At 36.5% G+C, this 72,089-nt stretch overlaps 1 pseudogene and 6 gene segments (V, D, J or C); all 7 read right to left on the reverse strand.

Moving 5' to 3' along the window:
* Positions 1-15,246: 15,246 nt before the first annotated feature.
* On the reverse strand, positions 15,247-17,814 carry LOC107506190 (annotated as a pseudogene).
* Positions 17,815-19,628: 1,814 nt separating this feature from the next.
* Positions 19,629-20,632, reverse strand: LOC107506186. The segment is given in 2 exon segments: positions 19,629-20,283; positions 20,446-20,632. Coding segments are annotated over 2 exon segments (489 nt in total).
* Positions 20,633-26,281: 5,649 nt separating this feature from the next.
* LOC107506184 lies at positions 26,282-27,479 on the reverse strand. The segment is given in 2 exon segments: positions 26,282-26,867; positions 27,055-27,479. Coding segments are annotated over 2 exon segments (567 nt in total).
* Positions 27,480-30,483: 3,004 nt separating this feature from the next.
* Positions 30,484-31,619, reverse strand: LOC107506185. The segment is given in 2 exon segments: positions 30,484-31,389; positions 31,513-31,619. Coding segments are annotated over 2 exon segments (414 nt in total).
* A 2,695-nt stretch (positions 31,620-34,314) lies between these two features.
* On the reverse strand, positions 34,315-36,246 carry LOC107506183. The segment is given in 2 exon segments: positions 34,315-35,918; positions 36,090-36,246. Coding segments are annotated over 2 exon segments (405 nt in total).
* A 21,870-nt stretch (positions 36,247-58,116) lies between these two features.
* Positions 58,117-58,914, reverse strand: LOC107506182. The segment is given in 2 exon segments: positions 58,117-58,550; positions 58,729-58,914. Coding segments are annotated over 2 exon segments (411 nt in total).
* A 6,777-nt stretch (positions 58,915-65,691) lies between these two features.
* LOC107506181 lies at positions 65,692-66,405 on the reverse strand. The segment is given in 2 exon segments: positions 65,692-66,088; positions 66,247-66,405. Coding segments are annotated over 2 exon segments (423 nt in total).
* Between the last annotated feature and the right edge of the window lie 5,684 nt (positions 66,406-72,089).

The raw sequence follows: 72,089 nt of genomic DNA on the forward strand, positions 1-72,089 counted from the left end.
TTGAAGAATGTAATATCTAGCCTCATATGAGATTTAACTATCATTTCTAATCAAATGCTTGAGCAATTTTCTGAGTTACTTTAATGAAATAAAGACTCTGGGAAATTAGTGTTACACACTCAAATGACTATTAATTGTGTGAGGAACCTAATAGCCGGTGGACAGACAGTCAAAAGTAGAATAATTACGAACCAGTCTTTTGACCATAATAATAGTGTTTAATCTAAATTTAAAAAAAAATCTAATTTCCTATAAAATATCTCTACCAGGGATAGCTATTTGAATATGTTTCCTAAGAGCCTTTTCTTTTGCAGTAATTTGAAATAAAACTTTGTGTGCTCATAATTGTTTGACTTGATGTACATTTGGAAATATATTTTTTATTATTATTTTAGATATTTCACCATGGCGTTACTAGCCTTCAAGATGACCCAGGTCATTCAAATTACTTCTGGTAAAGGTGAGGTCAGTTGAGTGAGGACAGGCTGAAATCCCCAGTTGATCTAATTATTTGACAGAGGCCACTGAGCAAACAAGGCTGGTATCTGAGCCTGGAGGAAATGGCTAGAGAGAACTGAATTGTACCACATAACCAAGCAAGAAGAACGTACAGAAAGTTGAGGTTGCTAGGGTGGGAATGAGGGGAAGGGAAAAAGGAGAGAAAGAGAAAAGGACCAAACAACACTCATTTAGTAGATACTTCTCTGCTAACTGATATGGGCCAGTCACTATTCTAGACATTAAGGATAAAACTATAAAACAGTAACTCCGACCTCATTGAGCTTATATTCTAATTGCAGGTGGAAGCAATGAACACATTGACACATTTGTCAATATATTATATTTAATATACTTAATATTTAATATATTTAATAATAAATTATGTTAGACAATATAACTGCATGTTGTAATTACCACCATAAGGGAAATAACCAAAATGTTGTGATAGAGAGTTAAGAGGAAGTCTGTGGATGACTACATTCATCAAGAAGCTCAGCAGAGGTCAGAAAGCTTTCTCTACAGTAGTGATATTTGAGTTGATACCTGAAGGATGAAAATGAGCCAGGCTCACTAAGATTTGTAGGACAAATTTTCATATAAATGAAAGAGTAAGACCAAATGTGGGAAGGGACATGGCAAGTTCAGAAAATAGAAAGGAGATCAGTTCTGTTGTTGAAGAGAGAGCCAGGAGAATTACGAGCTGAGATCAGAGTCAGGAGAGATTCAAATAATGCAAAATCTTGGATATCACAGCCTGGAGTAGGTATTTTATTCTACGAGCAATGGAAAACCTTAGAAGCATTTTAAGCAAGTAGAGGCAGCTTTTGATTTACACTTTTAAAAACTGCTTTGGCTATTAGTTAGATTGGTGCTTCTCAAACTTTTTTTAAATGATAGAATCTCCTGGGGATCTTGTTAAAATCTAGGTTTAAATTCAATTAGTCTGGAGTAGAGCCTGAGATTATGCACAAGTTCCAATATTGCTAGTCTACACATCTTGAGAATCAAAGATGTAAGGACTGACTACACTGACTTGGGAAGAAAGAGATCTGTTAGTAGGTAATTTGGACCAGAACTATATTTTTCAAACTTGACTTAATATACTTTATGAAATTTTAGTCTTATTTTGTGTCGTGTACTCATGTTTTCTAATTTTATTTTAATTATTTGAATGACAAAATATATAAGCTCACAGGTTAAAAGAAAAGACACTGATAATTTCATTAGTAAAATGGAAACAACTTTAAAATAATAATAGCCACAATCGGTAGAGGGTTGGAAAATCAGCAGCCTCGTATACTCCTAGTGAAGTTATAGCTCGATGGAAAATTTCCTCATGGAAATTAGACATTCGATGTCATGGCTCTTCCCTTGTTAAACAATTCCATTTCCATTAAAGCTACAGCATTAATGATGTCCATAGAAATATCATTTAAAATATTAAATAATTGAAAATACTACCAAAAAGTGATTAATTCTTTAAAAAAATACATGTATATAATAGAAATTAGGCAGCCATTTAAAATCATGCCCTCAATATGTTTCCTGGCATCGAAATACCTATAATAAAATGTTGAGAAAAAACAGTATGCTCATAAATACTGAGTACATTGTAAGACCTTTCATAGAAAAATGTAGCTACACCAAAAAATTTGAAGACTGGTAATAGTCATTATTTGAAAGTCATGAAATTATGAAATTATGGGAGTATTCTATTTTTTTTCTAGGTGTTTATATACTTTCGACTTTATATAAAATTAACATGTATAATTAAGCAATAAATTTTTCAATTTAATTTAAATTTACAATACACCATTCCTTTCTTCAAACTCTGGATCCTACTTTGCATCTTTAATGGGAGAAACAATTGTCAAGGAGTCAGAATGTTTAGGTTCTACTACTAGCTTCCATTTTGATGTGTCATGTTTTGAATAAGTCATGCAATGCCTGTGGATCCTAATTTTTCATCAATTAAACGATGGGCATGGGCTGAATCAGTATTTCCTAATGTGAGATTTATACAAGATATTACTTTTGTCAACCCATAGATGAATTTTGTAATCATTACATGTATAATTTTATTTTAATTTGTAGTAGAAAAAATATAGCCAGCACATCCAATATATGGTTTCACAGATAGTATCCATTAAAACAAGTATGCTAATAAATATTGGGTATGAAGATAACTTTTTACAGTTATTTTAAGTCTAGTTAATATAAAATGTAATTTGATATTAAAGTAGTAAATAACGGTATAAGTGGTACACAGATATAGAAAATATTATAAATATTATGAACAAATGAGTAAAAGGCTGCTGATGAAGGTAAAACTTGCCTCATGGACTGGGAGCCTGAGTCGCGAAGGGATCTGCCCTCTTACAGTGAAGGGTACAGCAGTGGAAAGGAATCTGTGGGCAAATAGGCCCAGGATCAGTACAGTCTGCATTGAGAGAAAAAAACTCAATAGTAACAAAAGGAAATTTAATTCAATATAAATTCAGATTCATCACGTAAGGGAACAGTGTATAATCCTTAACTTCCGTTTGGAGGCAGAGATTATAAAGAAAATTCCCTCCATAAAGAAAACAGCTTCACTCCTACCCACAAGGCTAGACCAGCTTCAGGGTCGTGGTACCGACTGCGTGTGCTTGGAGAGCACTGTACCGCAAAGCACAACAGTAGGTGGCTGAATGTCCAATATGAGAGGCTGGGATACGCAAAACACCATACAACTTCTATTCTCCAAGCTGCTCTTTAAAAGCTTTGTCTGCCTGCTCTTTCTGGCTTGATTGAGTTAAAGTCAAAGATACAAGTCCTTTCCCAGGACCCTGTCTGAACCAATGAAAGTTGTAAAGTGTTTTCTTTTGATAAGTACAATTAATAATGGCATGTTCTCTCCCCTGGATACTCAGGAACAAAAGATTCTGCTCCAACACATATCTGCTACTCACCCCTGTTTAAACAGAGAACCACAGACAAAGATTTATTAGTGACTGATCATTTTTTGAAAGAATACATTCTTCACAATCCTCCCTCGGTGAGCAAGGTAGCTCTAACCATCCCGCTATCCCTTTCAGACTTCTGGAGACAATCTGCTTTTTTTTTTATTCATATCTCTAAAGCCCACCAACTCACAGCATAGTTGTCAAAAGAAAATCACAAACAAAATTCCCAAGGACTTCTCCATTTTTCTATTCATCGATCTCATAAGGACCCTAGAGTCCGAGAGCCTTCAGACACTACCAAGCCAAATCAATTTTTTATCTGAGTGCATCTTCAAATATCTGTTGTCACAGGAAGCTGAGAGGCTCCTCGGCCAACCAGAAATTAGGGACATTTTTCTGTGCACTCACATAGCTACTGCTGATCTCAGAAGAGGTGACATGGAAAAATGACCATGTCAAGACCATGTGCAGCCCATGTGCATATTAGCTGGAGAGCTACACCTAATGTTTATCCCTTAGACTGTACCCTTTTTAATTCCCTCTATAATATTCTGGAGCATCTACCACGTACATGTTATAAATTGAATAACTAAAAGCATCTCTTCCCCCAAGGAAAACAAAGCAAGTTTCTTTTCTCTCCTTTCAGTGCAGATACCTGCTAAATGAGCTCATACATGTGAATTAATTATTGACACTGTCGCACATTATGATGATCTTACATCTGTGCCCTGCTCCAGAAAGCTTGCATGGAATTGTCTTTACAATTGACATTAAATGATACCAGAATCGAGAAACTGTCATTTTTCTGTGCATGATATTTATGAGATAAACCAAAAAAAAAAAGACATTAGAGTCCATTCAAATAATTGGATGGGATAGGGCCACTGTGGAATAAAAAGACACTCCCAGACATAACTACAACAAAATAACATAATCACTAGGTGAGTGGAGAGTTAAGCCTTAATCTATACTTGAAATCTTCTTGTTATTTTTTTCATTAATTATTTTTACTGCCTTATCCCCCACCTATGTCCAAGAATAACCACCATTAATTGAAAAAATTATTTTCTATCTAGGCCATTTGATCATTTAATTCAATTAATTTAATTGAATTCTTACAACTATGTGATGATGTATATGTTATCATAGATGATAAAGTGTAGGTGTTTTAAATTTAAGTAATTTTATCCGAAGTTACATTGTTTAGTAAGTTACTTGTGTTAAATTTCCAGTCTGATAATTCCAACATCCCCGTCATGTCTGGTTGATGTTTGTTCTCTTCAAATGTTGATACGCCTTATAATTTTTTTCTTATAGCCAGAGGTGATGTGATGGGTAAAAGGAACTGCTATAAATAGACCTTTGGTATCATGATGGTGAGGTGTGGGGGGAGGGGAAGGGTTCTATGGTCCTATAATTAGGTGCCAGTCTTTTATCAAACTTAGCTCTCTAGACTGTGAATTTCATGAGTGTTTCTTTGAATTTTTTTCTTCTCCTCCCTTAGGAGGAACAGGATAGCGGATGGCCTGAAGTTGGGTATTTCCCTTCCTAAGGTCCATTAGGCTCTAATAATATCCCAGCAAGATCTGCCCTTTTCCCTAAGGGCAGATCTTGTTAAAAACAAAGTGCTCTGGTGCATTTCAAAAAATAGTGTGGTTCCCTCACCTCCACCCCTAGAAGCATTAGGGGATTTGTCTCTAATATTGGGTTCCTGATTGAACTCCTGGAGATAAATCTCACAATATTGTGGGACGGTCCCCTATGACTATGTCCTCTGGAATTTTTAACACTCACTCTTGTTCATATTGAGCCTCCCGCAATTCATCTACTATAGGTCAGGTTTTCCTACTCGTGCACTGGTGCCCAAGGCAGTTTCTGCTAATGTGTCTGTGCTTCCGTAAACTGCAACTCCCTGTTTTCAGTCGGTCTCTCTAATCTTGGAAGCAGCAGTTTGTCTCGTGTCTTCTCCCTCTGCAGACCCAAGAACATTTGTCGATTTTACAGCCTGTTCAGCTTTTTCCTTGTTTGGACAGAGCGGTGAGTTCAAAAGCTCCTTAAGTTCAGAATGAGAAACCAGAAATTCCCTACTTTTTGTTTTTTAATAACCAAGCAGAGCCTGTGAACTTAGAAAATTAGAAATGCAAACGAGGAAGAATAAAAAAGAAAAATATCGTATTCTTATTACTCAGAGATGACCAGTTCAAATATCTTAGCATATACCTTTCCTATTTTTGTCAGTTGATCTCTGCCTATTAAATAAATGTTTATTTCCTCTAATTCTCAAACCATAGTTAAATTTCTCTAATTGTCCCAAAAAGGTACATCACAGCTAATTTATGCAATCTAGAACTACACGTAGCATGCAGGCATTCTGTCTCTTAAAAATACTAATAGTTAGTTGGAGAACCTGGGAGAGTTATCGTGCTGTCTCAGAAGGGCTGTGCTAGCCAGTGTCATGCTGGCATTAAAGTGATGTTCTCCAAAGGAGCTGTGGAATGGTTCGAGCGGCACCCGGAGGTAAAACGTGAATAGATTGTTAAAGTAGACCTCCCTCCTTCCTGTTTGAGAACTTGACTAACCATTAAATGAGGACTAAAAATCTGTCAGGGAGAAAGAAATCTTTCAGATTTTGTCATCAGCGCCATCAGCTTGGTGTTTTTCTATGTAGTTGGCATTCTGCTGATGACTGGACCCAAGACAGAGCTGATCTCTCCCTTCCAACCAAAATTGTCAGCTACCTCAGAAGCAGAAATGCAACATGACAGCTTTACCCTTGGGAATAGCCAGATGTAACAATTAACTTTGTGTGTTGAGTGAGGATATACATCTTTATGCTATGTAGTCATCTAGGCTCAAGTTCGACCTCCATCATGTCTGAGAGAAAAGTACTAACTCACTTGTGAAAACACATACAGCATGAAAAAAATAATGCTTCTGCTTCACCTGTTAAGCCTCCTTGACCCCTCCAGGTGTAGGTTTGGCTACTGGCCAAAAGTGCCTGGGGAGCACAGTGCACCCACCACACAGATATACAAGACTGAATCTCTGAGCTGGGTGGCTATGATGTACAGGGAGCTGTGCTTGGTGATTGTTTCCAGAGTTACTGAGTACCTTCCATTAGACTTTTTGGTCTCACTGTAAGTCATAATTATCAGAGAAATAGGACCTCTTCCAGTGTCCTGTTCATACCACCTTAAGCTTATAAAGGGATTCACCGTATAATTACATTGAAACATGCAGTTTTCTTTTTCCACAACAATCAGGGATAAAGGATTCTGTTTCACTTGGTTTTTGCCACTCACCCCTATTCAGAAAGCAAAGTGAGATTTGTGAGATAGATCATCCATTCTTAATGATTTCCAATTTGCGTCCCTTCCTTCTCTCCACAATGAATTCTAGGAGAACTATAAAATGACCTCATTTTCTTCCCTCCTCCAACCCAATGCAATATGCTCTTGCTGAAAATTCAAGGAAAATGTTCCCTGGAGTTCTAGTGTCAACCTGGCTAAAACTCTTCATTAACTTACAACAAAAATGAAGCCATAAAAACATCAAGGAGGTCCTTGGATGCTTCTCCATTCTTCTGCACACAGCAAGCCCCAAAAGCTAGCTTTTCTGTTCAACATTTATTTTTTTTTAACATTAAACAAAAGAATTCTCAGAGTATATTTTCAGCCAAAGACCAGATTTCCTAATCCTATACACAATCATACCTATAGACAGGGCCAACACAAACACTGTCATCTTGGGATCAGATCTAGAGTTACACAGAACCTCTGATAAGTTTCTTGCTAAGTTTTCCCCTCACTATTTGCAATATGATATAGAATGTAAGCCCCTATATGTTTGTATGAGCACAGTAGATAAGTACTTAAAACATTTATTTGAAGACTTCAGCATGAATTCTGGCTGCATGTAATATTGAATAAAAGAGTTAAGCCTCAGCTTTCTCATCTGAAAATAGGTGTAATAACAGTTACCTTACAATTTCTGACAGACTTGAAAGACATGATGCAGATCATCAGCAAGAGGGAGCTTATCTCTCTCTCATCTTGCACTGAGTGCCAAACAACAGGCAGAGACAAATCTTTTGAGACAGTAAGGAATACAGGAAAAGGGAGGGTGTCCCTGACAGTCAGTGCTGCTCTGTGAGATTGGAAGAGCCAAACTGAGGATTTTACTCCACAGAGAAGGAAGGAGGCAAAGAGGACCTTAGTCTCAGCATTTTAAAGTTAGTTTATGTAGAGTTGGTTTATATGTCCCCTCATACTGAGTGCTGAATGACCAGCAGAGCCTGGTCCTTTGAGATAGCTAGGAAAACAACAACAACAACAACAACAACAACAACAACAACAACAACAAAGAGTGTCATTCTACAATTACACTGCTCTGCAAGATAGAGATAGATGCATAACTGAGGTTGTACCTCCACAAAAGAAGGAAGGAAGGAGGCAAAGGAGGACTTATGCCCAATAATGTAAAGCATCTCCTTAAAACCAATTTCTATATCACCTCAGAGCAAGCATTGAACAACTGGCGGAGTTTGGTACTCTGGGACAACTAGCAACAAAGAAAATGGGCAAGTGTGGTCTTATACCTGGCATTTCCTCCAAAAGAGAGGAAAGTAAGTGAAGGAGGCCTTGTACAGTCTTACAGTTCACTCCCCAAGGGATTTGTCCCTATCTTGCCTCTTGTCGAACACTGCTGACTGATGAGGGTCTCTCCTACTCAAAACCAGACTGGGAGAGATAGCTGTTTCTTCAATTGCACAGACAACAAAGCAAACCTATAAGGAACATATAATTAAGAAAACATAATATAATGACAGGAAGAAAATAAGTGTCCAGTAACCAAATAAAAGAAATAAAGATCTGAGAATTGAATCAAAAAGAATTCAAAATAATCATCTTAAAGAAGCTTGATGAGTTACAAGAGGACATGGACAGATAACTAAATGAAATCAAGAAATCAATATATGAACAAAATGAGAAGTTCAACAAAGACATTGAGCCATAAAAAAAGAACCAAACATAAATACTAAAACTGAAGAATATGATGCTGAACTGAAATATTCACTAGAGGTATACAAAAACAGATTTGATCAAGCAGAAGAAATAGTCAATGAACTTAAAGACAAGTCATTTATAATTATCCAGTTAGAGGAGCAAAAGAAAAAACATGAATGAAGAAAACTTAAGAGACTTTTGGGACTTCACAAAATAAACCAATATGTGCATCTTGGGAGTCTTATATGAAAAAGAGAGAATGGGGAAGAAAGTCTATTTAAAGAAATAATAACTGAAATTATCCCAAATCTGGGGAGAAAAATCAACAATGAAGCCTAACAAGTAGGTTGTATTTAAAGTTATATACAGTGAGAGATATTACAATCAAATCATCAAAAGCCAAAGATTGGGAGAAAATTTTGAAAGCACTAAGAGAAAAGTACCTCATCACATATAAGGGACCTCAACAGAACTGTCTGTGGTTACTTGGAAGAAATCTTCCAGGTCAGGAGAGAGTGGGATAATGCATTCAAAATATTGAAAAAGAAAAATGTCAACCAAGAGTATAATACTCAGCAAAGCTCTCCTTTGAAAATGAAGAAGAGATAAAGACTTCCCTAGGCAAACAGAAACTGACAGTTTATTATCACTAGGCCTGACTTACAAGAAATGATTAGAAAAGTTTCTCAGTCTGATACAAAATGATGTTAATTAACAAGGTGAAAACATAAAATGTATAATCCTCACTAGTAAAAGAAAGTATACAGACACATTTAGAATACTCTAAAACTATAATAATGATACATGAATCACTTTTAACTCTAGTTTAAACATTAAAAGACAAAAGTATTACAAATTATTACAGCTATAATAATTCATTAAAATAGATACACAATATAAAAAAATGTAAATTGTGAAATCAGCAACAAAACATGTAAAGGGGAGAAGTATAACTTATATGCAATCGAAGTTGTTATTATCAGCTTGTAATAGACTGTTATAACTAAAAAATGTTTTATGTAAACCTCATGGTAAAAAAAAATATTTACCATAAGGTAGTAATTGATAGAAAAATATAAAAATAAAGGAATCAAAGCATATTATACAGACAGCTATCTAATCACAAAGGAAGACAATAAGAAAGGAAGAAAGGCTAAAACAATGAGAAAACAATTAACAAAAAAGGCAATGATAATTACTCACCTACCAATGATTACATTAATTATAATGAATTGAATTTCCCCATCCAAAAATATAGAGTGGCTGAATGGATTTTGATAAATAGGGTACACCTATATGCTGACAACCAGAGATTCACTTTAGCTTTCAGGACATACATAGGCTAAAATCAAAGGGTTGGAAAAAATATATTTCATGCAAATAGTAACCAAAAGAGAACAAGAGAGCTATTCTTATATCAGATAAAATATACTTTAAGCCAAAAACTATAAAAAGACACAAAAAGGTCATTATATAATGATAAAGGAGTCAATTCATCCAGAAGATGTAATAATTAGAAATATATATGCAGCCAATATACAAAAATGTTTTTCCTCCACCCTGCCTGCTTGCTCTGAAGAATTTGGATTTGCCAGTCCCCACAATCACATGAGCTAATCCCTTAAAATCTCTATCTCTGTCTCTGTGCCTATCTACACACACACACACACACACACACACACACACACACACACATCTTATTGATTCTATTAGTCCTGTTTTTCTAGAGAAAAACCATAGAGAGATTTTGCACACAAAAAAAATCAGTTTTAAATTTGTATATATCTAAATAATATAGATTCATTGTTTGTATGTTTATATACTTGTGAACATTTGTTATATTTCACAATAAAATGAGTTTTAAGTGTTAACAGTGATGACATTATAGCCTAAAGAGATGGTTGATCCTTCAGAGATGTTTACTTCGGGAAAGGATAAAAACACAGAATCGGTCAAGCAAACTCAGGAGAGGAAGAACTAAGAAGAGAGAGGGGAGGAGAGAGGGAAAGGAAGAAGGAGAAAGAGAGAATGCCAGTACAACAGAACTGTGCATATCCACTCTTAAATTAAGAACAATACGTTTAAAATTTAATCAACTTTCAATAACACCTTCAGTGAGGTAAAAATAGTTACTGCAATGATGGATATTTACAAACTTCATCAAGAAGCATATTTGGTAACAGAAAAATTAAAACATTTTCCTCCAAAGCAATGACGAGATCCAAACACTGAGATAGCAGCAGATTTTAAGGCATTTCAAATAATTGAGACTCTTCCAAAGTCCAAACCCATCCTTGGCTATTTAATTCTATTCGGAAAGAATTCAGAAGATACGAAGTTGTCCTTGTTCTCCAAAATTGTTTATCTACGCCTCATTCTTGTGTGGAGTATTTGTGAGTATGTTGTCAGCTGTTTTTTCTGGATCTTCTCAATCCAAAACAACTGATGATGTTGAGAAAGCAGGCAAATAGTTTACATTGCCCAAAATGACACTTACTACTCATCTGGTGAAGTAATGGAATGGTTGATCTCTCCCTACTTCTCTAATGGCATCTCTTCCATTCGCACCATTTTTTCTGTATTTATTTTGAGCATGGACTTGGGAGTAGACTAGATATATATTATTTATAGACCCAGTAAGCTATTGGCATTAAGCATCATTAATATTAAAATACAAATTTTGTATGGAAAAAAACAATGCCCAGGTTGAAAACCTTAATAAGGAACAATAAAGAAAGAAAGAAAGAAAGAAAGAAAGAAAGAAAGAAAGAAAGAAAGAAAGAAAGAAAGAAAGAAAGAAAGAAAGAAAGAAAGATGGGGGAAAGAGAAAACCTTTAAAAACAATTAAGAAAAATTGATCATTTAAAAATGGAGGTTGAGTCTGGGTATATGCCTCAAAATAAACAAACAATGAATAATATTTGATTTTTCCTAAAGTGAATAATTAATTATATTTTCCTATTTTAATTAGTTTGGCTTTCTTACTCTTTTAATGTGTTATTTTTCAATTCATAATTAATTTCCAGTTATCTGACAGGTTTGGAAAGTGATCATTGCTTGTCATACAGGCACTGGTAGAGAAGACGGGTACTTTGTTATTTACATATTTTCTCATTTAGTCCTCCTATTGTCATCACCCACTTCCCAAATGCCCTCAAAACACACAGTGAAATGGTAAATCTAAGGCTGCATTTCACACAGGAAAGGTGTTTGAGTGAGGAAGCTGCACCGCCTGGTGGACGGGGACTGCAATGGGAGGCATGATTCTTAGGCTCCTCCCACAGTAGCGCGATGTTCTCATCTTAGGTTTCAGTTAGCAGGCGCATATTAACCTTCACGTGGTGTTTAGAAATCTGAACAATGGTTATCGTAAGCTCTCAGGTCTGTTTTTTTTCTTAGGACAATACCTGACATAGAAGTTCTTTAATATCCCAGGGTATTTCTGTAGCTAGAAGACATCGATTTTCTTAAGCATTTTATTACAGTGCTTTATATTTTCATGTATCCATTGTGGGCCTGCCTATAATCCACTGAATGCTAGATAAGGTTTTGAGGTTGAAATAAAAGGAAATAATAAAAGATCACGTCATTATCTAGTGATTCTTGGCTTCTCAGCAGTGTACCACAATATAGAAAAATAACTGACATTTATTATGTGACTACTAAATATTTGTTGAAGTAAACAAAAATAAAAAATTTCATGGAAGAGTCATTACTACATGAAATACAATATTTCCTCTATCCCAAAATCATATCAATTGTAAGGAATGCTATCTTTTTAATAAAAGCTTTCCAGGAGAAAATGTCGTATTATCTTATCTATAGTCGAATACTTCTGAATCATTAAAAAATAAAAAATATATGAATCTCTGTCAGAAGAAACATCATAACTAAAGTTACCAAATCCCTATAAAATGATTCAAGATCAATATCTTATTGTCTCACTATTTTGTTCGCTCCATATAATGTAACTAACCTAAGTGAATCAGACTCTTAAAGTTGCTCTATCCTCAAAAATGCTTTCTGTTACCACCCATCTGCCACCCATGTTGCCAAACTATAATCAAATAATTTTTGCCTACAGGGTGGAGCACTCAGAAGATGTGGATTTTTATTAAAACTCTAGTGCATAAAAGTTAAGACTCTCTTCTTTCCCATCTTTTCAAATTGTTAAACATACTGGCTGATATTCACACAACAGCTGATAGTAGAATCAATGTGAGAGTGATTTAAAATTATAGGTTCTGGGATCTCACTACTAATTGCAGGAATCATACTTTCCAAGATTGAGACCCACAAACTTATCATTTTTAAAAGCTCCCCAGGTGGTTTTATTACAGCCAGCCTGACACCAGTTTACAAGATCTCATTGTGATAACTGTCCTAGACCAAACTTGTCCTCAAAAATCAATGAGAAAACTGAGGTCTGCATGGGAAAATGTCCCTATGACTACACTAATTTTTTTTTAAACTAGTCTTTTTCTTTGAAGTGCCAGCAGCAAAATCATGCATTTTGTTAGCTCCTTTTTTTTTTTTTTTTGGCTGTGCATTTTATAAAACAAAATAAAACGAAAACTCTGAGGGTTATTAGGATAAAGTTCTAGAGAAAGAAACATCTTTCTGTGTAACCAAGCACAGACTTCATTTCTTTAAGAAAGCTTTTGCTCAGATTCAAACAGGCTTTGCCCAGTAAAATGGCATTGCGACTCACCTGCTTTTTTCCATTCTTTTTCTTCCACCTTTGTGTGCCTGTTCCTTTAACCATTGAGGCTTGGATCATAAGGTTAATAAAGCCTCAGGTCTATAATTGTGAGGACAATAAGTTTCTGTTATAGTAAGGATAATATCTTGGCTTTGGATGTGTTTCAGTCCCAGGTCCATGTAGGCAGAACAGCCCCACCAACCACTAGATCAGGTTGTCACCAGTGGAGTGAAGTGAAATCCTGTGTCACCCTAGCAGAATAAGAGCGGAGGTGGAGGACAGTGGAAGGTGGCATTGTGTGTTGTCCCTTGGTTCTTCCCCACTGATGCAGCAAAGAATTACAGGAAAGCAAGATCTGGAAAAAGTAAAATTTATTGAAAGTACATTTTAGAAGGAGACAGGCCATGCTAAGGAAGGCTGCAGTTCTGTGGAATTTGGGAGATGAAGAGATAAGATAGTATGCCCCAAAGGGAGGAGTGGGTTTCCAGCCAGGAGAGCTATAACAATGTAGAAATGGGAAGGTCTGTTTATATTTGGGTCGTGATGGGATTTCCTAGATGATCCATATGTGAGGTCGCTTTGACTGACAGTTGCTAGCTGTGTAAGACTGCCTACTGCACTTGTGCTTACCCAGAATTCAGTCTGTTATAATTAGATTCATGAACTTCTAGGCATTGTCATGATATTGTAATGATGGTATAATAAGCATCGGCTTGTGGATGAATTAGGGTAGTATCTTCTGTGCATGTGTCTGTACCTGGTTTAGCCAGCAGCTTTTATGGCCTTTGTGCTCAAGGGTTTGGGGGTAATTTATAACCCTAAAAGGGAGATGTTTCTGGAAGCTACTTAAGGAAGGTCTTCAAGGAAGGTTTCTATGGTTACGGATCTGAGCCTTCACTCCTGTCACTCATGCCTGAGTAACTACCTAATAAGGCCAATGGAACCAGACAGGATGGTACCCTGGCTGATTCCAGAACCAGACATAATGATCAATTACCCCAGCCTTGTGCAATCAGTAGCACCCACAACCCCAACTCTCTTAGTGTCCATGACTAAGGATTATTACCCTGTATAATCTGTCCCCTGGAGACACCTGGGAAGCTAGGTTTTTGAGAGCAATAGCTCACCTGTGTCTCTGAGACCTGCAACTCTCTTATAAACCCTTATCTTTTTAAATACAAAACCTATACGTATCTCTTGACTTAGACACACAAGGCAGACAGACCCGTTTGCCTTGGTAACTTCTGTAAGGCCCTCTAAATATTTATCCACAGACTCATAGCTGGAAACTTAATTCAGTCTGTTTCCTGGAGCTCTTGCTTCGTAGATTTAGATCAAGAGGCTTCATGAGACCTCTGAGTCGATGTGTGAAGCGTCTTCCAGATGTGACTTAAGAAATTCAGGCCAAGATATTTAATTTTACCTCCAATTTCCAAATTACATTGTCAGAACCTGCCACAAAACTATGCTACAAAAGAATTCTGGAAAAAGAACTACAAACTTCTATTATGATGTAGAAGGAGAACACGCAATAAGTTGAGATGATGTTGCATTATAAATAAGCAGTTTAGCACATGGGCACAGAAGGTTGTTATGCATACGCTTTTAAAAACATATTTTAAGGCCAAAGAGACCTTATAGGAGACATATTTTGTCTTTGGGTCATACACACAAAACAATTTATACCACATTAAGGAAAGGTATTTCTTAAATTTGGATTTTTAATGGCTGTATAACTGTATAGTTCCCACAAAAGTAAAGTAAACAGATTATTGGAAATATATATATGCTTGTGAAGCTTACACTACAATCAAGATATTGAACATGTGCATTACATGAAAAATTACTTTATGTCTCTTTGCATGCTTCTCTCAACCTTCTCCCCACCTCCCACTCCCATTTTCAGGCAACTCCTCTGTAATTAATAGTATGTATATTTTATAATTTTATGTAAATGGTTTATAAACTTAGATTAAATGGTAAAAATTTATGTTAAAAAGATAAAAATTTTAAATTTAAAACTTTTTAAAGGCACTCTTATGAAGAGTTCTATAGTGCACATCGGCTTTCCAAATGCAAATATAAGAGGGAATTACAAGATCACTTCCCAACTATCCATTACCATTCAGATTTTAAGGCAATGAGACAATGGAGTTACTGGGGGAAGGTAGGACATAGGAGAGAATAAGGATTTAGAATTGTGGAACATTGACTGAAAAAGAGGGCCTGGAGATGTGCAAATAAGCCTCAAGATGGCAAAAAAAAAAAAAAATGCTTTTGGAGGAGTGGTGAAGGGCAAGAGCAGAGAAAGAAGGTAATTCACACTCTGTTTCTTTACAAGGTCCCCCAGAACCACTAATTATTAATCATTTTATGGATAAAATTGGACGAGGCAGATGAATCAATATTATAGAATGGAGCTCTTCTATGATAGAGTCTTAATAAGACAAAAAGAGCATTAGTAGAAAGTTTGTCATATAGCAGGCACCTTAGAAAGTAAATAAGAGTATCCTTAACTTAGCTAGCAAATCTAAATTAAAATAATTCACTAAACAGTAAAAAACAGCATAATATACAAGAGGAAAACCATAGACAGGTTTCATGGCCTTCCTTATTCAAAACAATGTCTGTAACCAAAAACGTACTCAATACTTATAAACCAAATTGAGCTGAAATCTAACAGTTCACACATATTTTTACTGATTACTCCTTTGGATATTTCTGAATTCCTTAATTAATTCTTCTAGCTCAATCTATCACCCAATGGCAAACTGTTTATTATGGCTAATTTTTGTCTTCAATAAACAATCCCAAACCAAATTTTCAAGAATAGGAGTTTTGGAATGGTGATTATAAATATGGTTTATGAACTTGAGAGGTATTTTTCTACACCTATACTGCCACGGCCCTAGCCACTTCCTGTTTGTGATGGCAATTCCTGGCCTTGGTCCCTACAGCAGGTGGATGCCTCAAGCAGAGCCCCGGGGTTGTGGCACACCTCCTTCATACACACCTCTCACTGTGGGCTCACTCAGAGCACAGAAATACAATGCAGTCTTCCAGCTGTGCAGCTGAGATGACAAGGTTGATGGAGTTCTTTGCTTTCTGAAAATTCATTGCGTAGCGACCTTCTGTGGCATTTTGCTGGTTGTAAGAGTCCTGACGAATAAGTAAAATCATCGCCCCACTGCTGAGCTGCTTGTGCCAGAATAAACTATAACTGGTGTCATATCCGCAGTCCATGGCCACAGCCTCTTTCTCCTCTGCTAACGTGCCCGATGGCCTTGAGTTACCTTCTGGGCAATACTGGATCCTGATAGGAAAAATATATAATTAGAAAGTTTGGGGATAAGTGGTGTGGGACAAAAAAAAATTCTTTTTCACATTTAGTCCTTAGAAGAGGACCATTTCCCCTCAGGCCACTCCTACCTAGCCACACTGAAGCCATGACCACCTCCAGAAGTCTGAAGAGCAACATGTTCCTGTTCTTTCACTAGACAGAAAATATCTTGTTCTTCTTCAGTTTCAGAGCTCTTAAGGCAAGCTGACTCTGACAAGAAAGAGAAGAAATGCTCGGCTCTGTGTTGCTGATGCCCCAAAACAGGAAACAGGAATTTCCTGGCGTAGCAAGTTGATAGGGGTCACATCAAACTTCTCTATATACTGGCTGAGAGTTTCGCCCAATGTTAAATTCCTTTTGCATTAACAACTCTTACTTTATAAACAATTACATCTAAAAATATACATGCGTAAAATTGTATATCGAAAAAAAGGACTTATGATTCGACCAACTGCTATGTTCAGTCTGTGCATCTGTGATAGAACTGGGTGGTGGCACTTATTTAAAAATACTACGTGTAATGGATTATAGAAACAACATAAGATGTAATAATCATGTATCCTTATACCTATATATGCTGTTGGTTCACCTAAGGTAGAAACAAATCACTTTCTGATAAGAAGACTAACCCATTTGGACTAATCACTATAGGTCCTCTGAACTACCAATTATTTCACCAATATTCTTTCTCACTACCAATGTCTATTAAGGTACTTATCTTGTGCAAATAGCAGGAAAAAACTAATCTTCTCTGTTGAAGACTAAAATGAAGCCCTCAGGCATACAGTCCTGTGGCAGAGGTCTTCTTGTCTCTATTCAGGGTGATAGCTCAGCTCTGCTCAGAAAGGTCAGATAAGAAACCAGATTCTGGTTTGTAGGTTATTGAGATTTTAAACTTACATTTTTCCCATTACCTCAGTTAGGACCCTAAATGGGCCCCAACAAGGCTCTATATTCTGTATGTTCAGCTCTAATGGGAATATATCATAGATGACTCCATACGAGAGCTGATCATAAGATCACCGATTTCAATAGACCATTGTGTATAACTATAAAAGGAAAACCATGCCTAGGGATGTTACTAAACAACATGCCAAACAGCAAAGACCAATTGCTTATCATTGCCGGTCTCTTGACACTATAGCCAAAACTTATCCTCCCTGTCTCATAGTAATTGTAGCCTCAGCTAAATTGCTTGAAACATCTTCAGATCTTGCACTGGCGTTACCAAAAATTTGATGGAACTGCATTCCATAATAATTGTTTAAAAACACCAAATATTTATCAATCGATTGATTGAATAATTACAAAATATTATTTATTTTTCCTCATATGATTCAATTCTATAAAACTTTTCTATTAAAAGAATCTCATGATTAAAATGCAAATTAAAACCACTATCACACCTGTGAGAGTGGCTATCATCAATAAATTAATGAACCCTCATACTCTGTTCATGGGATTGCAAATTGGTACAGCCACTATGAAAAACAATCTGGAGGTTCCTCAAAAAATTAAAAATGGATATGCCTTTTTCCTAGCAATTGCACTTCTGGTATTTGTCCAAAGAAAACCAAAACAATAATTCATAAAGATCTATGCACCCCTATGCTCATGGCAGTACTATTTGCAATAGCCAAGATATGGACATCCTAAATGCCCATCAACAGATGATTTGATAAAGAAGTTATGGTTTGTATATACAGTGGAATATTACTCAGCCCGAAAAATTGAAACCCTACCATTTACAATGACATTAATAGATCTAGAGGTTATTATGCTGAGTGAAATAAGTCAAACAGAGAAAGATAAATACTATATGATTTCACATATATGCAGAATCTAAGGAACGAAAAAAAAACTGATTGAAAACAGACTAACAAATATAGAAAACGATCTGATAACAGAGCAGAAGGAGTTTGAGGGGCTGGGAGAAAAGGGTGAAGGGTTAAAGAAGTACAAATTAGTAGTTGATAGTTAGTCATGGGGTTGGAGATCACAGCATAGGGAAAGCAGTCAGCATTAATGTAATGGCAAGGTGAAGAGCCAGAGGAGAGAAAGAGCAATTGCGAGGATCATTTTACAAACTATATAAATGTCTAGTTTCAATGTATTGTATACTTGAAACTAATAATAAAATACAATTTAAAAAAAAAAAGATCTCATGATTTTACTTCTGTCATTCAAGAAGTGTTCATGTCCATAACAGATCATTTGGACACTCTTACCAACTTCTACATTAATAGTTTTTTTCATATCTTACATGAAAAATTAAAAGAGTTCAATCATAATAGTAACAAAAAAATTACAAGTCTAGGAATAAATTTAATTATCTTAAAATAATGAAGCTTTATCTAGAAAGAAAACAAAAATGAAAAGAAATACTACATTTTAAAACAATAATCGTATACACATTAAGAAGTTTTGTTGTTCACAAATCAATTTATAAATTTAACTGTATTGCAAAACTTCAATTAAAATTACAAATAAGTCACAGAACTTCCCTTTCCTTTGTTCTTTAACGAACACTTGATAACCAACTATGTAAAAGTTTCTGCTAGGTACAACAGCTATACCAGTGAATATTACAAACTCTGTGTTATAAATTCAATGAGAGTAAATGTGAACAGATACATATAGAATTTGGTAAAAGAGGATAGATGTGTGAGTTTGATCAAAGCTCGCATTCTCAAATCACTTTCAATCCTATTTTTATCAAACACACAAATAATATGTACCATCACTGGGTTCTGAAGAAAAACCCAAGTCACATTTTCTTAACAAGAAAGTGGTAAAGCACACAGAAAAAAACTAACATTTTGCCACAAAAATAGAGGGAAAAAATTAAAATAAAACTATAATTTATTAGTCTCTCTCAGAGCTATTAAAAACCAGATATTTGAAAAGACTTGATGTAATAGAAAATGCTCAATTTAAGATATAAGAGTAAGTGAAAAAATCGAGATCTAAGTTACAATAAAAATTGATGGAAAGAGTAATGCAAATATTAGCAATATTGTCTGATTACAGAATAATCAATTTCATATTTTTTCAATTGTATGTATTTTCTATATTTGACATATAATGTTTTATAATAAAAATAATAATAGTTTCAAAACTGTTTAAAAGCTCACTTCTAATATGAATTGTGATACTGATGCCAAAGGGTTTTTTACAAGAGAGGAGTCAGACTAAAAATGTTATCATCTTTAAAGCCTAAATTTTAAAATAAAATATTACTGATTCCCTTTAAAAATTCACTAAACAATAACCATTCAACAAAATGTTCCCTTTTCTCATCCAACCAATGACCCTATCTGGGTCATCTTGAACCTAACCTACTTACTATATGTTTTTAATAGACAACACATTCATTTCTATTTACAGACAAACACAGTCTGACGAATGCTGTGTTTGAAGTTCTATCCCTTCGAAGAAGGGGGCGCTGCTCCACTCGCAGGTTTGCGCACAGCTTGCTGGTGCCTGGGAAGCACTGTGGACTCGCTGCACAGAAGTAGACAGCTGAGTCTCCAGGCTGGGTGGCTTCGATGCTCAGAAAGAGCTGTTTCTCTGCCTTCTTCAGTGTAACAGTGACTCTTCCATCTTTTTTTTCCTTCTCATTTGAACGAATGTGTATAATGAACTGGGGACCTTTTCCAGCTTCTTGCTTATACCAAGGGAAGTATTCTGAGACACTATCTGAATAAGTACAGGTGATAACAGAGCTGTTTCCCTCCTGGACGCTCAGGACAGAAGGATGCTGATCTACTTTCTCTCCTCGGATGACCCCTATGCAGAAAGAAAAGTCCAAAAAAGTAGAAGAGTTACTAGATCATTATGCTTCAGACTTTTCTTGCTCCGCAGTAAATAGAGGAAATTCGAATAAAGCCAGTCTTGGCTTCTAAAGAACATACACGAAAATATTCTGTTTCCCATAAACCCTTAACTCACAGTTCAGCTGCAGCCACAAGAAAATGAATAAAACTCCAATAAATGTCTTCAGCATTCTTCTCACTTAGGATCCACTGTGAACGTGCAATGTAGAGACAGAGGAGATTCTCCTATAATGGAAATATCCTTTCTTTTCTCTAACAAACATAGGAGTTTCTCACATGCACTACTCAGCCAATAGGAGAAGGGCTATGCTCCTCTATAGGCTATTCATTTAGAATCCACCTTCCACATATTCAGCATCAGCAGAGGAGCACTACCACCTTGTGGTCACATCTAAAACTACTGAACTTGCTGGTTCAAAGTTCTCTGACCCTGTGCCTATAGGGACCCAGACATATAAAGGCAGCAATAGGTCAAACAAAGTAAGCTTTAGATCAGAGATCAAGTAAGAATGTAGAGGACAAGAGTTCGATCTCTGACCTCTACTGGCTCATTGTCTATATGTTGGAATGAAACAGATGCTGTGGGTATTTTACAATGATAACCTGGGTTCACATGTTTGAGTCAGAAAAGTGCCATCATTCACTCTTTTAAACAAAGAAAATATAAAACCTCCTTTCACAGCTAAATTTGCCACCATCTTTTGTTTGTTATGGAGAACACTGAGGGTAATGGTGTCAATGTGACTAATGTAAAAAGGAACATGTAAGTCAAAGTTCAGAATAAAAGATCATTAGATGTTTCCAGTGCTTGTTGTCTCAGGCTGCTCCTCTAAGCTAATATTGCCCTTAACCTTGCTATTCCCAGAGAATTCACAGTGCCAACAGTCAAAATGAAACTCTTCCCTCACTTAAGATGACTGGGATAAAAAGCAAAGGATCAGATCTCAATGATAAAAAAATAGAGGGATATCTTCTACCAGTTATTACAATTCCAACCATAAAAAAAATGATTTGTATCATAGATTGAGTTGATTTCCAATAAGAAATCTGAAATACTTTCAGAAATCTGTTTCAAAGCTACGTGTCTTATGTTCTGCAAAGTGTGGAAAGAGTATAGCTTCTGAGAAAACAGCAGCTTGCAGATTCAGAAAACACAACCACATGTGAGTTGATTCTTAAGGTGGTTCCATTTTCTTATATCAAAATGAATGTCATTTCCTAAAATGTAATTAGTGACTCATATCCTTATTGGAACTTTTTCTAAAGTATAAGTCGACTCTCTTGCCATGCATTTCTAGTTCCCTGACCATTGTTGGCTCAGATCTTATACTCCATCATTTTCCTCCCAAAATCTACTCTAGTATTCTTTCTCCAAGATATTGATAAAGTCCTTCAGGCCTATGAGTTTCCAGAATTATTTTTCTCTGCCAAAAACCCTTTCTCAATCACTCTAATTCCTTGGAATTTGCTACTTATCTCTGTGAAAATAAATCCAGGGGAGCCTATATATGCCTGTGTCTGCTAAGGGAATAGTACATGACCACGAGAAATGGTCCCTGGGAAATCAGGACTAACTCATTTCCAGAAGTGGGAGCTCCTTTCCTGTGATATGACCTAAGTGGTCCAATGGAATTGCAAAGAATAAATCTAGTCTCTCTTCCATATTTCATACCATTAAAGATTTAAAGACAGCAATGCTGAGGAATATCAACTCACTTTGTAAATATATGTGTATATAAAATGTGTTTTTATGTATGTAAAACTCTCTGGTTTTGAGGATTCTCCATTCTCTTACCCATTTTTTAAAGATAAAATTTCTCAAACCTTTCTCTGCGCAAATTTCCTTCTTTTGAGAGACAGATGTGTAAGTCGCTATTTGACATTTTGAGGTATGGCATTCAGAATTGAAAGGAATGGTTTGAATGTGATCATTTATATGAAAACCAGTGTTCCATATATTAACTACAGCCATTTTTTTGAATAATATTCCTACTCCATGATCATTTCATAGAATATCACTTTAGTTATTGTCAAAGCGTTGGCCTGGAAAATCTTTATCTATCATCTTCATGGACTGCCAGCCACATGAGTCTTCCAATTCCAATTATCATTTTTGCTGACAATGTGTGAGTTATACTCATTATACTCATATCCTCCCTCAAGGAGTGGCCACCTGAGATAATAACTATATTGCTGTCTCCAGGAAAATCTTTAGAAATACATCTCAGTGTTGAGGATGGCGCCATCGTCTTCAGCTTACTTCTGCAAGAGCCAGTGAGTGATGGACTGTTTTGCTGGTAGAATAAAGTGGCTCAGCCTGAGTCTCCTTTCCTTCCCAGGGAAATTAATATTAGTACACATTAGAATTCTCCATTCAGGTGTTCAAAATGATTGACCATGGCTTTTTCAGATCCAAACTGCAGACATTTATGTAGCTGGGCTTGCATTAGACAGATTCTCTTTGCTTATCAATATAACCCTGCAAGAAGGAAGCAGGGGGAAGAATATTAAAGAGGAAGTGAGAAAGTCCAGTTTCTTTCTACAGCCAGCTCATTTACTATCTAATTGAGTCGTACTGGCATTTTGGATTTAGTTCATATCTTTGTAAAATATGGCTGGACTAGAGGATTTTCAAGGATCCTCGAAGCACTAAAATTCTTTTTGTACTAATTAACAGAAAAATATTTATTGAGGACTGGTTTTGTGCAGAGTAGAATGATTGTAAGAAGGAGAATTTGTCCTCCACCATGGAACTCAAGACCATTTTCACATTAATGTGCAGTTAAGTGGGTCTGAGGTAGCCCCTAACCAACCTTGAGGCCTCTTCAGTGATGGAGGCAGGGTCCTCAGGATGAGTTCCTATCTGGGTTTTTATTTTTCCTATAAGATCAGTGATGAATCAAGAAGAACCTAAGTCAATAGTAAATTGGGGGGGAAAGATTTTACCACTGAGTGTAAAGATTGTCACAGTCAGGAGGTCGAGGTGGCTCCATGGCTGAATCTTAGGTAAGCATGATGTTCCTCTGGAGACTTATTTCTTATATGTGTATCTATAACCTATCATATATGTCCTACAGGAAAGAAAAAAAAAAAGGAAGAAAGGAAGGAAGGAAAGAAGGAAGGAAGGAAGGAAGGAAGGAAGGAAGGAAGGAAGGAAGGAAGGAAGGAAGGAAAGAAGGAAGGAAAGAAGGAAGGAAGAAAAAGAAAATCTCCACAACTGGGAGAACAGACAGGAGTTGAATGAGCTTACTAAAATGCAAATCAAGAAGCACTTTCTAAAACAGCCCAGTTGCATTCTGCCTTCTGGCCATTCTCCTTGCAAAGTTAGTTTGGGGCTTCGAAATGCCTAGCCAAGGTTGGCTATATTATTTTTGAGAACCAACGCAAATTGAAAATGAGACCTCTTATACCAAAAAGCCATGGAAAGTGTCATTAGATTATGTTTTTAATGCAACCGCTTTTCTAAAATGCTTTAACTTTTTTTACAAATCAGTTTCTCTTAAGTCTGAGTTTAATTTTTCAATCATTATAGAGTCACAGAAAAATGAAGGAGAAAGTACAGAGAGTTCCAATATACCTCCTGCCTTCACTCATAAATTTCCTCACAGGAGTAGTATATTCCTTACAATTTATAAATGTACATTGACACTTTATAATCACTCAAAGTCCAGAGTTTACATTAGGGTTTACTCTTGGCCATGTACATCCTATGGGTTTATGCAAATGTATAATGGCATGTATCCATTATAATAGTATCGTCGAGACTAGTTTCACATCCCTAACGTCCTCTCATTTCTATTAACACCTAAGTACCACTGGACTTTTTATTGTCTTCATAATTTTGCTTTTTTAAGAATGTCTTATAGTTGGAATCATAGAGTATGTTGTCTTTTCTGATTGGCTGCTTGATTAAGTAACGTGCACTTAACGGTTCGCTATTTTGTTTTCTTTTTTAATTAAATATATTAGGGCAACATTGGTTAATAATATTATGTAGCATTCAAGTGTACAGTTCGATAATACGTAATCAGTATATTGCATTGTGTGTTCACCATCCAAAGTCTAATCTCCTTCCATCACTATATATTTGACCACCTTTACCCTTATCTACCTCCCCACTCCCCAGTTTCCTTCTCATACCCACTGAACCCACTAAAGTTGTCTGTGTCTATGAGTTTTTGTTTGTTCGTTTTGTTCATTTGTTGTCATATCTTTTCATGGCTTGATAACTCATTTTCTTTTAGTACCGAATTATATTCTGTTGTTTACTTAGCCACTCACCTGGTTACTTCCAAATTTTGACAATTACAAATAAAATTGCTATGAATACCTGTGGAAAGGTTTTTTTGCACTTAACTATTCAACTCCTTTGGATAAATACCTAGGAACAGCATTACTGAATCATATGGTAAGAGTATGTTTACTTTTGTAAGAAACTGTCAAAATGCTTCATAAAAATTTCCATGCACAACCTGTAATTTGTAATAAATTACAACAAAGCTCACTGCATCCCTTTGCTCCTTCTCAGAGCCCCAGATAGTGAAAGTGTGCACAGGCACAGCAGGTGGCCCTGACAACTGCTTAACTCACAGACTCCCTGCTGTGAGCCTGAGCCTGCATGTGTTCCTCTCCTGTGTCCTCCTGTTCCATTTATCTGCTCTTCTCACACATATATTCCATCCACTTATGGGACTTCCCTTAGAAAAAAATAAAAATAAAGGATAAAATCATGAAGAATTTCAAGATAGCAATCACAGAGCTTAAGTGAAGGGCAACTTCTACAACTACACAGGTCACACACCTAGAAAGCTGGCCCTGTTTCCAGCTTTACTGGAGTCTGCCCATTTCTTTTTATCTTAATTTTCAGGTTCTCAGCCCTTTCTATCAATGCTCTTCCATTATCATAAAACACTGCACGTTGAAATTCTGTTTTCGTTGCAATAAACCACATTCAACTTTAAACTTCAGATTTAGTTGCCAGAAGTCTTTGTTTCTGGTTACAACTGAAGTGGTTTTGTTAGGGTAGTCCTAGAAGCTTTCTACTTTCTTTCCCAAACTGTAAATAATGTTACAAAATCATGAATAATAGATTCACTCAAAGCGTAAGAAAGAGAAATGGATTTTAATGGAACAGAATGAAAATTTCCCTGAGCTCTTCAATACAAGGTACTCTTTAGAAATGACCTAAATGAACCCTCATACACTGTTGGTGTGAATGTAAATTGGTGTGGCCTCAGAGGAAAACTGTATGGAGATACCACAAAAAATTAAGACTAGAACTCCATATGACCCAGCAATCCATCATCTGGGTATCTATCTGAAAATTTTGAAAACACTTATTTGGCAAGATGTATGTACCCCTATGTTTATTTCAGCATTACATACAATAGCCAAGACATGGAAACATCCTTCAACAAAAAATTGTGCAAAACTCCTTTGGAGAGTAGTAGGTACATACAATGGAATACTACTTGGCAATAAAAAATGATAAAATATTTCCATTTGCAACAACATAGATAGATCTTGACATTATTATGTTAAGTAAAATAAGTCAGGTGGAAAGGAACAAAAACCATATTATGTAGTGTATAAAACAGCAACAGATAAACAACAGATAAAAAAATTCATAGACAAAGACAACAGTATGGTAAGGTTACCTGAGGGGAAGAGAGGTGTGGCATGATTAAGAGGGTCAAATATATGGTGAGAGAAGAAGACTAGATTGTGGGTGGTGAGCAAACAATGCAATATAGAATTGTACATTAGGACTTTATAGAATGTTATTAACCAAAGTTACTCCAATAAATTTAATTTAAAGGAAAGATCTTAATGGATATTTTTGATAATAATATATGTAAACACATTGTACAAATTTTTCAATAGAAATTGTTCAAATTAGGTGATTTCCAAGCCTGTTTCAGCATAGTAATTCACATGGAATCTATGGGCTACCTGCAAGAGGATTTTTTTCAACAGGGCACTGAATGTTGGCATCTTTACCAATTGTCTTAATGGTTTCATATTAGAGCTTTTTACTTGTCAAAGAATTTCGGGGTAGAAAAAGGGCAAAAACACAAGGGTTATGCCCTCCTGAAGATTCTAATTTTAGAAAAGAAAACAGTGCTGGAACATAAATGTGAAATCCCAAAGATGTGCCAAGACAACTGTAGGGGCAACACATGAGCCCCGTGGGAGGGATGGGGTTGCAGGCCCAGCTGCAGTTTGAGTACAGGCTACAGATTGCCTGGGAGCACTGTGCCTGCCCTGCACAGAGGTAGGTAGCTGAGTCCTCCAGTTGGGAGTCCGTGATATGCAGGGTACTTTTCCGTTCCTTAAAATTCATTGTGGAACTTAACATTCCATTTGTCTTCATCCCTGAACTCAGGAAAAACAGACTGGTGAGTCCGCCCCCAGGATCCTGTCGGAACCACTGCACATAGTTCATAGCAGTAGAAAAACTGCACCTCAGAGTAGAGTTGGTCCCCTCCTGGAGACTCAGAAATGAAGGACTCTGCTCCACCTCTAGTCCTCTCACCCCTGCTTGGAAAGAGGAAAACAAGCACAAATGATGTCACTGGGGACTGACAAGGTAGTTATAAACCTGTGAAATATCCCAACGAGCACCCAAGCAGGACAGGAGCTGTGTGTAGCTCTCCTTTCTCTCCCTCCCACCTTCACCTGTTAAACACTCCCCAGTGCCCCATCTGAGACAGAGCCAACTCACAGCAAACCTGGACCCACAGAAGCCCCAGCAGAGCTCCCCAGTGTCTCTCCATGACTCCTTGCCCAGTTGCTGTGATTCCTTTGCCTCTGCTTTAGAGGGTGTAGAGTCCTGGACTCAGGCAAATGTTGCCTTTCAGTCGTTAGGTTCCACCAGACCCTCTGAGTGCCAGTCACATCTGAGCCCTGTCATTCACTTAACAGGAAACTCCACCCACAGTGGCCCAGTCAGAATGCACAGTCATCTCTTCTAAATTGTAGGTGCAAACAATGAGGAGTATAAGGGGCAATATTTCCAACGTATGTAGGTATAATTGTTGTTTGGTTTTTTTTAAACACTTTATGACAAGTTTGTGGGATAGTGTGTGAAAAAAAGTGGTTGATGCTTCTGGAAGAATTCATGTCTCAAGCGCAATGTAGAACCTTTAAGAATACTAGGAAGAGTGACCTCATTTTCCAAATTGTATGTCTTGACAGAGAATTTGAGAATTTTGTTATATGAAAATTCCAATAATGGAAAACTATCTGACAGCATGTATTGTGTATTTCAGAAGTAAATATATATTATTGAAATTAGGACAGTTCTAGAAACCAAGACATACAGCCACCATCTTTGTAAAAAATGATTCGAACAAAATGTGGTTGGTGAAAAATTGGATATATATGTAATGTCCACTGCGACTTAATTTCCTTCTCTCTCTTTCTGTTGTCTAACTCTTGGGTACCCTACTGACCAACATTGCTGATTCTGATGTGAACACACTTTTCTGGTCTAAATATTGTCCTCTCCCTTTCCTTCTATATTTGTTCCTTATTTTTTCCTTTATCGTCTTTTCTTTATTCTTGTTCCTTCTACTTTCAAGGAGATATATGAAAATGTAGGATATCTGGTGTATTGGAATAAGTTCTAAGTCAGTGAGTTGGGGAAATTTTAGTCATAACAATTAAAAAATTGAAAACCTACAAAATTGAAAATAGGTGATGGAGTCATTTTCTGTTGAACTTTCATTCACACGATGACCACTAATATCCTCTTCCCTGTTCCTCTGCTCAGAGAATCACACTCACAGTAGATTTAAGGGTATGGATTCCAGCTCTCTGAAGTTTACATAGAGTGACAGACCTGAAAAATTGAGACAAACTTTACACCAACACTCCTCATCTTTGCTGCCTATAATTTATTTACTCACATGCTGGTGGGTCTTCTGTCTTAACTGTTGAAGCCTCTGGGAACATGAGAAAAGTCATTTCTTGTAGAGCCTACAGTGCCTCCTAGTGGGCCAAAACCATCAAGAAAGACCACTTGAGACAGACTAACTCAGTTGTCAACCCACCCCAGCCTCATTCACTGCCAAGTTACCTGATGAAGGAAAATGCAGATGGTCAGAATACATAGTAACTGCTTGGATTGAATGGCAGTTACAGATGAACCATATCCTATTTTCAAAATGCCATTTCATGAGAATAAATATCTTAAAATGATGTGGTAAATCTCAACTTGTAATATTTACTTGATTTCTTTACCTTAGTCCAAAATAAATCCACAAACATCTATTGAAGTTTTAGTGTAAATGGGATAATTTAATAGATCTTAAGAATATATAAAAGAGGATAGCATGTTAATGCACAGTCTACTGAAAAAAAATATATACATCAACTACAAGACAGTCAAAGAGTAGGACTCTAAGAGGAATGAAAACTAAAAGCTACATGATCTTAGAGGAAAAAAAACTGCTTATCCTTGCAGTGGTTGAACAAAACCTTATGAAGAAGGTGTCATTTTCACCTTTGCCCTTTATTGGTGAGAGGACAGAATATGGATAAACCTTCATAAGGGCTTCTGACTTTTTGTTAATTTTAACATGAGAGACACTCATGAACATATGAATTATTAAAAGTAATAAAACATCACATATAGACTAAAACATCCTTTGCATCTCACTCCTAATTCTCACTCTTCTATCACATATTACACAAATTCCTTTCTTCATCTTGATCCATTTGGAGGTGGTGCTTCCAGATGTTCTACTGTAGATGTGAATCAACAGAGAATATATAGTATTATATTTATACTTTATTATTCTACAAAAATACATATTGTGCATACCTTTCTGTAATTTGTTTTATGAACTCAATAATAAATCTTGTAGGTCTTATTGTGTTTATACATATAGTTCCTTCTGTAGCATTACATCACACTTTATGGATATATTAGCATTTATGTAGCCCTTCTCATGTTGACAAAAAGTTAAAATGTTTGTTTCTTTTATCTATGAAATACAACACTACAATAAACCTTTCTGAGCAATTGTCTTTATTCTCATGTGCACAATGTTACCTTAGGAGCAGAGATTAAGAAGACATAAAGGTATAAGCTGTGAGGTTAATAAAGTCACTATCGGAAGAGGGAAAATCAGAGGCAAAAACTCTGAGGTAAAAGAAAGTGAATACGTGTTCTGATTATCATGTTAAATGGCTTTCTATTTTATTTTTCTTCTTAATGTGCATCGGAACTGTAATTTATCAGCTCATTGGATAACCACTCTCTGATATTACTGCCCTGATATATATATAGCTCATGTGTGGTTGGTCACTGAGGTCATATTAAAAGATAGTAAATCAGCAAGAGAGAAAGTGCCCCAAGGAAAAAGAGTGGTATATTCAAAAGGGGACATGATATAGAATGATATATACATAATTTATGGATACTTGTCGAAGGACAGAAAGACATTCTACATTTTCTAATGTAGAGTGAAGAATAAAATGTTTTCAGTGTAACAGAAGACAGAGAGGAAAGGAAAAGAAAGGAAAGAAAAGGAGAGGAGAGGAGAGGAGAGGAGAGGAGAGGAGAGGAGAGGAAGGAAAGGAAAGGAAAGGAAAGGAAAGGAAAGGAAAGGAAAGGAAAGGAAAGGAAAGGAAAGGAAAGGAAAAAACAAGACAAGTTGAAGTAAAACTAAATTATTAGAAATGAGGCCCAATTTACCAGGAATCAAAACATATATAAAAAGAGGTTATTTGATTGAGTTGAAATAGAAAATCTTGTTACATATTGCTTAAGAGACAATCCTTAAAGAAAACTACCAAAAACTGCGAGCATAGGATGGGATTCTTTCTTCTACCATTCTTCATCTGCTAAATCCACCACATCCATCACATAGATACCCCAAAGGAAGGTCACTTCTGCTAAAAAAGACAGTGAACAAGCAGTCCAAGAGAACACCCAGTGAGTGAGCTAAGTTAACTCTTATCTAGGTGAGATTTAAGAAAAAAGAGAAAAGACAGAGGTTTACAACTATAAATAGATAGAAAAGACAATGGAAAAAAAAAAGGAAACGTGGCAGAGCTTAAAAACCAAGAAGAAATTAAGAGTTACAGAAACGGATGAAACTAAATTTAAGAAAATTCTGTATCTTGATATAGCAAAGAAGCCAAGTGTTAATAACAGCTTTTATCTTTTTATCAGTAGTCCCTCAACCTTCATTCTTTTATAATTTGGATACTTTTATGAACTATTTATCAAATCACATTTCTAAACCTTCAAAAGCATATTAAGAGAAGGCAGAAAACCCTCATCATAAAAATGGTGTATAATGATGAGCACATGTAATTAGTGGAAAGTTGAATCAAGGGAGGTTTTCACTATTTATAAACTTCACATTTATTTATAAGGTGGGTCAATTTTAATACCCTAATGCATGAAATATATCACAAAAAGAAATTTGGAGTTATATCTATACAGATAAAATATTTTCAACATTTTAACAACTTATCTTTTTTTTTCTATCCATTTTTACTACTTTATCTCCTAAATAAAGGTGTGCCTTTGTCTTTGATACCCTGTAGGTATCATGTGTTTGGAGGTCTAAGTATCCGAAGAAATCTATGCATGTGCTAAAAAGATTGGAAATTTATATGAAAGGTATTCTGTATTTCATATTAAATAATAAAATTTACCACAGTGAGTCAAACGGTCAGAGACACTCAGCTGCCAGGCCCCTTGTTCTGCTCAGTTTGTGCTCAGCTCCCCCTGCAGTTTCTGTCACTGTGTCATTCAGAGCACAGTAGTACATAGCCGAATCTGACTCTCGCACGGAGGCTTTCTCCAAGTGGAAGGAATTTGCTTCTCGGTGGTATGTGGCTTCAAAACCTTTCTCTCTTCCCTTCTCATTGGCCCTTTGGGCTTTTAGAAGGAGCTGGGGACCTTCTCCGGGATATTGAACATACCAGAAAAGAATAGGGTACCCTGAGGCTGAATAAGTACAGCTCACATTCAGGGACGCCCCTTCTGACAGGGTCACTTGGCCTCCCATCTGGGACACTGAGTCTCCACAGGTTCGTCCTAGTGAAAAATAAAAGAGATTTGTGTCACCTTGAACGTTAAGTTCTTAAGTAAAATTATGGTTAACGATTTTGCTGACCTAACAGAAGAAAGAATCCATATTTTAAGACGCATGTTACTCACCAAGCACTAAGAGGACCACAGTCACTAAGCCTGGAGAAGAGCTCATGTCTAGAGTGTCACCTAAACGATGTTCTTGATTTTTAACATGAAGAAATGTGTAAGTCACAGCGAAATGATAAAAGGAAGTCTGCGTTTCAGACAGGAAAGGTGTTAGTGTTAAGGAAGCTGCACCCCCTGGTGGATGGAGACTGCAATGGGAGGCGTGTTCCTTAGGCTCCTCCCACAGTAGTAGCACAGAGTTCTCATCTCAGACTTTATTTATGGGGCACTTGTCAGTCTTCAGGTGGCACTTAGAAATCTGAACAATGGTTATTGTAAGCTCTCAGGTCTCTCCCCCCCCCCCCCCCGCCCCCTTAGGGCAATACCCGACATGGAGGATCTTTAACAGAGCATCCCAGGATATATCTGTAGCTGGAATACATCAATTTTTAAAAGTATTTTAATACAGTACTTTATATTCTCATGTACCCATGGTGGGCCTGCCTATAATCCACTGAATGCCAGAAAAGGTTTTGCGGTTGAAATCAGAGGAAGTAAGGAGAGGTCAAATCATCATTCGTGATTCTTCGCTTTTCAGATGTGTACCCAAATATAGAACAGCGACTGACGTTTATTATGTGTCCACTAAATTGTTGTTAAATTAAACAAAAATAAAGTCTTTCGTGGAAGATTCACTATTACATGAAATACAATATTTCCTTGGTCCTAAAATATGTTAATTGTAAGAAATGTTATCTCTTTAATAAAAGCTTTTTAAGTGAAAAGTCACACTATCTTATCAGCAGTCAAAGTCCACTCAGGGAGAGGGAGAGGTATATACATGGGAGTAAAGAGGAATATTTTGCAATATAGTTCACAAAGGAGGACTTGTACAACATTGAGGGAGAATATGAACTAAATGTGGATATTTATTGTCTTTCTTGATGGATAATTTTCAAAAAAAGAAACTGTACCTTTTTAAAATGAACAATTTTAAAGAATCCATATTATACTTTGAGGTTATCGGCATCATCAAGATAATGAACATATACATCACTCCAAAAGTTTCCTCATGTCTCTTTGTAACCCTTCTATCATCCCTCCCCCTACTTCACGCCCTCTGTTCCTGGCAACACCTGTCATTGTAATTAGTCCTCATACTGTATAATATTGTATAAACAGAATCATATGTACTATCATCTGATATCTTTCAATCAGCATAAATATGGTGAGATTCCCATGGTCTAAGAAGTACAGGGGGTTCATTCCTCTTTTTTGCTGAAGCATTATTCATTATACAGCTATAGAATAATTTTACTATTCACCTGTTGATGTACATGGGTTAGTCTTAGTTTGAGGCTCTTACCAAATAAAGCTGCTATGAACATAACATGTAAAAGTATTTGCATGGACATATGGCTTTGTTTCTCTTTAATCAATAATTAGGGGAGAGGGGAATGGCTGGATCATACAGTAGGTGTATGATTGACTTTGTTAAAGTTATTGATTCTAGTAGCCTTTTTAAAGATTCATTTGGACTTTCTATCAAGACAATTGTGTTGTCTGTGAATAACAATAGGTGTACTTCTTCCTTTCCAACTGTATGTTTTCTGTTCCTTTCGTTGTTTTTTTTTTTTTTTTCCTAATTGCACTGGTTACGACTGCTAGTAAAATATTAAATAGGAGAGGTGAGAGCCAAAATTCTTCCCCTATTCCTTATCTTAGAAGAAAAATGTTGTCTTTCACCATCAAGTATGACTCGTGATGCAGGTTTTTTTGTAGAGGCTCTTTATTAAGTTAAGAAAATTTCCTTCAATTCTTAATTTGCTGTGAGTTTTTAATCAAGAATGGATGTTGGATTTGTCAAATGCTTTTTCTGTGCCTACTGAGGCTACCCTCATTAAATGATCATCTACTGCATGTCAAACCCTGGATGTATTAATGACAAATGGTTGCAACAAAATATTAAGGAAGATATCATTCCCTGTTTAGCGAATAATGAAACAAAGTTCACTAGTGTCTAGAAAGCACTTGGCAGAGCTAAAATTATTAAACGTAGTTCTCTCTGATAGCAAAACCATGCTCTCTGGTTTTTACATTACAGATTATTTTCAGAGAAAATTTGAAAGAAAGGCTATAAGTTAAGAAAATTACTTCTTGAGCTTGTGAAATATCTTAAGACAGCATGTTAATGGGTTCTTTATCTTTGCGAATAAAATAATTTTTTAAATAATTAAATAATTGCTGGTTTGACTCTTTCACCAAAAGAGGAAAGAAAACATATGATAAAGGATATACAAACTGCAGAAGTAGCTTGACAAGCTCAGACCAATTATTAGGCACCTGACTTGAGCAATGCAAGAGTGACATGCTTTTCTATGCCTTTGTGAACCACCAAGAAACTGAAACTTCATTAATCGCCAGCTAGTGATAGCTCTCTGTGTTCCTTATTAAAACTTGCTTGTGACAAAGCAGGCTAGAGAATAGTTCTTCAAGTTAACCAGTACAAATGTTGCTCAAAATTTTTAAAATAGAATTGCCATGTGATCAAGCAATTCTTCTTTTGGCTCTATACTCAAAAAATTGAAAGAATTGCGGTACATGCAAAATATTGATATATTTAAATACATGTTTCCATCAAAAGATGGAGGCAACCCAAAAGTCCATTCACAGATGACTAGATAAACAAAATGTGGTATATGCATACACTGGAATATTATTCATTCTTAAAAAGAGATTCTGCCTAACACTACAACATGGGTGGATCTTGAGGACATTATGCTAGGTGAAATAAGTCCAATATGATGAACATTGCACGATTCCATTTATATGAAGTATCTAAAATACTCAAACTCATGGAAATTGGAAGTAGAATAGCAGTTTCCAGTGTCTAGAGGGACAGTAGAATGGGAAGTTAATGTTTAATAGCACAAATTTCAGTTTTTCAAGATGAAAAGAGTTCCAGATAGAGATCGTAGTGTTGATTAGACAACAATGTTCTTAGTACCCCTGGATAAGACACTTAAAATATTTAAAATGGTAAAAATTTATGTTAAAGGGATAAAATTTTTTAGCTTAAATTATTTTTAAGGACACTCCTTTTAAGAATTCTACCCATTCTACCCTACACGTCTGCCTTTCAAATGCAAATACAAGAGTGACTTACGATACAAGATCACTTCCTAAACATTCAAATTTTATGGTCATGAAACAACAGGGTTACTGGAGAAAGGTAAGAAATCAGAGAGAATGAGGATTTTGGGTTGTGGAACATTAAATGAACAAAGAGAGCCTGGTGGGATGCAAATAAGCCTCATGATGGCAGAAAAAAAAAGCTCTTGGATGAGTGATGAGGGGCAAGAGTAGAGAAAAAAGATAATTCACACTCTGCTTCTTTACAATGTCCCACTAGAACCATAAATTACTGCTTATTGTATGGATAAAATTGGGGTGAGGCAGGTAAATCAACATTGTGGAACTGACCTCTTCTATGCGAGACTCTTAATAAGATGGAAAGAGCATTAGCACAAAGTATGTATGTCACATATTAGGCACCATAGAAAGTAAATGAGAGTACTCTTAACTCCGCTAATAAGTCTATATTAAACAAATTCATTAAACAATATAAAACAGCATAAAATACAAGGAAAACCACAAACAGATTGTATGGTTTTCCTTTCTAAAAAACTGCCTGTAACACAAAATATACTCAGTAAATATTTATTAAACAAATTGATCTGAAAATTCCACAATTCACACGTATTTTTACTGATTTCTCTGTCAGATGTTTCTGAATTTACTTAGTCAATTTGTCTAGCTCAATCTATCATCAAATAACAAATTGTTTATTATATCTATGCTTTGTCTTCAATAAACAATTGCAAACCAAATTTCTAAGGACAAGAATGTTTTTGATAAATGATAACTCTACTCATAGTTTATGAACCTGGATAGGTATTTTCTTAGAGTGTATTCTCTCAGACTCTACTGACACCTGTGCTGCCACAGCTCTCACCACTTCCTATCTGTGATGGCCATTCCCAGCCTTGGTCCCTACAGCAGGTGGATGTATCAAGCAGAGCCCTGGGGTTTTGCTACACCTTCCTCCCACACACTTCTCACTGTGGGCTCACTCAAGGCACAGAAATACAATGCAGAGTCCTCCAGCTGTGCAGTTGAGATGACAAGGTTGGCGAAATTGTTTGCTTTCTGAAAATTAAATGAGTAGCGATCTTCTGTGGCATTTTGCTTGTTGTAAGAGTCCTGACGAATAAGGAAAATCATCGCCCCACTGCTGAGCTGCTTGTACCAGAATAAACTATAACGACTATCACTGGTGTCATATCTGCAGTCCAGGGTCACAGCCTCCTTCTCCTGCACTAACATTGCCCGTTGGCCTTGAGTTACCCTCTGGGCAATACTGGATCCTGAAAAAAAAAAAAATTCAATAATAAAAAACTGGGTTAAGTGGTGTGGCAGAAAAAAAATCTTTTATATATCTGTCCACCTTTCCTTCCATGGGTACTCATAATACACTTCCTGGACCCCCCAGACCTTGAGTTACAGAAGAAACTCATTCCCACTAGGGCCACTCTTACCTAGCCACACTGAAGTTATGACCACCTCCAGAAGTCTGGCGAGCAACATGTTTGTATTCTTTCACTAGACAGAAAATATCTTCTTGTTCTTCAGTTTCAAGGCTCTGAAAGGCGAGGTGACTCTGACAGAGAGAGAGAGAAGAAATGCTGGGCTCTGTGTTGCTGCTGCCCCAGAACAGGAAACGGGTTTTCTGGTGTAACACGTCAAATTCTCTATGTACTGGCTGAGAGTCTCACCCAACAGAAATTTCCTTTTGCATTAGCCAACTCTTAATATACAAACAAATACATCTAAAAATAAACATGAGTAAAATTTTATATTAAACAGAGGACTGATAATTGACCAACTGCTATATTCAGTCATTGCATCTGTGATGAAACTGAGTGGTAGCACTTATTTTAAAATACTATATGTAATGGAATATAGAAACAACATAAGATACCATACTGATGTATCTTCACACCTACGTATGCTGCGGTGTCACTGAAGATAGAAATAAATCAGTTTCTTATAACAGTCAAAGCTATTTATGCTAATCACTGTAGTTCTGATCTACTAATTGTTATGGCAGTATTCCTCACTACTGATGTCTGTTCAGTTACTTATCCTGTGCAAATAGCAGAGAAAAAACTAATCTCCCTCTGCTGAAAAATAAAATAAAGCCCTCAGACATGCGCTCTTATTACAGAGGTTCCCTTCTCTTCTCTGTTTAGAGTGATAGCTCAGCTCTGCTCAGAAAGGCCAGATAAGACACCACACTTTAGTCATTCGGTTATTGAGATTTTAAACTTATATTTTCCCCATTACCTCAATTAGGACCCTAACAGGTTGCAAACAAGTCTCTATATTCTTTCTGTATTCCCAGCTCTAAAGGGAATATATCTTAGATGACTCCAGGACCTCCATAGAATCACTGGTTATAATAGACCATTGTGTATGAATATAAAAAGGAAGCCATGACTCGGGATATTACTCAACAATGTGCCAAACAACAAAGCCTCATGCTTATCATTGCCAGTCTCTTGATACAGTAGCCAAAACTTGTCCTCCATGTCTCAAAGTTATTGTAGCCTCAGCTAAGTTGATTGAAGCATCTTCAGATCTTGCTCTGGAATCACTGAGAAAACTGATGGTACCACATAGCATACAAATTGTTCTCCTATCTAAAAACAACCAACATTTATCTAACAGTTGGTTGAATAACTATAAAATATTATTTATTTTTCCTCATGTGATTCAATTCTGTTAAACTTTTCAATAAAAGAATCTCACTGTACTTCTGTCATTTAAGAAGTTTCCCTGTCCATAACAGATAATATGGACTCTCCCTTACCAAAATTTTCACTAATGGGTTTTGTAACGTCTTACATTAATCATTGAAAGGGCTGATTATACAGTAACTACTCCAGACAACTTTATAAATTCTGATCCCTTATCAGAAGCACAATTAGCTCAAGTAATAGAACTTGTAGATTTCTCCTGGGCATATTAAATTGTAAATATATACGGTGGTGGTCATAACTTGTAAAGTAGCTCACATCTTTAAAAAAATATGATGATAATGCAGTTATTTTAACCATCTTAATATTTTCATAACACTCTCATGTGTTTCATGAATCTTCATTGAAAATGGGCAGCGAATACAGGAAATATTTGATATATTCATGCTACCCAGAAACATTTTTGTCATAATGAACAATCTCACATCACAGAAAACACCAGAAAACCTACAAAAACTTTCTTGAGTGAAATGTGCTAAACATGCTTTTCTGACTTGAGTTCTTACACAAGCAAGAATTGGAAAACTAAAGACAAATCCATGGAAAAGAAAACCAGGTTCCCAGTATTATGAAGAACCTTGAGGAATTACTTATTTCTGTGATCCATGAAGACAAGATATATTAAAGCCAGAAAGGCTGCCTGAGGAAGTCAAACATTCTCCAATGAACATCTGTTAAATTCCTCCATAGACAACAGATCACAGTAGTGATATATTGTCTGCAATAATTAATACATTCTGGTGGGGAAACCTTTCTAGAATTGCAGCAATTGGGGCCAATTCATGACTTTCTTGGAAACAACAAAATCCCATAAAATATTATGCAGGAGGGATATAAACTAGAATACTGTCCCAAGGAAACATTTGAGTATATGCTAAAGGATTGTACACAATTGCATTACCTCCATTGGACCTGATATGTGGTAGGAATAGTACTTTGTTTGCTATGTGGCTTGATGCATTGTCCTGTCATAAACCCACGGCCATCACAGTAGTTAAAAACCAATTTGATTTTCTGTTTACTACCTATGCCAGTTCAATGTATCTCTATACAGAGAACGAATTTCTTGGGAACAGTTATATAAGCTTTTGTCCTCACACAGAATTTTTACTTTTCTTATCATCTCCCCATCTTCTGAAAAACTAGAAAGAATAAATGGAATATTAAAACTGAAATGAATTACTGTATCAGACACTCCTAAAATCTAATGGACTAATACATTTTTTCCCCTTACCTCTCATGGGCCTGCATTCTTCCCCTCACCAAGTTACATGTTGTATGGCTAAGAACTGGTCACTGATAGGCCCATCTAACTAAGAATATCCCAAACCATACATTTTTAATCGTTCACACTCTCAAGTAGAAAAATATTCCTGTGATACCCAGTCTTTCATCAAAAGCCATAGGTTGCTTATCTTCAATCAGCATTTGGATGACCTAAAACATTTGATTGGGTGCTCTGAAAAGAATTTCAGAGACAGATTGCCATTGCGTGTTGTGACCTGTAACATGACTTTATTAGGTACTATTTACTACCAGTTCAGTAGACTAAAGTACAAGAAATTGATCCTTGGCTGCATGTTTCCCAACTAGAATGACATCCTTAAATGACAAGAGTTGAAAAGTTACATTAGAAATCTTTAACTGCAGTTCTCAAGACATCATCAGAAGCAGACAGCTCACTAATCGTGAGTATTCATTCAAGATCCTTGAAACAAGCATATAATTACATAAAGTAGGCATCTTTACCCAATACCCTTAGAAGAGAGTTCTGCTAGATGATAAGAACCACTGATTGTCATACTCTCCTTTGCATTCTTCCACTTTTCATACTTTTACAAGTATATTTCCATTTTGGTACTAGAATGTTTGATATTTCTGATTTAACTGACTTTGTTCTCTTACTAATAAAATAACTTGCTTAGGTACAGTCTTTACTTGAGATAATCCCCATGTTAATGCTATAGTTAAGCTCTACAAAGCTATTGCTGTGCGGCAAAGTAAAGACTTGTTGGATGTCATTCAATGCCAAGTCCTGAGAACGCCAAATAATAACGATAACCCCTTTGGTACTGCTAGAGTGAATCGATAGAAATTCTTCGTTAATAGAAATTCAAACACTTGAAATGATGAACTAGGCTAATAAAATTTACTCAACAGTTCAAAATACCAAGTGTGGAAAAAACCGAGAGATATTGGCAGGGGTGGAAATCATGCATGTGCCCAGAGGTACGTGCTTCCTCTCACCAAGGATCAAACATTTCGAAAGGTTATGTGTTGTATGGTTCCATTTATGTGACACTCTTTAAAAGATAAAAATATAGAAGAGACAATGTTTGCAAGAACTTATGAATGGATGAGTGTGTGATTACAACAGGAAAGCAAAAAAGAATTTGGAGGAGCAATGGAGCTGCTCTGTATCATGATCATGGGACAGTTACATGATCTATACAATTGTACACCAAAAATAGGCAAGACGGGAATTTTCTACCGTCTTCAGCCCCCTACCCAAATTACCAATATTTACAATCATACACCAAATAAAGTATCCAGCAGTCCAATAGAGAAGTTACTCTGTGGGAGAAGCACACTGTGGGAGCAAAAATATCTGAGATTGGAAGCATGAAAAGGATAAGGGGAACAATCTCACTCTACCCTAGTCACGCCTTCCTCCACAGCTCAGTGCCAAGAGAAATCTTCTAAGCCTTGATTTTTTCCTCAGGGAAAAGTGAGAGCATGTGAATGAGCACCTGCACCCCCAGGACACTGGGGGTTGCTGCCAAAGAGACCCACCTCTTTCTTGCCCCATCCAGAGTACTGAGCTGTGCTGCCCAATGTGGAAGTAGGCAACATCTGTGAGGACAGCAGTCAGGACTCTCAATGGGCATTAAAGGGACAAGAATCCTACTAACCACGGAACAGTGTTCATCAGAAACCTGCCCACGAGCTGCTCAGACATTCTCTTGCAGATTCTCACAACTGCCTATAGGCACCCGCAAGGTTTAGCGCCTCACTTACACACAATTCTACTCAGTGGCCAGCTTCCAGTGCACACAGGAGGGCGACGAGAGTGAACAGTCGCAAAAGGCTACCCCCCCCCCCCCGCAGGACTGAGAGAAACCACAGCAATTTGAGTCATCGCCAGGTTCTAAAGGAAAACCCAGGTCACATTTTCTTAAAAAGGGAGTGGTCAGAACACAAAGAAAGAATTCCCATTTTGCCACAAATATAAAACAAAATTATTATTACACTGTAATTTATTATAATCTCCCACAGAACTATTGATAAGCAGATGTTTGAAGAAAAGACTTCATGAAATGGGGAATGCTGAATTCAAGATATACTATTAATTAAGAAATAGATATTAGTGGTTGCAAAGTAGTCACACTGATGAAAATTATAGCAAAGGGAATATACTCAATAATATTGTATTAACTATGTACGATGTCATGTGGGTATTCGACATGTTGTAGACGCCAGCTCCTGAACAACACACGGATCACCAGAACTCAGCGAGTTATAGGAAGCACACTCTTTATTCAGCCAGCTGGGTCTGCCAGGGGTACGCAGACCCCAAATTAAGCAGCCCCGAAATGTAGAGGTACAGGGTTTTTAAGCCCCAAATCTCATTCTTTGGTCTGTCTAAACACAAAGGGCTATCTTTCTCCTATTCACTACCTGTCAACTCACACGTCAGATGCATAAGCGAGGTTACAGAAGCAGAAAGCTTGTTTAGAATGTTATGTTCCTATGGGTGACAGCCTATGTTCCCATGGACATAGCGAAGCAGTAATTTTCCATCCGGCACAGACAAATTAGGGGATCGCTTTGTAAATAATACAGCTATCTAACGACTATGTGGTACACCTGAAACTAATGTGATATTAACTACAAACTGTAATTGAAATATAAAGTATAAAATAAAAAGAAATCATTTTAAGTTAAAAAAATGAAGCAAATTAAAATAAAAATTAATGGTCAGAGTAATGCAGATTTTAACAATATTTTCTGATTACAGAATTATCGAATTTATATTTTTGGTATTGCACGTATTTTCCAGGTTTGGCATATAATGTTGTATAATCAGCCTAATGATAGGTGCTGTTTTCAAAACACAAAATGCTTAATCAACAGGAAAAATTGATCACTCATAATTACATCATCAATAGCTGTACTTTAAGGATCAGGAACTTGCCTCTGAAGCTTGCTACTTAAAATAGATTGTTTAAAACATCGTTTTGTGAGTTACACTTACTTCTGCCTTTCATGAAACATGACTAGGAAAATAATAGTGTTTGTGATCATTTAGAACTAGAATACCCTTTTTATTTCAACCAAGGGTAGACCTTTACAGACCAGTTAAATGTTGTATGGCATTCTAAGAACTTTACATAATTTTCTCAAACATCTTGGAGTAAGTACTTTTTTACCCATTTTACATAAGGAGGCTGAGGCACAAAAAACTTGCCCAACGTTACAGGCGCACAAAGATTCAAGATCAGGGAGTCTGATTCTATAATCAGGTCTCAATTATTAATGTTAAATTGCATCATATTCATGGGAAAAGATTAAAATCCCTTTGTATTGTGTGAGCACATTCAAGTTATTCTGTTGCTCCCCAGATATTTTCAGTTGGATGTGGCAAACATCTTAAATTCAACATAGACAAAAGGAAGTCACATCTCATCCAGGCTGCCTTCAGTTTTCTGGGATAGCCATAGCTACAGTATTCATGTGTTTGAAATAACATACTAACTTCTTGTAAAATTGCCCTGGCTTTAAAATATCTTGTTCTCGTAGATCAAAGAAATCAGTAATTCCTTGAGATTTTTTATCATATTGTGGGCCATCCCTAAAAAGGATTGTGATATTGATACTAAGGAGACTTTATGGGATGGAGAGGAAACAAATGTGAAGTCATTCTTAAAGCCTAAATTTCATAATAAAACATTACTGACTCCCTTCAAGAATCCATTACACAAAAGTCACCAACAGAATGTTCTAACCCTTTCCGGGTCATCTTGAACCTAACCTATTTATTATGTGTTTTTAACAAACAACACATTTGATTCTATTTGCAGACAAATACTATCTGACAAATGCTGTGTTCAAAGTATCCTGAGGCACTATCTGAATAAGCACAGGTGATAACAGAGCTGTTTCCCTCCTGGACACTCAGGGTAGAACGATGCTGATCCATTTTCTCTCCTCGGATGACCCCTACGCAGAAAGAAAATTCAGAGAAAGGAAAAGCATTACCAGATCATTATGCTTCAGATTTTCTTGTTCTACATGAACTAGAGGAAACCCGAATAAAGCCAGTCTCTAACAAACATAAGAGTTTCTCACATGCACTACTCAGCCAATAGGAGAAAGGCTATGCTTCTGCTACAGGCTATTCATTTTGAATCCACTAAAATGGACCTTCCACATATTCAGCTTCAGCAGAGGAGCACTACCACCTTGTGGTCACAACTATAATTACTGAACTTGTTGGTTCAATGTTCTCTGACCCTGTGCCTATAGGGACTCAGACACGTAAAGGCAGCAATAGGTCAAACAAAGTAAGCTTTAGATCAGAGATCAAGAAAGAATGGAGAGAACAAGATTTCGATCTCTGACCTCTGCTGACTCATTGTCTATATGTTGGAATGAAACAGATGCTGTAGGTATTTTACAACGATGGCCTGGGTTCACATGTTTCTGTCAGAAAAGTACCATTGTTCACTTTCTCATTTATTTTTTTTTAATATTTTTTAAGGTGACATTGCTTAACGAAATCCAATAAGTTTCAAATGTACACTTTAACAATAAGGCACATATATATTTACACTGTGTGTTCACCTCTTGTAGTTAGATTTCTTTCCGTCACTGATATTTGACCCCCTTTATCCCATCTATCTCCCTCCTTCCCACCCCCTGCGACCTGGTAACCACTAGTCTATAATGTCCATGAGTCTCTATTTGTCTATCCTGTTCATTTGTTGCTTTTAGGTTTATATCTCGCATATAAGAGATAGCATGTTATTAGCAACCTTTTCTGTCTGGCTTATTTTGCTTAGTATGATTAATTCTAGGTCCATTCATGTAGTTATAAATGGCAGTATTTCATCTCTTCTTATGGTGAGTAATATTCCAGTGTATATATGTACAACGGCTTCTTTAGCTAATCACCTATCGTAGAACACTTCATTTAGTTGCTTCCATATCTTGGCCACTGTGAATAATGCTGCTCTGACCTTGGTGATTATTCACTCTTTTAAACAAAGAAAATATATAACCTCCTTTCTCAGCTAAATCTGTTATGGAGAAAAACTGACCGAAATGGTGTCAGTGTGACTAATGTAAAAGGAACATGCAAGTCAAAGGTCAGAATAAACGAAGATCATTCGGTATTTCCAGTGCCTGTTGTCTCAGACTATCCCGCTTAGCTGGTCTTGCTCTTCCCTTGACCTTCCTATTCCCAGAGAATTTGCAGTACTAAAAGTCAAAATGAAAATCTTCCCTCACTCAAGATGACTGTGATAAAAAGTAAAGGATTAAATCTCAGTGATAAGGGAACAGAGAATATCTTCCATGAGTTATTAATATTTCAACAATAGAAAACAATATGATTCATAGATGGGGTTGATTTACAATGAAAAATCTGACATGCTTTTAAAAATCCATTTCAGTGCTCTGTGTCTTATATTCTGAAAAGTATTGAAAGAGTACAGGTTCTGAGGGGACATCAGGCTGCAGATTAAAAAAATATAACCACATGTAAGTTGATTCTTGAGATGCTTTCATTTTCCATATCAAAATGAATGACTTGTCCTGAAATGTAAGTACTGACACATATCCTTACTGGAACATCTTCTAAAATATGAGCCAACTCTCCTGCCATGCATTCCTGCTTCCCTGACTATTGCTGACTCAGATCTTATACTCCATCATTTTCCTCCCAAACTCTACTACAGTATTCTGATAAGTCTTCTTTGATAAAGACCTTCAGGCCTGTGAGTTCTCAGAATTATTTTTCTCTGCCAAAAACCCTTTCTCATACACTTTAACTACTTGGAATTTTCTGATAACTTCTCTGAGAATACATCTAGGGAAGCCTAAATATTGCCTGTGTCTGCTAAGGGAATAGTACAAATCAGAACTGAGGTTAAAAAACTGATCATGAGAAACCATTCCTGGGAAAGCAAGATGACCCCTTTAGAGAAATGGGAGCTCCTCCCCTAATTTGAACTCAGTAGTCCTCTGGATTTACAAAGAGTAAATCAATCTCTCTTCCACATCTCATGCCCTTATAGATTTAAAGACAGTGATGTTGAAGAATATTACTCGCTATATAAATATATGTGTATATATAAAATGTATTTTTACATATGTATAACTTCCTGATCTTGAGGATCTTCCATTCTTTCACCCATTCTTCATACAGTAAGATTTCTCAAATTCTTCTCTGGATAAATTTTCCTCCTTTTGAAGACAGATGCTTAGATCAATACATGCCCCTCCGAGTCATGGCATGCAGAACTGAAGAGAATGAAGTGAATGTGAACATTCTCCTGAAAACTAGTGTTTCATATATTAACCATAGCATAGATATAGCCATGCCAGCTCCATGATTATTACCTAGAATATTGCTTTAGTTATCATCAAAGCTTGGCCTGGATAACCTTTATTTATCATCTTCTCGGGCTGCCAGCAGCGTGATTCTTCTATTCCAGTTATCATTTTTGCTGACAATGTATGAGTTATGCTCATTATACTCATATCCTGCCTCAAGGAGTTTCTACCTACCTGGGATGTCGAATATGTTTGCTATCTTCAGAAAAGTCCTTAGAATATATCCATTGTTGAGATATTGAAGATGGCAGCATCATCTTTGGCTTACTCCTACAAAAGTCTGAGGATGCTGGTAGTGGTTTTCTGGTAGAATAAAGTGGCTCAGCCTAGGTCTCCTGTCCTTCCCAAGATAACAAATATTTACATGAATTGGAATTCTCCATTTGAGTCTTCAAAATAATCGACAATCTCATACCCAAACTGCAGAGATCTATACAGCTGGGTTTTAAACTAGACAGATTCTCTTTACTAAGCAATACAATCCTGCAAGAAGAAAGCAAAAGAAAGAATGTTAAAGAAAAGTGAGGAAATCCAGTCTTCTTCTGCTCCTAGTTTGAACACTACTGAAATGTTTCACACTGGCATGTTGGACTGACTTTGTCTTTATAAAATAAAGTTGAACAAAAGGATTTCTTGAAACTCTAAAATTATTTTTATTGAGGACTGGTCATGTGCAATGTAGAGTGGTGTGAGAATGGGAAGGAATTGTTTTCTATCATGGAACCCCAAGGTCATTTTCGTGTTCCCATGAAGTCTAGTGAGTCTGAGATAGCCCCTAACCATACCTGGGGCCACTTCAGTGACAGAGACAGAGTCCTCAGGGTGAGTTCTTACCTAGGTTTTTACTTCTCCTATAAGATCACTATTGGATCGAGAGGATCCTAAGTCCACAGTAAAATGGAATTAAATGGGATTTTGCCACCGAGTGTAAAGATCATCACAGGTAGTGAGACAAAGGTGGCTCCATGACTGAGCCATGGGTGAGCAGGATGTTCTTCTGGAGACTTATTTCTTATATGTGTATGTATAGCATATTGTATAAATCCTATAGCAAAAGGAGAAAGAAAATCTCCACAACTGGGAGAACCTGGAGGAGTTGGTGGAGCTTAATAAAATGCAAAGCAAGAAACACTTCCTACAACAATCCAATTGCATTCTGCCTTCTGGCCATTCACCTTGCAAGGTTAGTTCGGGGGTATAAAATGCCCAGCCAAGGCTGGTCATGTTATTTTTGAAATCCAGTGCAAAATGGAAATAAGAACTCTTTTTCAGAGAAGCAGTGAGAAATGACATTAGGTAATGTTTCTAGTGGAACACATTTCTAAAATTCTTTAACTCTTACCAATGAGTTTCATTTCAGATGAGTTTAATTTTTTTAAGATCTATTTTTCAGTTATTTTATGGTAACAGGAAAAGAAAGAAGTACAGAGAGTTCCAATATACATCCCACCCCACACATGAACTTTCCCATGAGAGTGGTATATTTCCTAAAATTGAAAAACATACATTAACACGTCATTATCACCCAAAGTCTAGAGTTTACATGAGGGTTTACTCTTGGTGTTGTATATTCTATGGGCTTACAGAAAAGTATAATCATATGTGTCCATCATCATAGTAACCCAGAGACTGGTTTCACATCGCTAAAAATCCTCTTTGTTCTGCCTAGTCATCCCCCCTCTCCCCTCAACTCTTGGCTACCACTGTTGTTGTTTTTTTAGTCACTCCATAGTTTTGCATTTTTCAGAATATTATATAGTTGAAATCATACACTATGTAGACTTTTCAGATTGCCTTCTTTGATTTAATAATGTGCTTTCAGTTTTCCCTGTCTTTTCATGGCTTGATAACTCATTTTTTCTGATACTAAATAATATTTCATTGTTTGGATGCACCACCATTTATTTATTCTTCATCTACTCAGGACATCTTGATTGCCGTCAAGTTTTGACAATTATGAATAAACCTGCTATGGACAAGTTCTTGCGCAGACATAACTTCTTAACTGCTTTGGGTAAACATTCAGAAACACCATTAATGGATTGTATGGTAATAGCATGTTTACTTTTGTAAGAAACTGCCAAACCACTTTACAGAAATGTTCACGTACACACTTTCATTTTGTGATAATCTATTGACAAAGTTTACTGCACCCCTTTGCTCTTTCTCAGAGCCCCAGATAGTGAAAATTATGCACAGGCACAGTAGGTGGCCCTGACAACTGCTGAACTCACTCTCCCTGCTGGGATCTTGAACCTGAGCCTACATGTGTTCCTGTCCTATATCCTGCCCCATTTATCTACTCTGCTCACGCATATTTCAACCGCTTATGGGATTTCTCTTAGAAAACAGAAGTAAAAACTCTTAAATCATTAAGAATTCCAAGAGAGTGATCACAGAGCATTAAACCAAAAGCAGGGTTCCTTCTGCAACTTCACAGGTTACATGCCTGAGAAGCTGGCCCTGCTCCCAGCATCACCAAAGTCTGCCCATTTGTCTTCATCTTAATGTTCAAATTCCCAGAACTTTCTATCAATGCCCTACACTAACACAAAATACAGTGCAGCTTGGAATTGGATTTGCATTGCAATAAGCCATATGCAACTTAAGGTTCAGCTTTGGTTGTCAGAAGTCTTTGTCTCTGGCTACACCAGAGAAGGGTTTTTTTTTAGGATAGTCCTGGAAGGTTTCTGCTTTCTTCCCCAAACTTGAAGAATATTATGTACTCATGAGTGATAGAGTCACTCAAAATGCAAGGAAGAGACATGGATTTTAATGGAACAGAATGAAATTTCCCTGAGCTCTTCAATACAAGTTGCTCTTTACAAATGACCTAAATAGTACCTTCATATACTGCAGGTGGGAGTGTAAAGTGGTTCAGCTTCCATGAAAAACAGTATGAAGTCCCCCTGCCCTGAAATTAAGAATAGTCCTTGCATATGATCCAGCAATTGAAAACACTACTTGGCAAGAAGTATGTACAGCTATGTTCACAACGGCATTGCTTACAATAACCAAGACATGGAAACAAGATAAGTGTTTTGAGAAATGATTGGGTAAAGAAAAGGTGTTACATATATGCAATGGAATATTACTCAACCAATAAAAATTATGAAATATTGCCATTTACAACAACATGGATGGATCTTGTCAGTATTATAGTGAGTAAAAAAGACAGATGGAAAAAGACAAAACCATCTTATTTCGCTCATATGTGGGATATAAAACACAGAGCAACAAATGAACAAACAAGACATAAGACTGATAGAAACAGACAACAGTATAGTGGTTACCAGAGGGGAAAGGGGGTGGGGCAGGATTAAGAGGGTACAGGAGGTCTAATATATGAATGATACAGGAGACTAAATTGTGGGTCATGAGCATACATGCAATATACGGATGATGTATTATACAATTGTACATCTGAAACTTATATAATGTAATTAACCAATGTTATCATGTAAGCTAAATTTAAAAGAAGAGACCTAAATGAATATTGAGGGTGGTGATTAACGTCGTACAAATTTATTGATAGTAATTGTTCAAATTAAATGACTCTAAAGAGTTTTTACATCAGGTAGCTCAGAGTATAAGCTCTCATGTCACCCAAGTTTCATTAATTCAGTAATAATTTGAGTTCAAGCAAGCAGCTTAGGCTCTGTGATCCTCATTTTATTCATGTGTAAAAAGCAGAGACTACTTATTTCCTAAGTTTTATCAATACTGAAATAGATAATAGATGTAGGAAATTAGATGAATGCCTGATCCTCAATAAAATAGTTTTTATTATATTTCTATTTCTAGGACTGAATGAGTTAAATACGAACATTTAAAAAATTACATGCATTTTCCTCTCTCTTTTTTGGAAAATAGAACCATCTGCAGTTAACTGAAAAACTGAGTCATCTTGTTCTATATGTTGACCATCATATATTTTTCCAAGCCTATTGCAGCACAGTAATTCACATGGAATTTGTGGGCTACCTGCAAGAGGATTTTTTTCAACAGGGCACTGGATATTGGCATCTTTAGCAATTGTCTTAATGGTTTTATATTAGACAATATGAAACCATTTTTACCTGTCGATGGATTTTGGGGTAGAAAGAGGGCAAAAAAAACAAGTGATATGACAGTCCTGAAGATTCTAATTTTAAGAAGGATAACAGTGCTGAAATATAAATATGAAAACTCAAAGAAGTTCAAAGGTGACCGTAGGGGCAACACACAAGACCCGTGGGAGGGGTGGGGCTGCAGGCCCAGCTGCAGTTTGGGTACAGGCTGCAGACTGCCTGGGAGCACTGTGCCTGCCCTGCACAGAGGTAGGTGGCTGAGTCCTCCAGTTGGGAGTCCGTGATATGCAGGGTACTGTACTGTTCCTTAGAATTCAATGTGCAGGTTAACCTTCTAGTTTTCTTCATCCCTGAAGTCAGGAAAAACAGACTGGTGAGTCTGCCCCCAGGATCTTGTCGGAACCATTGCAGATTGTACACAGTGGCAGAAAAACTGCACCTCAGAGTAGCGTTGGTCCCCTCCTGGAGACTCAGGAATGAAGGACTCTGCTCCACCTCCAGTCCTTTCACCCCTGCTTGGGAAAAGTAAAACAGACACAAATGATGTCACTGGGACTAATGATGCAGTTCTAAAACTGTGAAATATCCCAAGGAGCACCCAAGCAGGACTATCTAAGAGCTCCGAGCAGCTCTCTCTTCCCATCCTCCCACTGTCTCCTGTTAACACTCCCCAGGCCCTCATCTGGGACAGAGCCAACTCACAGCAAACCTGGATCCACAGAAGCCCCAGCAGAGCTCCCCGGTGTCTCTCCATGACTCCTTGCTCAGTTGCTGTGGTGCCTTTGCCCCTGCTCTGGAGGGAGTAGAGTCCTGGACCAGCAAATGTTGTCTTTCAGTTGTTAGGTTCCACCAGACTCACTGAGCACCAGTCACATCTGAGCCCTGTCATTCACTTAACAGGAAACTCCACCCACAGTGGCCCAGTCAGATGGCACAGTCATGTCTCCAAAATAGTGGTGTCAACAGTGCAGGAGTGTAAGGGGAAATATTTCCAATGCTTGAAGAAATAAGGCAGTTTTTTCAAAAACCCTCTATGTAAGCCGAGCTTGGGCAATATGTGTGAGGACAAGTAGTTGTTTCTAGAAGAATCAGTGTATCAAGGGCTATGCAACCCTTAAAGAAGGCTAGGAAGAGTGACCCCGTTTGCCAAATTGTGTGATATCATGGAGAATTTAAGATTCAGTTATATAAAATTCTAATAAAGGAAAACTATCTGACAACATGTATTGTGTATTGCAGAAGTAAATACATTTTCTTGAAATCTGGAGAGCAAGACACACTGCCACCATCTGCGTGGAAAATTATTCCATCAAACATTTTATTTGTAAACAATTAGATATGTGTAAAATATCCACTCTTACTTAATTTCCACCTCTCCGTTTCAACTCATGGACACCCTGTTGACTCACACAGCTGATTCTGATGTGACCACACTTTGCTGCTCAAATTAAATATTGTCCTCTTACTTTCCTTGTACTTGTGTTCCATATGTTTTCCTTCTTCTTCTCTTTATTCTAGTTCATTCTACTTTCAGGAAGATATATGAAAAGCTAGGATATAAGGTTTAATGGAGTACTTTCTAAGTCCGTGGGTTTGGGACATTTTAGTCATAACAATTAAAAAATTGAGAACAGCTTAAATAGATGTTCTCTGTTGCGCTTCCAGACTCCCAATTACTGCTAATGCCCTATCCCAGGTGCCTCTGCAGAGAACCATCCTCACAAGAATTCATAACATAGGGACTCTAGCTTTCTAAAGATCACATAGAGGAACATACCTGAAAACCTGACACAAACTTTACCCCAACACTGTTACGGTTCTCTTCATTGTATCTCTTTAAATTTAGCTCACAGCTCACTGGTCTATCTTAACTATTCTACTTTGTAGACCATCAGGAAGAGTAATTTCTTATTAGGCCTACAGTGCCCTCTAGTGGGCAGAAACCATCAAGAAAGCCCACTCCACACAAACTAACTCAGCTGTCATGCTACCCCAGTCTCATCACTCCATGGTCCTGATGGTCAGAATACAAAGTAACAGCCTAGATTGAATGAAAAAAAAAAAACAAAATAAACATATTTTACGGGAAAAACAAACTATAATTTAGGAGCAGACCACCACACAATGGCAGGAGTGTTCCTTTCGGACCGAGTATTAGGTACCTAACCTAAGCAATGCACTGCAGTAAAGGTGACACACTTTCTGGGCTTTTGTGAACCATCAGAATACTGGAACTTTACTCACAATCGGTGATTATTCTCTCTCTCTCTCTCTGCTCCTCATAACATGTTCATGGTAAAGGAGACTAGAATACAGTTGTTCAAATTAACCACTATGAATGTTTTTCATAATAGAATTATATCTTGGTGCTTTCTATATGACACATTATTTAAACCACGGTTGAGCCTGCATGTAATGAATCACAAGATTGTAGAGATTAAGAACAAAATGAGAATAGTTTTCAGATGCACTCCAGGACCTGAATAATCTGAACAACCCATATATTTGAACAATACTTTCTAGCCCAGGACTTTCGAGAATAAATCTTGGATCACCTCACAATAAAAAATAAATACATGAGTGGTAATAGACTTCCACATAAATATAGGTTAAGAAACTCACCATTTCCCCTTTATTCTCACAGAAACAATCTAAATGCAATAAGGAGACTAAAGAAGAGGAACACATGCCATGTCTATAATTTTAATGAAATTGAGAAAAAGAATCCTAATATTTGTAAAAGCTGCCAAAATCAGAAAGCTTGCACAAATACACGTGTACTGAACACGTACAATGAATTGTCTCGAATCCAAATGAAATCATTCTTTTTCCAATTCTTCAAACTGGGCTCTAAAACATATTTTAGTCATTTAAGATTTCATATGAAGAATTACATTAATAGACTTTCAAGTACTAGGTAAACAAATACTAGGTAATCATTACATTCCTAAAATCAAGTCAACTTAACTATATTGTATTTCATGTTTTGTGCATCTATTTTTCCCTCCTAATTCTTTTCTGGATTCTTTTAGTATTTTTTCAAATAAGATTGTGGTTTTATCATTGATTTTATCATTTTCCTTTGATCAAGCAATTTTTTCTTTTATCTTTTATCCTTCCAATCTGCATTTTAAAATTTTATTTTCTTGTTTATTTTTTAATTTCTTGAGTTGTATGTTGAAATTATTTCATTTTAGTTTAGTAAAAATGTATCCACCAGATCCCTCAGTTAAGCTTTAAATCTTTCATTTTTGAATTTATGAACTGAGATAAAATGTTTCTACTATGTCTATATTGTATGTATGGACTTTGAGAAAGATTATACCTACGGAGAAGGACTCCTGGTGGCTAACTGGGCTCAAATTCAAAATACAGGGCTTAGCAGCCATTTCTAAACAGGGACCTCTCATGCAAGCCACACTTCAAGACAACCCTGTACTAAACTGCCTGCCTCCCACACTAAACTAATTACCTTCCTACACTGTGTTCCTGCGCCTGAGGCAACACTTAGAAAAAAGTTCCTGGAATTGTATTTCAACCAATAGGACTGCGACTTCTTCTGTCCAATCACACCTGCGTAGCTATATCCTATTTAGCATTCTCACCAACCAATCACAACGTCTCCATTCTGAACACCAGGACAATGCTTTTCGAACCAATCAAACATGTGGATTTGGAGTTCTTACATGAGGATAGACCAATCAGAGACCAAGGGTTGGGACTTCTTTCTATACAAGTCAGCTCCATTCTGGCTCAGGGAATTCACTATCCCACTCCGCCTAAAACAGTAGACTGCATTTTCCTGTAGAACTAAAACACAGAAGGCAATGGGCGAGGCATAGTGGACCTTACTGGAGGGTCGCCTCAGAGCAGTGCTGTTCCATGACACCTTTGTTTCAAAATTGAGCTGTAATGTTGTTGAGTTGTTCCATGGCTGTTCTCACAAGTGTGCCTTATCACAATTGAGCTGTTTGCATTGAATAAAGTTTCCTTCTTCACCACATCTCAAATTGGGGATTCCTGTTGGTTGTGGAATTGGTGTTAACATAATAAAAGTAGAGCATACTTTATTTTCTCTTGCTTTAGTATTCTCAATTGTTAACAAGACATTGCTTTAAAAATCAGTATTCAGTTGCAAATTATGCATCTTGTTCAGCACATCATCATATATTAGAATATTTATTCTAGGAAGGATTACCCTTTCATGGCTCAACTTTTAAATTACAATGTGAAGGAACAGGTGTATTAAAATTTTAAAATTTTACACTATGGAGTTCATATACCTTTGTATGCTGAAGATTTGGGGCCTACATTAATCCTTGAGGCACATAGGACAAATATCCTAACCCCCTCTCAACTGTCACAACACCTGAAATTCCACCCTCAAAAATGTTTCTCCTTGATACTAATAAATGAATTCAGCAAAATTTCAGGATACCAAAAACACATAGAAAATTCATTTGCACTATCATTAATAATGAATAATCTGAAAAAGAAATTAAGAAAATTCCATTTACAATTATATTTTGAAAATGAACGTATCCAAGAGAACTAAATACATGTACATTGAAACTACAAAATGTTGCTGAAAGCAATTTAAAAACTACTACTAAACAAAAAAACACTTCCGTTCAGGAATTAGAACACTTAATATTTTGTTAGTAAGTCAATACTACCAAAGGGTATCTGACATTTAATGCAATCCCTATTGGAATCCCAATGGTATTTTTTGCACGAATAGAAAAATCCATCCTAAAATTTATATGACATATCAAGGGACTTCACAAGTAGCCAAATGATATTGAAAAACATTAAGTTGGAAGTTTTATACATCTTGATTGTAAAATTTATTTAAAAGCCACAGTAATCAAGACAGTGTTGTGTTGGCATAAAGACAGACATATAGAACATTAGAAGAGAATAGAGACCTCAGAAATAAATCTTTGTATACATGATCAAATAAACTTCATCTAGGGTCCCAAGCCCCTTTAATGGGGAAGAGACAGTCTTTTCAACAAGTAGTATTGGGAGAACCGGAAATCTACATCAAAAAAATGAAATTGGACCCTTACCTTACACCATACACAAAAATCAACTCAATATGGATAAAAGACCTAACCATAAAGCTAAACCCAGAAGACTTTTAGAAGAAAACATGAAGGAAAATTTTCATACATTGGACATCAAAAAAAAAAAAAGATAAATTAGATTATATCAAAATTAAAACCTCTGTGCATCCAGATACAACGAACAGAATTAAAAAATGACCTACATACTGGGAAAATATATTTGCATATTTGACACCTGATTAGGATTTACCATTCTGAATATAAAAGACCTCTTACAACTCAGAAACAACAAAACCAAGAAACCCAATTTAAAGATAGGTAAAGGACTCGAATATCTATTTCCCCTAAGATATCCAAATGGCCAATAAGTATATGAAAAGATGCTAAACAACACTAATTAGTAGGGAAATATAACTCAAAACAACAATGTGATACCACTTAAAACTCATTGAGATAGTTATATTAAAAAGAAAAACAAAAACCAGGAGGCGGCTCCATAGTGTAGTGGTTAGCAAGTCTACTTGACATGCAGAAGATCCTGGGTTTGTGCCCCAGTGGGGCCACGGACCATACCCCAGGTGCTCCAGGCCACCTCCCCACATGCACCAGGCTCCAGTTGCCTATCTTAGCATGTGGAAGGAGACTCCCCGCCTTCAGAGATCCAGTTCTTAATGGAAGACAACAACATCCATAGTTCAGGGATGGAAAGAGGGAGGGAATTAAAGAGAGGAAAAAATAAATAAATAAAATAAAAATAAAGTTTATTAAAAAAAGAAAAGTGATAACAAAAATATGGAGAAATTAAAACTCTTGTGCAATGATGGTAACATGATAAAATGACACCCAGTGTGGAATATAGTATGGCAGTTCCTCACAATAATGAAGATAGAATTGCCACATAATCCAGAAAATCCAAATCTGAGTATAGAGCTCCCCAAAGTTGAAAAAATGGGTTATAATTGAAATACTGAGATAGTTGTATACCCATGTTTGTAGTAGCATTATTCACAATAGGCACAGGTAGAAGTAACCGTCCATCAATAGATGAATGGATAAATAAAACGTGAAATGACATAAATGGAATATTATTCAGCCTTTAAAAGGAAGGACATTCTGGCAACACAGTGCAACATAGATGAACCTTGAAGACATTATACTAAATTAAATAAGCCAGTCATAAAAAAAAAAAAAAAGTCAACTGCTGTATCATTCCTCTTGAATGAGGTACCTAAATTTGTCAAATTTATAGACACAGAAAGTAGAATGGTGGTTTCGAGGGTTTGAGGCAAAAAGAAAAATGGGGAGCTATTCTTTTAATGGGTACAGAGTTTCAGCTTTGCAAGTTGAAAAGAGTTCTGGAGATGGATAGTGGTGATAATTTTACAATAATATGAATGTACTTAATACCACTGAACTGTACATTTAAAAATGATTAGATGGTAAATTTGATGTAACGTGCATTTTACCAAAAATGGGCATCCCTTTATGACTTCTACTCTACATATTTTCAAATATAAGAGGAAAATATACAAGATCACTTATCAATCAACCATTACCAACCAAATTTTAAGACACCGAGAACACAGGGTTAAAGATAAGAGGAGGAAATAGGACAGAATAAAGATTTGCATTGTGGAACATTAATTGAGTGTAGCAGGCCTGAGATTGTACAAAATGGGACACATGATGGCATGAAATGTTGCTGGAGGAGTGGTAACGAGAAGACAAGAGCAGGAAAAAAACAACAGAATTTGTACTTGGCTCCTTCACCATATCCTCTGATAGTCAACAGACAGGTTGATCACTTTATGGATGAGATTGGCAGGAGGCAGATAAACCAATACTATAAAAATTGAGCTCTCCCAGATGTTAATAAGGCAATTAAACGCAATGAGCTCTCAGCAGAAAGTTCGTCACACATTACGCACGCAATGACATTTTTTAAAATACATGGATATATGTAATTGAATAAATAACTTTTATTAAGAAATCAAGCTGCATTATTCTGTTAATACACTGTCTCTTATTTTTTAAATTTTTAATTTTATATTTACATCTCTACTCGAGTGAATGGTTTTTATTGTGCCATGTTTAGTAGATGTTGTATTAAAATTCATTAGCTCCGTAAAATGAAATTTATAGTCAACATAAGTAAGAATATGTTGAAAATTATCTGTACTTGAAAGTTAGAAACTCTTAGCTACACAATCGATGTGATTTTTTAAATAGCCTTTTTCATATATGGAATGCCAATAAAAATGAACATAAAAAAGTATAATTAAATGCGAGCATAAAAGAAAACCCTGCAAAATATAATGAAAAGCATTCAAAGTCTTTTATACAGAAGCACAACATTTTCAAGAATTAAAATAAAAAATGGAAAAAAGAGATATTTTAAATGTTAAGAAAGTCATTAAAAGTAATTCTAACTTTCTGGTTTTCAAATATTTTCTCTCTTGGTTTTTTTTTTTTTTTTGTATATTTTAATGAAGGAGTGTTGAGCATCAGTAAAATGGGACAGAATATATATCATTTAAATTAAAATATAAAAATATAATAATTACCCAGATTGGGGGGATGGGGTGAAGGGAAGCCGTAACAGTGAGGAACAATTTACCCTCACAGAGAATACAAGTTTCTGTAAAACTATCATCTCTGATTTGCATAAAATGACACAAAGAGATCAATGAAAATAAAGCTTGCAGAAACATGATGAAAAGAGGGATTTCATGTATTTCAGTGGTGGAGATACATATTAGGAGCAAAAGGATGCCTAATTATGGACAATTGAAGAGGTTTGTGTTTCTACCAGGGAGATACCCCACAAGTCCCTCAAATCCCACTAACTTTTGATCATTTTTTGCATAAGATTAGTTGGAAGAAGGTAAATCTAAGTTATGGAAATTGAGTCCTTTTATGCCAGAGTGTCAATAAGATGGAATGAGTTCTGAGCACTTAGTCATATAGTAGGCACCTTAGAAAATAAATTTGAGTACCGTTGACCCACAGCAAATAAACCTAAATTAAACCAATTTGTTAAGAAGTAAAAAAACAGTCTGATATACTAAAAGATTAAACATACAGAGAGATTTCATGACTTTCCTTATTGACAACAATGACTAGATAGATAGATAGATAGATAGATAGATAGATAGATAGATAGATACACACACATATATATGTGTATGTATGTATGTATCTATCTATCTATCTATATATATATATATGAAATCTATCACCCAAAATATGCATCTCTGACATAAAAATTATTTTGAACTAAAGGCAGAAATCACAGAAAAGCCTCTCTTTTAATGCCCAAAGGCAAGAAATAAGTTCTGCTTTTATTGGAGAGGGACTCACAGGCCAGACACAGCACCACTACAATCTGCAAACTGTCTTCATCTAATTTTCATCTTGCTCATTAAGAAAGATAAGAGCGACTGAGCCTCGGTGCACTTCCACCAACCCACATGACTTGGTCTGGTAAATTCTACACAAATTGATTGTTTCTTTATCTAAAGGGTTTTAAATGTTTCTGCCCTGTAAGTCTTCAGATCTTCATTCTCTTGTGACAGCTTCTACATACAGGTAAAAAAAAATTCAATAAATTTGAATGCTTTTCTCCTGTTAATGTGTTATGTTAGTTTAATTCTTAGATCCAGCCAATCCAAAGAGGGTAAGAGAGTATTTTACTTCACGCACATTATATATACCAAATAAAACTTTACTAAACAAATTCATCTGAAATTCCAACAATTCACATAGTTTTTACTGATTTCTCCATCAGGTGTTTCTGAAATTCTCAGTAAATTCTTCTAGCTCAATCTATCACCTAATGGAAAATTGTTCATTGTGGCCGTTCTTTGTCTTTAAAAAATGATTTCAAACTAAATTTTCAGAATAAGAATGTTTTTGAAGAACGGTAACTCTAGACATGGTTTATAAACCTAGAGAGGTATTTTCTTAGAGTATTTCCTCTCTAACCCTACATCTGGGCTGCCACAGCCCTCACCACTTCCTGTCTCTGATGGCAATTCCCAGCCTTGGTCTCTACAGCAGGCAGATGCATCAGGCAGAGCCCTGGGGTTTTGATACACCTCCCTCGTACACACCTCTCACTGTGGACTCTCTCAGGGCACAGAGGTACAATGCAGAGTCTTCCAGCTGTGCAGCTGAGATGACGAGGCTGATGGAGTTCTTTGCTTTCTGAAAATTTGATGAGTAGTGACCTTCTATGACATTTTGCTTGTTGTAAGAGTCCTGACGAATAAGTAAAATCATCGCCCCACTGCTGAGCTGCTTGTACCAGAATAAACTATAGCTACTCTCACTGGTGTCATATCTGCAGTCCAGGGTCACGGCCTCTTTCTCCTGTGCTAATATTGCCCGATGGCTTTGTGTTACCTTCTGGGCAATATTGGATCCTGTAAGAATAAAAATACAATCAGACAGTTTAGGGATAAGTGGTCTGAGACAAAAAAAAAAAAAAAATTCTTTTTCTGACCCTGCTACCTTTCTTTCCCAAGATACCCAGAAGACCCTGTCTGCACCCCCATTCCTTGGGTCGCACAGGAGGCACATTCCCACTTGGACCATCTCTACCTATCCACACTGAAGCCATGACCACCTCCAGAAGTCTGCAGAGCAACATGTTCATGTTCTTTCACTGGATGGAAAATATCTTGTTTTTTTTTCAAGTTCAGAGCTCTGCAACACAAGGTGACCCTGATGGGGAGAGAGAAGAAATGCTGGCTCTATGTTGCTGCTGCACCAGAACAGGAAATAGGGGTTTCCTGGTGTAGCAAGTCAGTGGGAGTCACGTCAAGATTTTCTATATATTGGCTGAGGGTCTCACCCAATGTAAAGTACCTTTTGCATTAGTGAACACTTAGTTTAAGAACAATAACATCTGAAAATAAACATGAGTAAAATTGTATATTGAAAATAAAAACCTGATGACTGACCAACTGGTATGATCAGACACTGCATCTGTGATGGAACTAGGTAATGGCACTTATTTAAAAATATGTATAATAGATTATAGAAATGACATAAGATGGAAAAATCATGTATCCTCATGCTTATATATGCTGTGTTTCACCTAAGGTAGAAGTAAATCGCTTTCTGATAAGAAGGCTAAGGGGTTTGAAAAAATCACTGTCGTTCTTATAATCTTGAAATCAAGGCAATATTCCTCCTTACTGCTTAATTCTGCTCAGTTACCTTGTGCAAATAGCAGGAAAACAACTAATCTTCTTCTGCCGAAGATGGAAATGAAGTCCTCAGGCATGCAGTCCTGTCACAATGGTCCCCTTCTCTTCTCTGAGTAGGGTACTAGCTCAGCCTTCCTTAGAAAGGCCAGATAAGACTCCAGAATACGATTTTAAACTCAGGTTTTTCCCATTACCTCAATTAGGACCCTAAATGGACACCAACAAGCCTCTATATTCTGTATGCCCAGCTCTAAAGGCAATATTTCTTATTCGCCCCACACAACTCCACAGGATCTTACTCCACTTATCAAAAGATCACTGATTGCAATAAACTGTTGTGTATGACTATAAAAGGAAAGCCATGCCTACAGATATTACTCAACAGTGTGATTACCAACAAAGCCCCATTGTCTATCATTGCTGGTCTCTTGATACAGTAGCCAAAAGTAATTGTAGCCTCAAAGTAATTGTAGCCTCAAAATAATTGTAGCCTCAACTAAACTGGTTGAAGCAACTTCAAATTTTGCAGAGGAATCACCAAGATATCTGATGGCACCACCTACCATACAAATTGTTCTTCTATCTGAAAACACCCAACTTTTATCTCCCAGTTGGTTGAATAACTATAAAATATTATTAATTTGTCTTCATATGATTCAATTCTGTTACACTTCTCAAAGTATCTCATGATTGTACTTCTGTCATTCACAATATGTCCATATTTAGAATAATCATTTTGGCACTCTACTACCAACTTCTGCCTTAATAAGTTTATTAATGTCTTACATTAAAAATTAAAAGAGATAATACCAGGCTGGTTATACAGTAACTACTCCAGACAACTTTATAAATTTCGATCATTTAGCAGAAGCACAACTCGTTCAAGTGAATTTCTCCTGGAAATGTTAAATTAGAAGTACATACATACAGTGGTGGGTCATTACTTTTAATGTAGTTGAAAGCTTTCACTTACTATGATAACAATAAGGGTTTTCTATAAACCACCTTAACCTTTCTGTAACCTTCTTTGTATCTCATATCGCCATATTAAAAATGGACAAAAAATACATGAATTGATGTCTTCATGCTATTCAGAGAAATTCTTGTCATTAAAAAACAAAATCTTGCATATAACAGACACTGGAGAAAATAAGAAAAAATATTTGAGCAAAACATTACGCTAAACATGCTTCTCTGCCTCAAGTCCTCGTGCAAGCAACTCTTTGAGAACATAAATACAAATCCATGGGGGAAAAACTTGGCCCACAATAGGATAAAAAAAATCTCAAGGAATTACTTTTTTCTTTGACCTATGAGAACAAGAATTTTAAAGCCAGGACAGTTCCCTTCCAAATGATCTCCATTGAACATTAGCTAGAACACCCCAGAGACAACATATCACATTAAGGATGTGTTGTCTAGTGGGGAAACTTCCAGGATGGCAAAGAATGTGGCCAGTACATGCCTCTCTTGGAACCAAGAAAATCCCATTAAAAACTGTAAAGGTGAGATATGAACTGGAATACAGTCCCTAGGAAACACGTAAATATCTCCAAAGGGTCGAATGCAATTGCATTTCTTCCATGGGTCACAAATATGTGCTAAAAATAGTATTTTATTTTTTATGTGGTTGAAGCCTCCTCATCTCAAAAGTTCATGGCCCTCACAGTAACTAAAAACCAACTGAATTTTGGGTTTGCTATCTGTGCCAGTTCAATTTATCTCTATGTAGAAAAACAAATTTTTTTGCCCTCATCCAGAAACTTCATGTTCTTATGACCTCCTATTTAATGAAAAACTGGAAAGAACAAATGGAATATTAAAATTGAAATGAATTTCTGTATCAGACACTCTTATGGACTACTACATTTTTAGCCTTACCTCTCATGGCCCTGCATTCTTCCCCTCACAAAGTAATGTGTTGTCTCATTATGAACTAGTCACTGAAAGGCCCATGGAATTCAGAATGTCCCCAAACATACGTCTTTTAATCTTTCACTCTCTCAACTAGAAAAATAAACCAATAATACTCAGTCCTTTTATCAAAAGCCATAGATTGCTTTTCTTTAATCAGCCCTTGCATTACCTAAGACATTTCACTGGGTACTCTAAAAGAAATACCAGAGACAGATTGCCATTCAGACCTGTAAAATGACCTTATTAGGTACTATTTACTACCAGTTCAACAAATAAAGTACAAGAAAATGAACATGGATTGCATGTTTACCAACTAGAATGTCATCATGCATCCTTAAATGACAAGAATTGAAAACTTTCTTACCTTAGATTTCTTCAGCTGCAGTTCTCCAGACATCAGAAGCAGACAGTCCATCGAACAGGAGTACTCACTCGAGATTTTCGAAACAAGCATATAATTACATAAAGTAGTCATCTTTATTCAATACCATTAGAAGAGAATTCTCCAGGATGATCAGAACCACGGATTGTCATACTCTCCTTTGCATTCTTTTATTTTTCATACGTGTAGAAGTATAGTCTCACTTTAATACTTGAATGGTTGACATTTCTGATTTAACTAACTTTGTTCTCTTACTAATAAAGTAATTTGCTTAGGTACACCCTTTACGTGAGATAATATCCACAGTAATGTTATATAGTTCAGCTCTACAAAGCCATTGCTAGCACAAAAAAGTAAAGAATTCTTGGATATGTCATTCGATGCCTAGTCCTGGAAAAGGCAAATAATAACTACACCCCTACTGATACCGCTACAGAGAATTTTCATCAGTAGGAACTTAAACACTTGAAATGATGAACTATGACAATAAAACTTACTTAACAGTTTAAAACAACAAGAACAGAAAGAACTGAGAGTCTTGGTGGGAGTGGAAATCATATAAGTGCCCAGAGGCATGAGCTTCATCTCACCAAATTTCAAACATCTCAAAAGGTTATGTGTTGTATGGTTCCATTTATGTGACACTCTTAAAAAGATAAAAATATAGAACAGACAATGTTTGCAAGGATTTAGGAATGGGCTAGTACGTAATTACAACAGGACATAAAAAAGGATATTTTGGGGAGCTATGGAACTGTTCTATATCATGATCATGTGACTGTAACATGATCTATACAATGTATTCAAATTCAAAATTCATAGGCAATTTTTCTATATGATTATTTAAAAATACAAATTATAATCACTGAGATCAAAATGGCAACACAAAAATTTTCTACTATCTTTACCCCCATTCCCAAAAATAACAATATTCACAATCTTACACCAAATAGAGTGTCCAGGAGTCCAGCAGAGAAGTTCCACTGTGTGAGAAGCACTCTGTGGGAGCAAAAATATCCGAAAGTGGAAGCACTGGAAAGAATAAGGGGAACAATCTTACTCTACCCTAGTCACTCCTCCCCACCACACAGCCCAGATCAGTGCCAAGAAAAATCTTGTAGGGAAAAGTGAGAGCATGTGAATGAGCACCTGGTTCTCTAGAACACTGGGGGATGCTGCCAAAGATACCCACCTCTTTCTTGTCCCATCCAGAATACTGAGCTGTGCTGCCCAATGGGTAAGAGGAGAACACCTGTGAGAACAGCAGCCAGGGCTCTCAGTGGGCATTAAAAGGGCAGGAGTCCTACTAATCATTGCAGAATTCATCATAAAGTTGCCCATGAGCTGCAGTTGATCCCCTCAGCTGCACAAAGGCACCCCGAAGGCTTTGCGTCTCACTCACACACCATCCACCCAGTGGTCGGCTACCAGTGCACACAGAGGGCAACAAAAGTGAGCTTTGGCCACACGTAACACCTTTTAGTATGGCTACTATTAACAAGACAAGAAATAACAAGTATTGGTGAGATTGTGGGGGAAAAGCAACCCTCAAACACTGCTGGTGGGAATGTAAATTGGTACAACCCCTATAGAAAGCAGTATGGAGGTTCCTCTAAAATGAAGAATATAGTTATGAAATGACCCTGCAGTACCTCTTCTGGGAATCTACCCCCCAAATTTTAAAACATATATTCATAAAGATATATTCAAAAGATATATCTGTTTATTTCAGTATTATTCACAGTGGCCAAGACATGAAAACAACCTCAGTGTCTTTCGATGAATGATTGAATTAAGAAGATGTGGTAATACATGTACACACACACACACAATGGAATACTGCTCAATCATAAGAAAAGATGAAATTCTGCCATTTGCAACAACATAGATGGATCTTGAGAATATCATACTATGCAAAATAAGCCAGATGGAAAATTCGAGAACTATATGATTTCGTTCATATGTGGGATATAAAATGAAATCAATAAACAAACAAAAACAGAAGCTCATAGACACAGGCAACAGTATGGTGGTTACCAGAGAGAAAAAGGGATTGGGGGAGTCAGAAGATAGTAAAGAGGCTGAAATATAATGTTACCAAGAAAGACCTGACTTTGGAGGGTGAACACACAATGTAGTGTATTATACATTATTTATTATAATACAGATGATGTGTGATCAAATTGTACTGTTGAAACCAAAATAATTTTAGTCATCCAAAGAAATTTACTAAACGTAAAACAGAGTGAGCCTTCACAGATGGCTAGTGAGCATGTACACAAAGCGCTCCTCTGCAGCACTGGAAGAAGGTTGCAGTTAGTAATATTTAATTTTCTCAAAACACTAAGATTAGGCAGGGAGATCTGTAACAAGCTATCTCTAAATCAACCATCACTGCCTTTGTGCCAATCTAACAATGCCTTTGTGCCATCCACTACCAACAGGAAGGTGGCTGTTAAATACATATATAAATTTCCTGAGTGGTGTCCGCATTGCTTTCTGAGAGAGGTGTGGAGTTGGTAACCGTGGGTTCTGGCCTGGAGTGAACTGCGCTCTGGGCGGAGGCAGGGGAGCCCAGTAGAGACATGGCCGCCAGGACAGTGATAGCAGTTAACTGACTGTCGCTGCCGCAGGATTTGCAGGCCGCTATGTCTTGTAAACCACAAAGCACATGGAGCCTCAAGTAAAACAAGCTTTTCAAAGTTTGCCAAAATCTGTAAGGCTTACTAAACCTTTTCGCTAATTCTTTGCTGCCTGAGTATGAAGCCTAGAACTACACTCGAAGAGGGCCTTCTGTAATGGCTATCACAGAGGTGGGTTTGAACTTCAAATGACAAAACAAGAAGCAGCATTAACACTAGCTGTAAGCCCTACTGTCAATAAAGGAAAAATAAGAGATGCTCATTGGCGAGTTATGCTTTTAAATCGCCCAGTGAAGGAGGATATTCTGATAAAAGAGCTAAAGATTTAGTAGAAGGTCAAGCTAGGAAATGAACTAAATGTATGATGAATTTTAAGTCTCTATTACTTTCTGTATATGAATACCAGCTTTTAAAATAAAATGCCTCAAAGCTACAAATTTTTAAATGATTTAGCATAAACTAAAAAAAAAAATTCTCAATATACCCCAGAAAGAAAGATTTCAGTCATAACGGTAACAAAAACTTAAAAGTCTAAAAATAAGTTTAATCATCTTAAAACAATTAAATTTTATATAGAAAGAAAAACATAGAAATGAAAAGAAATAATACATTCTAAAACAATAATCAAATACACAGTAGAAAGATTTTCTGTTCACAGATAAATTTATAAATTGAACTGTATCACAAAGCTTTGATAAAATTACAAATGAATCACAGAACTCCCTTTTCTTCTTTCTTTAACACCATCTACTGATAATCAATCAACTGTGCACCATGGTTGAGCTCTAAAGGAAAACCTAAGTCACAAGAAAGTGGTAAGAACACAGAAAAGACTGTGACATTTTGCCACCAATATAGAGGAAGAAAATTAACATAAAACTATAATTTATTAAAGTCTATCACACAGCTATTAAAAAGTAGATGTTTGAGAAGACTTGATATAATGAGAAATGAGCAATTCAAGATATAACAGTAAGTGAAAAAAATCAAGATCCAAGTTATAATAAAAATTTATAAAAAGAATAATGCAAATAATAGCACTATCTGATTACAAAATAATCATATTGTACACATTTTCTATATTTGACATATAATGTTTTATAGTTAGAAAATAATGATTAATTTTTCAAAACCATGTTTAAAAGCTCTTTTCCAATAAGGATTATGATGTCGATGTGAAGAGGTTTTTTATAGGAGAGGAGTCTGAATAATAAATGTCAAGTCATCTTTAAAGCCTGAATTTCAAAATAAAACATTACTAACTGCTTTCAAGAATCTACTAAACAATAGTCATGAGACAAAATGTTCACTTTTCTCATCCAACCAATGACCCTATCTGGGTCATCTTGAACCCAACCTTCTTATTATGTGTTTTTAACACACAACACATTTGATTCTATTTGTGGACAAACACTGTCTGATAAATGCTGTGCTTGAAGTTCTGACCCTTCAAAGAAGGAGGCACGGCTCCACTCGCAGGTTTGCGCACAGCTTGCAGGTGCCTGGGAAGCACTGTGGACTCGCTGCACAGAAGTAGACAGCTGAGTCTCCAGGCTGGGTGGCTTCGATGCTCAGGGAGAGCTGTTTCTCTGCCTTCTTCAGTGTAACAGTGAATCTTCCATCTTTTTTTTCGTCCTTATTTGAACGAATATCTATAATGAGCTCAGGACCTTTTCCAGCTTCTTGCTTATACCAAGGGAAGTAGCTTGACAAACTGTCTGAATAAGTACAGCTGATTTCAGTTCTGTTTCCCTCCTGGACACTCAGGATGGAAGGATGCTGATCCACTTTCTCTCCTCGGATGACCCCTATGCAGAAAGAAAAGTCAGAAAAAGAAGAGTTGCCAGATCATTATGCTTCAGAATTTTCCTGTTCTACGGTAACTAGAGGAAACCCGAATAAAGCCAGTCTGGACTTCTAAAGGATACCGCTAATACACTCTGATTCTCATAAACCCTCAACTCACAGTCTATCTGCAGCCACAAGGACATGAATAAAACTATAAAGGTTGTCTTCAGCATTCTTCCCATTTAGGATCCACAATGGACCTGTAATCTAGAGACAGAGGAGATTCTTCTATCATCAAAATATCCCTTCTTTTCTCTAACAAACATAAAAGTTTCTCACATGCACTACTCAGCCAATAGGAGAAGGGCTATGCTCCTCTATAGGCTATTCATTTAGAATCCACCAAAATGAACCTTCCACATATTCAGCATCAGCAGAGGAGCACTACCACCTTGTGGTCACAACTATAATTACTGAACTTGTTGGTTCAATGTTCTCTGACCCAGTGCCTATAGGGACTCAGACACGTTAAGGCAGCAATAGGTCAAACAAAGTAAGCTTTAGATCAGAGATCAAGAAAGAATGTAGAGAACAAGATTTCGATCTCTGACCTCTACCGACTCATTGTCTAAATGTTGGAATGAAGCAGATGCTGTAGGTATTTTACAACGATGGCCTGGGTTCACATGTTTCTGTCAGAAGGGTGCCATTATTCACTTTCTTATTTATTTTTTAATATTCTTTATTTATTTCTTAAGGTGACATAGGCTAACAAAATAAATAAGTTTCAAATGTACACTTGAACAATAAGGCATATATATATTTACACTCTGTGTTCACCTCCTATAGTTAGATTTCTTTCTGTCACCATATATTTGACCCCCTTTATCCCATCTATCTCCCCCCATCTCATCCCCTATGACCTGGTAACTACTAGTCTATAGTCGATGTCCATGAGTCTCTGTCTGTCCTGTTCATTTGTTGCTTTTAGGTTTATATCCCACATATAAGTGGTAGCATGTGATTAGCAACCATTTCTGTCCGTGTTCTTGTAAATGACAGTATTTCTTCTCTTCTTATGGTAAGTAATATTCCATCGTATATACATACAACAGCTTCTTAAGCTGATCATCTATCGTAGGACACTTCAGTGGTTTCCATGTCCCGGCCACTGTGAATAATGCTGCTCTGACATTGGTGATTATTCACTCTTTTAAACAAAGAAAATATATCACCTCTTTTCTAAGATAAATCTGTTATGGAGAAAAACTGAGTGAAATGGTGTCAGTGTGACTAATGTAAAAGGAACATGTAAGTTAAAGATCAGAATAAACAAAAATCATTCGATATTTCCAGTGCCTGTTGTCTCAGACTGCTCCTCTAAGCTGGTCTTGCCCTGGACCTGCCTATTCCCAGAGAATCTGCAGTACTAACAGTCAAAATAAAAATCTTCCCTCACTCAAGATGACTTGGATACAAAGTAAATGATTAAATCTCAGTGATAAAGAAACAGAGGAATATCTTCCGTGAGTTATTAATATTTCAATAATAGGAAACAATATGATTCATAGATTGGGTTCATTTACAATGAAAAATCTGTCATGCTTTTAAAAGTCTATTTCAATGCTATTTGTCTTATAGTCTGCAAAGTATTGAAAGTGTACAGATTCTAAGAGAGCATCAGACTGCAGATTCAGAAAATATAACCACATACTAATTTATTCTTGAGACATTTTCATTTTTCATATAAAAAGGAATGGCATGTCCTTACTGAACTTCTTCTTAAAGTATAAGCCTACTCTCCTGCCATGCTCTCCTGCTTCCCTGACCAGGTTCCTAGCCCTTTCTGTCAATCTCCTTATTAACATAAAGGGGATTGCAGATTGAAACTTGATTTGCATTGCAATCAAACACATACAACCACATTAAACTTCGGGTTTGGGTGCCAGAAATATTTGTCTTTGGCTACAACAGAGAAGAGTCTGTTTTGAGTAGTCCTGCAAGGTTTCTGCATCCTTCCCCAAACTGTAGATACTGTTATATAATCATGAGTAATAGCTTCACTCGAAATGCAAGGTAGAGCGATGGATTTTAATGGAACAGAACAAAAATTTCCTTCTGCTCCTTCATACAAGGTGCTATTTAGACATGACCTAAATGGACCTCTCATACACTGGTAGTGGTAATGAAAATTGGTGCAGCTTCAATGCAAAACAGTATGAAGTTTCCCCCCAAATTAAGAATAGACCTCCCAGTGACCCACCAATCCATCTTCTGGGTATCTACCTGAAAAATTTGAAAGCACTTATTTGGGAAGTTATATGGACCCTATGTTCATTTCAGCATTACTAACAATAGCCAAGACATGGAAACAACCTAAGTGTCCTTCAACAAATAATTGTGCAAAAGTCCTTTTAAGAGTGGTACATACACACAATGGAATACTACTCAGCCGTAACAAATGATGAAATATCGCCATTTGCAACAACAGGGATAGATCTTGACAGGATCATATTAAGTGAAGTAAGTCAGGTTGAAAGACAAGAATCATATATTCCAATCATGAGTGGCATGTAAAACAGAAAGCAACAGATAAACAAAACAAGTAAAACTCATAACTCAGGCAACAATATGGTGGTTACCAGAGGGGAAGTGGATGGGGCCAGATTAAGAGGGTACTGGCGGTCATATATATGGTGACAGAACACGCGATGCAATATACAGACGATGTGTTACAGAATTGTACATCTAAATCTCATGTAATGTTATTAACCAATGTTATTCCAATAAATTAAATTTAAAAGAAAAGACCTAAATGCATATTTATCATAGTGATATATGCAAACATGTACATTTTTTCAACAACAACAACAAAAAACCACTCAACTAGGTGATTCTAAAGAGCCTATTATATCACGTAGCTCAGAGTATAAGCTTTCATGTAACCCAAGTTTCACTAGTTAATTAATAATGTGGGTTTAAGCAAGTCCCTTAGGCTCTACAATTCTCACATTACTCACATCTAAGAGAACAGAGAATATTTACTTGCAGGGTTTTATCAATACTGAAACAGACAGTATATGTAATGAGGTAGATAGAGTACCAGATCTTCACTAAATTTATTTTTATTTTATTTCCAATTTCCAGGATTAAACAATCTTCATGCAGACATTTTTTTAAAATGACACATGGTCTCTTTTCTTTCCCTTGAAAGTAGAACCATCTTCAGTTTCCCAAAAAACTGAGCCATCACTTATTATTTGTTGACTACCATAGATTTTTCCAAGCCTGTCTCGGCAGTTCTTTACATATCTTTTATAGGCTGCCAGCAAGAAAATCTGTTCAAAAGGGCATTGGATATTGGCATCTTTATAGTTCTTTCAGTGGTTCATATTAGAGTTTTCTTGGTCAAGGGATTTCTTGGAGGAAAAGGGGGAAGAAAACAAGTGAAATGACAGTCCTACAGAGTCTATTTTAGGAAGGAAAACAGTGCTGGAACATAAATTTGAAAACCCAAAGATGTGCAAAGGAGCCTGGAGAGGTAACACGCAAGCCCCATGGGAGGAGTGGGCTGCAGATCCAGCTGCAGTTTGGGACAGGCTGCAGATCGCCGGGGAGCACTGCGCAGAGGTAGGTGACTGAGTCCTCCACTTGGGAGGCCATGATGTACAGGGTACTGGACAGTTCCTTAGATCTCATTGTGGAGCTTAACCTTCCTTTTGGCTTCGTTCCTGAACTCATGAAAAACAGACTCGTGAGTCTGCCCCCTGGATTCTGTCACAACCACTGTACGTTGTTCACAGTGGTAGAAAAATTGCACCTCAGAGTAGAGTTGGTTCCCTGCTGGAGGCTCAGAAATGAAGGACTCAGCTCCACATTCATCCCTCTAACCCTGCTTAGAAAAAAGACAGCAAACACAAATGGTGTCACTGGGGACTAATGATGCAGTTTCTACACCTGTAAAATATCAAAAGAAACACCCAAGCTGGACTGTGTAGGAGCTGTGTCATTCTCCTTTTCCTCGCTCCACTGACACCCATTAAACACTCGCCAGTCCTCTACCTGTGAGAGCCCCAACTCACAGCAAACCTGGACGCACAGAAGCCCCAGCAGAGCTCCCCGGTGTCTCTCCATGACTCCTTGCCCAGTTACTGTGGTGTCTTTGCACCTGCTTTGGAGAGGGTAGAGTCCTGGACCAGCAAATGTTGTCTTTTAGTTGCTAGGTTCCACCAGACTCACTGAGCACCAATCACATCTGAGCCCTGTCATTCGCTTCACAGGAAACTCCACCCACAGTGGCCCAGTCAGATGGCACAGTCGTCTCTTCTAAATTATGGGTGCAAACAATGCAGGAGTTTAGTAAAAGGCAATATTTCCAATGTATATAGGTATAAGCAGTTTTTTCTTAAAACACTTTATGTATGACAACTTTGTGGGATAGTATGTGAAAAAGGGTGGTTGATGTCTAGGATTCATGTCTCAAGGGCTATGTAGAACCTTCAAGAATCCTAGGAAGGGAGACTTCATTTGCCAAATTGTGTGATTTCACAGAGAATTTGAGAATTCAATTATATGAAAATTCTGATCATGAAAAAGTGTCTGACAGAAAGTATTGTGTATTTCAGAAGTAAATGTATTTCCTTGAAATCAGGACGCTTCTGGAAATCAAGATGTACAACCACTATCTGCATAGAAAATGATTTCAACAAACTGTGGTTGGTGAAAAATTAGATATGTATATAATGTCCACTGTGACTTCATTTTCACCTCTCCTCTTCTCTTGTCCAAAATTGGGCATGCTATTGACTGACATTGCTGATTCTGGTCTGACCACACTTTGCTGGTCAAATTAAATATTGTCCTTTTTCTTTCCTTCTATGTCTGTTCCTTATTTTTTCCTTCATTGCCTTTTCTTTATTCTTGTTCCTTCTACTTTCAAGAAGATATATGAAAAGGTAGAATATCTACAGCATTCAAAGAATTTCTAAGTCAGTGTGTTTGGGCAATTTTAGTCATAACAATTAAAAAATTGGAAACAGCTTATGGAGATGTTTTCTGTGGAGCTTTCACGCTCACAATAATTAGTAACATTTTTCCACTGTACCTTTGCTCAGAGAATCACCCTTACATTGGATTTATAGACTATGGCCTCCAGCTCTCTCAAGTTTAGAGCGGCAGACCTAAAAAACCGAGATAAACTTTACATCAACGCTGTTACATCTCTCCTCATCTTAGCAGTCTATAATTTGACTAGCTCACATGCTCACTGGTCTCTCTTAACTGTTCTATTCTTTGGACTATCAGAAAAAGTCATTTCTTCTTCTGCCTAGTGGACCAAAAGCAACAAGAAAACCAACTCCACACACACTAACTCAGCTGTCACACTACCCCATTTCATTCACTTCATGTTTCCGGATGGTCATAACACAAAGGAAGAGCCCAGATTGAATGGGGATTACAAATAAACCAAATCCTACCTTCAAAATGTTATTTCATTAGAATAAATATCTTTGAATGATTTGCTAAATCTCTACTTGTAATATTTACTTAATTTCTTTACCAATAACAAAATAAATCCATTATCATCTATTAAAGTATTCATGTAAATAGGATAGTCTAATGAATCTTAAGAATATATAAGAGGATTACATACTAATGCACAGCCTACAGGAAAAGAAAAAATATATATCGACTATAATACGGTCCAAGAGTATAACCCTGAGAGGAATTAAAACTAAAAGTTATATGATCCCAGAAGAAGAAAAACTACTTATGGAGAAGGTGTCATTTTCACCTTTCTCCCTTTGTTGGTAAGAAGAATACAGAATATGGATTAACCTTCATAAGGACTTCGGACTTTTTAAATTCATTTTTAAGAATAGGAGAAATTTGTAAGCATATGAATTATTAAAAGTAATAAAATATTATATATTAGACTAAAATCTTGCTGATATCACTTTTAGTTCTCACTCTTCCATCATTAATTTTTGAAATTTTCTTCATCTTAATCAATTTGGAGGT

Source organism: Rousettus aegyptiacus, unplaced genomic scaffold (assembly GCF_014176215.1).
Source record: "Rousettus aegyptiacus isolate mRouAeg1 unplaced genomic scaffold, mRouAeg1.p scaffold_m13_p_3, whole genome shotgun sequence".
NCBI classification, from domain to species: Eukaryota; Metazoa; Chordata; class Mammalia; order Chiroptera; family Pteropodidae; genus Rousettus; species Rousettus aegyptiacus.